Source organism: Haliotis cracherodii, unplaced genomic scaffold, assembly GCF_022045235.1.
Source record: "Haliotis cracherodii isolate W230 unplaced genomic scaffold, xgHalCrac1.p SCAF_7, whole genome shotgun sequence".
In the NCBI taxonomy this organism is placed as follows: Eukaryota; Metazoa; Mollusca; class Gastropoda; order Lepetellida; family Haliotidae; genus Haliotis; species Haliotis cracherodii.
Window position 1 is genome coordinate 26,907,033 of NW_027266330.1, and position 52,925 is coordinate 26,959,957.

General features: G+C 39.9%; 2 protein-coding genes across 3 annotated transcripts; both read left to right on the forward strand.

Moving 5' to 3' along the window:
• The first annotated feature begins 5,948 nt into the window (after positions 1-5,948).
• LOC139448160 (uncharacterized) lies at positions 5,949-16,950 on the forward strand. The gene is made up of 7 exons (XM_071229679.1): positions 5,949-6,022; positions 9,490-9,838; positions 10,262-10,359; positions 11,425-11,550; positions 12,123-12,156; positions 13,575-13,637; positions 15,891-16,950. Exons 2-7 carry the CDS (start codon positions 9,511-9,513, stop codon positions 16,589-16,591), a joined length of 1,350 nt encoding a protein of 449 aa, XP_071085780.1. The 5' UTR covers positions 5,949-6,022; positions 9,490-9,510; the 3' UTR covers positions 16,592-16,950.
• Positions 16,951-24,811: 7,861 nt separating this feature from the next.
• LOC139448262 (uncharacterized) lies at positions 24,812-48,342 on the forward strand. Of its 2 annotated transcripts, none has more exons than XM_071229790.1 (16): positions 24,812-24,869; positions 27,548-27,688; positions 28,767-29,294; positions 30,443-30,580; positions 32,422-32,625; positions 33,939-34,443; positions 36,069-36,196; positions 38,261-38,834; positions 40,354-40,447; positions 41,213-41,322; positions 42,636-42,793; positions 43,696-43,818; positions 45,000-45,258; positions 45,660-45,817; positions 46,740-46,862; positions 47,438-48,342. In XM_071229790.1, the coding sequence occupies exons 2-16, from the start codon at positions 27,566-27,568 to the stop codon at positions 47,447-47,449; spliced, it is 3,237 nt and encodes a 1,078-aa protein (XP_071085891.1). In that variant the 5' UTR covers positions 24,812-24,869; positions 27,548-27,565; the 3' UTR covers positions 47,450-48,342. The 2 variants fall into 2 exon arrangements, with proteins under 2 accessions (XP_071085891.1, XP_071085890.1); XM_071229789.1 differs by having other exon boundaries at positions 24,865-24,927.
• Positions 48,343-52,925: the final 4,583 nt, after the last annotated feature.

The following is a 52,925-nucleotide window of genomic DNA, read 5'->3' on the forward strand; positions in this document are numbered from 1 at the left end:
TTGATGACCGCGTGCTGCAGATGTCTTTTGAACTATACTACTCAAAGTATGAAAAGAATTAAAATAAATCATGCAAAAAATATAGATTGAAACATCCCAGTACACTAGCAATGGGGACCCCTATCGGACCTCAATTTCACGATGAACGGACATAGCAATAGCTATTATGTATGTTACGTGAGACAGTATGCTGGTGCAGTTGGACCGGACTTCATCCTTATTAATGTAGTCAGTGGAATGATTCATCAAGGTAAATTATCCGGACGCCCTGACCGTGATAGTTATGAATGGTTCGGAGATAATGTGACCTCATTGACAGGATGGAATATTTTCACCTGAAAAGTGCTCGGTCATCGCCACGCGCAGTGTATCGCAATCCTATCTCTTGGAGGGCAATGGTTAATGCAGTCCGGGAAACTATAATTCCTCCCAAATTCTACTACAAGTCAGGCTTACCTTCTGCTCATAAAGCTTGTACACTATACGCATAATCAGCCTGTATCAATGCTGTCTAATATCATTTTACTTCCCAGTTATGTTTTTGAGACCACCCCTATACCTGTTTTGTTTTCTTATCATACCGTAGACTTGATGGCATGAATTGAAAACCCCATAACTTGGGCAGTTCTAAATTAATAAATGGTTTCCCTCTATCTCTATAAAGTGTAAAGAAGTTGTATACATTTCCGAGTACCGACTCCATATCGTGTACCATGGTTATGGCTATGGAAATGTAATGTAACTTGCATCATGGGAGCAATGTTAACAAAAAAACGCAGCGTCATTTTGTCATTTTAGAAGATGCACATCTAAAATTTTCTCAAAATGATTTTTGTATGTGGATTAGATGGTTTATGAAGACGACATAATTATCATTATAACGGAGTCACGTGTGCATATGTCTATAGACAATTTCAGACTGTCATCATTGGACTTAGAATAAATGTGAACTTGCTGTTTTCGTTCGAATTTGTCTCCTGTAAACTTGTCGATAGGACTCATTGTGACTGAAATACTTCAAACCACAGGTAGGGCGATCGGTAGTTACTCGATATTTCAATAACAACAGTCTGTGAAAAATTATATCCTTTTTTAACAGGCAAAAAGCAGTTTTCTAGCATTTCCGACAGCACTTAGTAAAATAATACTTTATACTATACATCACAAAGCTTAGCATCATAAATATTAACATTACTACGTGAATGCCATCAATCTCTCTATAAAGATCTCCTTTCTCAAAGTATAACAACACTTGGACCTCTGTGTACAGGAAACACGAACGCTGAGACGGTCGAAAAAGCAGTTCATAACCTCGATTAACCAGTTCCAGAATTTTAACAAAACTGAACTTATAATATACATAAAATATTAGAATGAAAACAGATTTAACATATGTTATAGATCATCATAGTAATGCATATTGTTATCAACGTCATACTACCAGCTACTTAGCTTTACTTCTCGTGCTTATCAGTTCCCTTGTTGTTTCAGCCTGGATGCAGTATTTGTACTGACACCTGTCGACACTCACACCGAGTATTCCTGTGAGGCCTTACATCACAACAATAACCTCAACTTCAAACCCTGTGCTTTTCACTCAAGGAAACAAACGCAGGCACGCTCGCACACACAAACACACACACTCTCACACACACACACACACACACACACACACACACACACACACACACACACACACACACACACACACACACACATCCTCTGAGTATTAGCAGATGCTTTATTACCTTTATTATTTCAACAAGAACTGTTGGAGTAACATGCATTCTTCAATAAACTTTCTCAACTATATGACGGTTGGTATGCCACAAATCATACATGCAGAGACATTCAAACAAATATTTCGCAATTTGTAAAATAAAACTCTCACTCTAAAATGCAGTATAATCAAAGGAAGCAGTCGTATAAATATCAACAGTAAATACTTACAGAAACTGTTGATGGTATATGCAATGTAATAAATATTAGGGGTTCAAACAACCTAAATGGGTGACATACATATATTCTGGCTTGTTAAGCCTGTTAGTGACGATGTTATTCCCACACGGTTTATTCAGTAAAACACTAACTATAACAAAGCTGTTTTATTCGGCATCTGTTTTGGAACCTCTTTGAGAGGCATTTAGAAGTTGGAGTACTAAGTAAGGATAAGATATATGGCTGAACAACTTCATTATTACAATTAGGAGCGACGTTTTGGTGTAGGTTCTAACACCGTTATCAAGCAGGTGCCACGTCTCCAGGAAGACTGGCTTGATAACGGTGTTAGAGCCTACACCGAAACGTCGCTCCTAATTGTAATAAAAAAGTTGTTCATTCATATATCTTATCCTTACCTATTTTTGGAACCATCTACATGTCTTCACTTGAGTACATTATCGTGACTTGACAAGACAAGCTAGTAAGTGATGTTGTAAGCAACGATCCACGCTGTCCGGGTACGATAGAACGCAATCAACCATTTCACCGAATCTGACCACCCCACCCATAACGACAAGCAAAGGCTACTTTGGATTATTTGAATAGTATGCTGTTTGTATGCATTTGTACTATGCTATTTGTATGTATTTAAATATACTGCAATACATCTTTAGACATGGTGGATATCACATTCCTTCATAATGTTATTGTAATAGAAACAAATAAAATGTATGTACTATTTGTTTACGTCCTTGAAAGGGCAAATGTCATGACAGCTGAAAATGAATGATTTACTGCAATTGCTTACCAAATATATATTTTTTTCAAAATGATAGAATCTATATTTATTGAGAGAGGTTCAATACTTTGACAGGGGAATAACCGAAAGCTCCTAAAGGCTGATTGGGCAAATGTCATGACAGCTGAAAAAGAATGAGCAATTGCTTACCAAATATACTTTTTTTCAAAAGGATAGAATCTATATTTATTGAGAGAGGTTCAATACTTTGACAACGGGAATAACCGAGAGCTGCTGAAGGCTGATATTTTACTGTAAGAAGCAGGTAGAACAAGAGTTATCGTCCTTGTTGGAAGTAGTTCTTGTGTTCACATGCCAATATCGAAACCTTTGAGAGGGGAACGTCCCTGGATGTCACGAGTTGGTCACGAATGTCTTGGCGTATTACGGAAACAGATGGAAAGTATAGAACACGTTCCTAGGTCATAAAAGGGTGCGAGTTATACATAAAATATATAAAGGAATTGTCATTATATTTTAAGAATGTCGAACCTGCGTATCCAATACGATTGTGTTTGCATTCCACGTACCACACTGCTGAGTCCGGAATAGCCTCTAAATAGACCCCTGAATCCCGAGTATCAAACGAGGCTTGGCAGCCTTTGTTGTACCTGCTGTGTTTTTGATCAGATGCCAGAAGTTTTGGAACCAAACAAGCTGATACTTTCTTCACTGCCAAAGTTTCCGTGATGATGAAATACTCTCTTCCCAGAAATTCCAAATGAACTTGCAATATGACGCTCAGTCATTCACCGGTCGGCCATCGCCATATCGTAGATTCTTTGCACACATCTGGTGTTGCTGCCGTGACCGGCCTTCCACGATGGGGTCTACTAGGCTCCCCCTGCCACGCCTAAACTCTGCTGTCCACATCTTGACGATGGCATAAAATCGGCAACTTATGTTGCACTCATATCTTCATCGATGGCTTTATGTGTTAAGCCCTTTCTCTGCAAGTACTTGATCATTGGACGTTCCTCAAGTTTTTCAGTTTTCCCAAGATCACAGACCCTTGTTTATTTTAGTGACTTGTCACAGCGAAACAGTTAGCTCATGTGGCACCAGTTGTTTTTTTATAGCTCTAAGACTTCATGTAATGCCAAAAACAAAATTCATTATGATGCAGTTCCTTCTGTGTGAGGCTCAGAGCTTATCAATCAATCAACCCTCGTACTCCCAATTCCACCATAGACCAATCTCATTAAAATCAGATCTAAGTACTCGCTGCCGCAAAACAAAGATCTGAGGACATCCCATTACGGGTCACGTCAGTACGACCTTTCGCGAACTTTGACCGACCACTGACATGACAAATAACAAGTCGACAGCAGCCAATTAGAAAGCAGCTTTCTCGAGCTTTACGGCACTAAAATATGTTGAAAACTGAACAAACGAACATTCCGGAATGTCTAATATATGGTTGATATTGTATGGCAGTGATTCCCACATACTGTGCAACGCCCCCTCCGTTAAATTCAAACGTTTACCCTACGGAAGTGTGAGATAGACGATAATTTTGACGGAATCAGTCGTACGGGCCGTAACTGTCGTTCGGAATACCCCGTGTTAACGTTTTCGAGGTTGCATGATTGGAAAACACATTCCGGATGTCACTTTCATGATCTGGTTAGCGACGCTTTGATTGGTCGGATGAAAGGTCGTTCTGACGTGACCCGTAATGGGATATCCTCTGATCTTTGTTTAACGAGAGCGAGAACTAAGATTTGATTTTTATGAGATTGACCATAAACATACCAGTTGCTTGTTTGCCTGCAATATTCCAGCTGTATAATGGCGGTCTGTGAATAATCGTGTCTGGACCAGACGAATCAGAGATTGATATCATGAGCACCAATCTACGCAATTTGGATACGATGACATGCACCAACCAAGTCAGCGAGCCTGACCACCCGACCCCTTTAGTCGCCTCTCACGACAAGCATGGGTTCCTGAAGACCAATTCTAACCCGTATCTTTACAGGTCTCGGATCAACTAGAAAACCGACAGGACCACTTCAAAGGAAGCCTTTATCAAATGCTAAAATGACCAGTGTCTTCACCCCCATGACCGAAAAGAAACAAAGTTATTACTGCCCACCAAATTCTTGCCAAATGCGAACATATATTTTGTTTTAAAGGAGCATCAAAGTTTTTATTGCACGATTACACAGGACTTTCATAGCTGGCTCCAGTGACAAAGAATCTCAGAGAAGATGTGTGGCAGACAATCTCTCTTTAAAACAGTCTGAAGCATTAATTTTTTTTCAAGCTTTACATGGTTCAACTTTTTAAAAATAAAATCTCAGGGCCCCAACCCCAGGATATCTAATAGTAAGTCCCGTAATATTAAAGACAACAATATATATACTGTCGGGCACGATGAGACAGAATAAGCAACGTCAAAGTATGATAACTCGATAAAGTATGGGAGTACTGGAAACTGAGACAAACTCTCAAAACATGTACAGAAGTTTGATTATTATTTCACATTCAGAGAGCAGTTCATCACGAAACGACGACACACTATGTTTAAATGATAAAAGTTCAATAAGAACTTTTTGTAAACTTAGAATTTCATTGCACAATTTAATGTAAATGTATGATGTAGGTCCAAAGACGGTGATATTGTCAGCGCTAATTGTACAAACTGTTCATCCGGAGAAGTAGAGGATGAATACCATATCTTACTTGTATGTGAAACGTATTCCTATTTAAAGTATAAATTTCTCCCCATGTTGAAAGGTAATTAAACTCTGAAAATCCCGATATGATGTTTCTGTATTCTTAAAATATGTCTTTATAAATAAATGACAAATGTTAATATCCAATCTGCATTGTACTATGGGCCTTGATGCCTAAATTACTGAATACACTGTCTGTCTGTAAAAAGTGGAAATATATACTGCCAGTATTTAAAGAACTGCTGAATCATTATTGTATTTAGTTCTTAAGAAAACAACAAGTGAACGAGATCACAACAACTTCCGCGTTCCCATTGAGTCATTTGACCGAGTCACAACTCACCCAATGAAGATAACTCTTTACCCACAGAGCAGAGACGACTGGATCACCTGATCACAACATCGGTAGATACTGTCTATTTAAATATAGCCATGGGCACGTCACTTTATCTTTCTCTTCGCGCATGTGTGTATTCCCAGCTCTGTATCTAGGCTACACGCTTGAGTGGGAATGCGTCATAACATCTCCAATGTCAGCGGCTTGGAGATGGTTCAGAACATGAGCTGCAATGAATGCGATGGTTCGAGTGTTTCTACTCCAGTAAGTATAGTCCTTCTTGACGTTGTTTCCCAGCTTGACATTGTATGTTTAAAATGCTAACAAAACTACCTAACATTTATTCTCGATGAGGTGACATGTTGATACTCACGACAAGGCTGTTTGCGTTTATTTTGTGTGTAAAGACTGCAGACTATCAGAATTGACAATATCCCATGTCTTATTTTAATTACGTCAGATATAAAACATTATACATGATGAAAACAGGCCGATATCATTCTTGAAGGTATACCCAGAATATTCAGATGTATCAGAACTGAAGATGAAGCACCCCGTAATCATTTTGTCCCATCAACAAATGTCGTTCGTTTCACACCGAGGCAGGATTGATCCATTTAGCTCGATGCTTGTCGTGATAGGTTACAGTGTGGCACCTAGCCGGAACGTCATCTGTCGTTGTTCATGCAGTACGCATCGTGTATACAACGTGCTGAAACTATACATATTCGATATTCGATATGAATTCACCATGCCTTTTAGAAAGTGGTCAAATGAAACAAATGTAACATTTGGGATAACACGTTCTTAGTGAAGTACACATGCTCATTTTTTGTGGGAGCCTCGGTGGCCGAGTGAATGAGATCGCTGTGTGCTGCCGATAAGGTGCCTCACTCTGAAATAATTCCAGATGGAACTAAAACATGAACCAAAATGTGTACTTAACTAAGACGATGTTACTAACAAATTTACCACGTGTTACATTCGCTATGGGTTGATACACCTATAGTCGGTGTCAGTTCACATCATGACTGTCCATTGTAAGGCCAACAATTTGTGAATGAACATATTTGTGGTCAGATTGCAAACCGTCGACGAACCAGGAAGACACATCCACTGAGAAATATAATATTGTAGCAATATTTTGACCTGCAAATACTTGTTATCCACATCCCTTTATCGTCGACAGCACTCTTTCATGCATGTCCATTTCACCTAACACGGGTGACCCGCCCGTGAAGATCCGGGGTAGAATAGGTCTTCAGTATCCCATGCTTACCGTAAAAGGCGACTATGCTTGTCGTAATAGGCGACTGATCAGCTCGCTGGCGGTGGTCAGCTCGCTGACTTGGTTGATGCATGTCATCGTAGCCCAGTTGCGTGGATTGATGTTCATGATGTCAATCACTGGATTGTCTGGTCCAGACTCATTATTTACAGACCGACGTCGTACAGCTGGAATATTGCTGAGTGCGGCGTTCAACATATCACAGGTTATTAATGCATCTGCAGATATGGATGAATGTTACTATCTATATTAGTTTGAGGTTATCCCCAATGACAAGGTCTCTTCAACGTAGTGCACAATCAAGGGTCCGATATAACTGCCTCATGAGACACACTGGTTTGTTTGTTTGTTGTTTAACGCCGCACTCAGCAATATTCCAGCTATATGACGGCCTGGTATACATATGGCACGTCGCATATGAAGGTAAATTAAAGGTTTCAAACTACTTTGCAAAGCATTTTGTAACCTATGTAAAATATATGTTTACTATAAGTACATCACCCGAAATGTTCACGCTGTTGATCGGTAGAAATTAAGTTATGACTTGTCATGTTAATAAAAGAGACAAAACCTTTTACATATTTCTAAGGAATCTGTCAAAAACAATGTCGCTTGTATGATTCCGACTGTATCATGAGCGTGTGTTTATGAATCACTGTCAAATGGTGATGATATCAGGCTTTCGCGGAAAGGTAAGCGTTTTCTTTGAAATTTTGAGAATCAACATGGTATTAATTCTACTTGTCTCAAATATCTTCCTTGATTGCATTAAAGATCATGGTTGATCTTTGAGACAGGGATTTGGGAGTACATTTGCTGGACCCAGAAATACGTCTTTCTTTGTACGGAATTTTCTGAAGCTAATTGAACAACCTGGATGAATTGTGTTCCTATAGGAAAAATAAATTGTTGGTGGTACCTGAAATTTGAAATTTTGAGGCACATTTCGGGAAACTTAAACTAAACTTAAGGCATCAATTCTCTTGTTTGCAAAATTTCAAATTCAAGAACATAGGTCTCTGTCTGCTTTAGAGGAGTCTGTTTCTCGTTTGGCCAAACGTTTCAAACCAATACATGAACTATACTCTCTAGTCGATATTGTCGGCTCTTTCTGTTTGTAGAAAATCCCAAATCGTTTAAAAATCCCCAAATCAACATGCTAAATATAGATGTGAAACAGGAAGATGCGAGGTCACACAGCGTTTCTTAAGACTTATCTTTAGAGAGGAAAGAAAGAGATCTGAAATTTTATAAATACATTAACCTATTTAAATATTCCCATGGTGGGCTAACAATATATGCATTGATGTTTCCTTTAATGCACTTCAAACGATACAGACTCTGTCATTACGTAACCATGGGAAACAGATGTAGGTAGCTCAGCACACGACGTCGTGCTGAGGCATCCGTGCGTGCAGACAAATATACCGAGCCACCGAGCCTGAGCCCGGGTGACCTTCATGTACACAGTGCAACAAAGACGTCACTCTTACGGAGACGGTTGTCGCAACTCGCTTTGCAGAGATACCTCACTTGTGCATGTGATTAAAAACTGAACACATATCATATATCTCAGTAGCTTTGTCTCCCTGGTTCGTCGACGGTTTGCAATCTGATCACAAATATGTTTGTTCACAAATTGTTGGCCTTACAATGGACGTTCATGGTGTGAATGGACAGGTTGACCGGCCATAGGTGTGTCAACCCATAGCGAATATAACACATGGTCGATTTGTTAGTAACATAGTCTCAGTCAAGTACACATTCTTGTTTAAAATAGAAATAGGCTCAGTCGTAAAGGAGTATTTAATAGCATGTCAGATGCCGAACCTCCACATGAAGAGCACTCTATGCGGATTCCGGGTTAGAAGAGGTCGCAATTCAGCAACCTATACTGGGCCCTGTTCCACAAAGCGATCTTAGTGCTAAGTCTGTCGTAAGTCTATGTTAAAGTATGGGAGTTACGATCATCTTAGCGCTACGCTTTGTGAGAGGCGGCCAAATGGATCGGGTAGTCAGTTTCGATGTCCAGTCACAACAACACGACGGCGTGGATCGATGCTCATGATATCAATGACTGGTTTGTCTAGTCCAGACTCCATTGTTTACAGTCCGTCGCCATATGGCTGAGATATCGAACAAACACACCGTATATGAGTGGGTATGGTTTTACGCCGCTTTTAGCAATATTCCAGCAATATCACGGCGGGGGACACCAGAAATGGGCTTAAAAAAGTGTACCCATGTCGGGAATCGAACCCGTGTCTTCGGCGTGACGAGCGAACGCTTTAACCACTAGGCTACCCGACCGCCCCACATACCGTATGTGGAGTTCTTGTGTGATTTAGTATGACAAGTATATATTCATTTAGGGGGTGCATTCTGTTTTCAGTATATTCGTTTGAATAATTGACTTAGTGTTCTTTTGGTTTTGCTTACCCAGTTCTAACGATATCCTCGTCAAATGGGAAACAGTGTTCTGATGGAAAACGTGGAAGTTGAGAATCAGAAAGGAAAAACGGACTACCAGTTGATACTACGTAAAAACTGGGTATTCCTCAAGGACAAGCTGGAACCCGAGAAGGCCCTGGACTACTTGTATCAGGATGGTGTCTTTTCTGAAGCAGACCGTGACACTGTCACATCTAAGGCGGTACGGAGGGACAAGTGTGAAACCCTACTAGACATGCTAAAGAAGAAGGGACCTGATGGATATAAGTCCTTCTGTGTCGCGCTAGATAAAGAACAACCCTTCATCAAACAACGCTTGGACAAAACGTCCATTGAAAGAGGTATTAAAATTAGTACTTTTTACTTCACATGTTCACTTCTTAACAAAATAGTACTACTCTATCAATTTTAACTTCCGCGATGATGCGGCCGTCAAACCAGCTGTTTCAATCAGAGTGGGTTTATAGTGATTTAATAGCCTCCGATTGACCAATCAGAATCGAGTAAATTCCAAATTCATGGTAGAATGCACATTTCTTGAATGTTCAAAACAGCAGTAAATGCAAAAATGAAAATATAAATTAAATAGGAAAAGAAGGTAAGATTAATGACGGTTGTTCCATGCACATATGTTGTAACGATTACTTCTGAAGTTTTCTTGACATTGTCGGTGGGTTTTGGGGTTTGAGTTTGGGGAAGGAAAGAAACTTTTAGATAAGATACCTCTAATTAGCCTTATAACCCAAACTCAACATGTTCTTAAGGTGCTGTAGGTCTCCTGTATGAAAGCAAATTAAAGACGTCAGAATATCTGGAGAGACAAACCAGAGGACTTGAAGAAGAAATCGGACGTTTACAAGAGGTACGAGTGAGGTTTGTTTGTTGTTTGTTATGCCCTGTGTAAGTCGGCTGCCTGTAAATAGTAATAGTCAATGCCAGAGAACAACCATTATGCACCGGAACAGATTCCATTTGGCGTAAAGGGCAAACTGCTCTGAAAATTATATGAATGGACCACTGAAAACCAGTGTTCGCAAAAAGAGGAATCATGTCCTGCTCTACCGGCAGCACCCGCCACTCACACCATGCATAAAGGTCAAGGATTTTTTGTCTGACGTCGCACTGCAGTACTCCGTTCATGCGACGGCGGTCTGTAACAAACAGGACAATTATGTAAGCGATGAAATAGAACATCCAGATACACAATACTGAGTGAGTGAGTGAGTGAGTGAGTATGGTTTTACGCCGCTTTTAGCAATATTCCAGCAATATCACGGCGGGGGACACCAGAAATGGGCTTAAAAAAATTGTACCCATGTCGGGAATCGAACCCGTGTCTTCGGCGTGACGAGCGATACCTTTAACCACTAGGCTACCCGACCGCCCTCAGATACACAATAGTGCATTTACTGATTTCGATATGTTAATTTTGAATCACGTCTGCTGAGTACAAGTGCCGAGATTCTACTGCTGACAAGTAAAGAAAAACGTTTAAGAAATATACTCGTTTTGCAACACAGTTGGGGGCAGTTTTCATGTCTCGGCCCATACATTAATTACTTTTGTTGTTGACTTAGCTTAGACAAAGCTATTGAGCTTATGATGCATATCGGGGAAACGGCAGAAACATCAACCCAGTCCAAGTAAACATAGTAAACCACGAGATATGAATAAGGCACAGTGATTGATAGTAGTAAACTACGGTTATAACGAACACGCTTATAACGAACTGACGGATATAACGAACTTTTCCCGACTATTTGCTGTAGTTATGCTGTATATATGCTAATAACGAACTACGGTTATAACGAACTAAAATTAGTAGTCCCTTTGAGTTCGCTATAACCGTACTTTACTGTATGTGGACATGTTAATACTTCACAGAGCGGTTGTTGTTTTTAAAAAAAGTCCTTTCATTTTTAAACAGGAAAACAAGCGGAAACAAAGCAAAATAGAAGAGTATGAAAGGCGAATGATACAGCTTCAGGACCAGGAAAACACATTAAGATCACAAATATTATCAAAAGAAGTCCTCTTCGTCTATCTCATTCAGGTAAATCTCATGGACATTTAAACACATTCACGGTTCCTCCAGGTTCAAGTCTATGTAGATAACATCATGACGTGTTGTATCGATGCTCTTGCTGTCGATCGCTGCTTGTCTGGTAGTCTGTCATACAGACCCTGAAACAAATATATCCAATACATCATATGTAAGTCTATATATTTCTCCATATATTATATATATTTCAGATGCAATTTAAAGCACATCAGGACATGCAGAAATATACAGTATGAATGAACACATTTAACTGTCTTGTGTATATTTTTAGATGCAAGACATATGTAAAATCAAAAATTATTTCTGAGGGATTCTGACGATGAACTTGATATCATACGCGCATTCGGATTGGTTTGTCGTATTTTCGCACATAACTTTCATCGATAGGGGGACGAGTCGTCTTGCAGGTTACGGAAAGGGGCGAGTGGTGACGAATGTTCCTGGTGGTGTGTCTAGTGTGATGACCGTGTGCAAATGTATTGATCGTGCCTTCATTTTGTACATCGGAATATACTGAAGACTTCATTGTCATCTTCATGCGTGTTAATTCTTTCTGTTTGCAGGACTATAAATTGAAGTTGAAAGAAATGGGGAAAGGTATGAACAACTGGTCTAATATTCGTTGAACATTATCGTGAATCTTGACAACATCTAAAGCCATGACATCAGTTATATATTGAAATGAAAAACGCCTTTACGTTTGGTTTTGGTGTAAGCAAACCGAACGCTTCAATGTTAACGTAGTTTTAAATTCAAAGCGTGGTACACTTATCTGTATTAATTCCCTACATAGTCATGAACTCTGATGATCAGATGGCATGGTGTAAATAGAGTAGTTAGAATAAATATTAGATGAACCCTTCGTATTTGTGTTGTTAGTGTGAATGATAAGTAATCGTCATTAGTATTTAACAGCTGAATATCACATGCCGACGGAGAGAAATAAGTCGATTTGAACAGTATTTCACCTATTTAACGGAAAGGGACACGGGTGGCACCGCGATTTGCTGTGCAGAGTTCCGTCGCTGAAACGTTCTCCTTGACACCGGCAGACCATCGCAAGACCACAAGAGCTGTCTTCAGGGCCCATTTGCACAAAGCGATCTTAGCGCTAAAACTATCGTGAGGCTTTGTTAAAGTATGGGAGTTACGATCATCTTAGTGCTAAGATCGCTTTGTGCAAGTTGGCCCTGTTAACAATGTGCTGTCCCAGTCTTGTTTTCGGAACCTCAAATGATGTCTACACAAAATTGGGCGTATCGCCGGCAGCGGGGCCAGACGTTGTGCTCCTTCAACCAGGGGGCACGGGTGGCCCAGTCGTCTAAGGCGCCGCGATTCGCTGTGCAGAGTTGCGTCCCTTGGTCACGCCAGAAACCTATGATTGTGGGTTCGATTCCCGGTCCGCCCCGGTTATGTTTCTAGGTTTGTCAGCACCATACCCGTGCTCGTGGGTTTCACCGAAGTGGTAAACGTCTGAGACCTCCATCTCTTCGAGCTTTCCTCCCACATTAAGCTGACACGCCGCGATATAACTGGAATACTGTTAAAAGCGGCGTTAAACCCAACTCACTCACTCACTATTTAACGATAGGTCAGTTTTATGTAGGAGTGAGCCTGACGTTTGCCACTTTGGTGAAGCCCAAAAGCGCGGGTATGGAACTGACAAATCCAAAAACGTGTTGTATTTTTCTTATTGATAGTATTGTGTGTGAATGGATTATTTGAAATCTATGATTCGTTGTCAGTGTCAAACCAAGCTCGCTGAACAAAATGAAAAAGGACAAAATTGACTCGTTTGTAACGTTCATCTTGAAGCCCAAGGGGAATATAAAGGATATAATGCTTCCGAATACTGTCATGAATGATACAGTCACCGTGGTTTGTCTCGACAGCACAGGTTTCAAAGAAGATTTGAAGACTTGAAATGAATATGTCAAATGGAAAAAGCCGAAGTCAGGTTTATCCGCTATACATGTAGCAGTTTATTATTGCAACTTAACCTTATAACATTTCAGCTATAACAGATCCCGTGTGCTGGCTGCACGATTCAGAAGGAAACAAAGACAGGATTCTCATGTGTACGTATGAAAACCTCTCTTTATCTCGGGGGCACCGGTGGCCCAGTCGTCTAACGCGCCGCGATTCGCTGTGCAGAGTTGCGTCCCTTGGGCACGTCAGGCTTTCCTCCCACATTAAGCTGACACGCCCTGATATAACTGGAATAATGTTAAAAGCGGCGTTTAACCAAACTCACTCACTCACTCCGTTATCTCCACGGGTCAAAGTGAGCCTCGTGTGAATCTTGGGTCAAAATAGTTCCACAGGTCCCCACTTTTTGTCGTCATACCTGACTGGAATTGGGTTCAGATTGTTCACTATGACGCAAAAATACAAGGTGCATGACAATGTTGGTTTGTCTGGTGCAGAGTATTGTACTTACCACTCGCTTACCACCTACTCGCTGTAATACAGCTGGATTGTTGCGCAACATTGACATTATTTTATGAGAATAAATATTTAAACAAAGATTGTGCTGAAGGGTCTGGAGCCCATTTCATATCTGACCGCCTCCGTGGTCTAGTGGTTGAGCGTCCGCCCGGAGAGCGGAAGGTCCGGGGTTCGATCCCCGGCCGCGTCATACCAAAAGACGTTAAAAGATGGTACTTGTTGTTACCCTGTCTGGCGCTCGGCATTAAGGGGCTAAAACAAGGACTGGTCGGCTCGGAGTCAGTATGCTGTGTCTGAGTGGGGTATTCATGTTCAACTGCGGCATGGTATCTCAGTGAGCTAGCACTATAAATCGGCATCAGTCCGGACTAGTACAAGCAGCCACACAAACACATACACATACATGCACGTCGCTATATAAGTGCAATAATCTTGGACGCGACGTAAAACCCAGTTTCACCTCACCATTTCATATCTACCGTATTCGACGTAATAAGCGCACAGGGCGCTCTCGAAATTAGAAATAGGGAGCTCTTATTAGAATATAATTTTGGTGAGATTAAGAACGAGGTTGAAAGATTGTAAATTTTGTGGTCAACCTGAAATGATATAAAAGAAGAATCTGTGGGTATTATACACGATAGATATATTTTCGAGAATTTAATTGCCCATAATTAAGGGTGCATATAACAAACGAGTGCGTATTACACACGAATAAATAAGTCTTGTGTTCATTGAACAATCGGAAAGGGTGCTAACTGGGATTTTTCAGTTAATAATATATTGACAAATAACGCCGTGGGCGCTTTTTAGAGCGGGGCGCTTATTACGTCGAATACGGTATTTCTAAATGTTGTAATTCATCCCGTGCGGGTAACTGAGACAGTGCCTATGTGTGAAAGTGGGCGGTCAGTTACTGTTAAATAAATATACGTCATAAAATTTAACTTAACCGACACAGATACTGGTGTTAGAAAGACTAGAATGGAACGTGCAAACAGTGCCAGATTATGCGAGCATATTCCTCTGTTAGTGTGTATTCTGTTGTGTATTTATAGATTTTTTTGTGCGTAGATGTTTTATATCCGTAACCATTGCCATGATTGCGATGTCCACTTTAACATGTTTAGTGTAATCGAATTGCCAACTGACAGCACAGTGTTACACTGCGGTGAGGTGAAATGGGGTTTAACGTCGCGTCCTAGATTACTGCACTTATATAGCGACGTGCATGTACGTGTGTGTGTTTGTGTGGCTGCTTGTACTAGTCCGGACTGATGCCGATTTATAGTGCTAGCTCACTGAGATACCATGCCGCAGTTGAACATGAATACCCCACTCAGACACAGCATACTGACTCCGAGCCGACCAGTCCTTGTTTTAGCCCCTTAATGCCGAGCGCCAGACAGGGTAACAACAAGTACCATCTTTTAACGTCTTTTGGTATGACGCGGCCGAGGATCGAACCCCAGACCTTCCGCTCTCCGGGCGGACGCTCTACCACTAGACCACGGAGGCGGTTGTCACACAGCGAACCGGTTGTCACACAGTCCGGACCCGTTTAGTACAAACTCGTCTTCTGTGTGATTACTATCGGGAACGTCTCTACATATTCATATAATGTTAATGTTGCGTAAATGAGTTTATCCCGACGCTTTAACTGTTACAGTCAGGAATAACGGGTCATCGTTGTAATGATCTACCTTTCAAGTTTTGGTACCCTGTTTACTGTACAATCCCCCTGCATTTGCTGTATATTTGCTGAATATATGCTTATAACGAAGTACGGTTATAGCGAAATAAAATAAGTGGTAACTTTTAGTTTGTTATAACCGTAGTTTACTGTATATCATTCGCCCAACTTCTTTTCTGTCTCGTTACAGGCCCCTTGTTGGTATTTGACAAGATGCAAGCATCTCATCCCATCAATAACAATCAAACGCTAGGCATCCATAAGGCCGCACCACTACGATTATATCGTATTATGGAAAAAAGTCATACTTTGGTTGACCTGTCAGACCTTGACATCTCGATCACATCTCCCACCTTGCCCCCTCGTCTGAACGTCGTCTACCCCCTCCAACCATTCATCCCTTCACAAAGAGCTCCGATGTACTGGGAAGCTGCGCCAGAGGTACATCTGCGAGAGATGCAGGTCTTTGCTCCTCCGCTTCTCGAGATAGGAATGTGTGATGAAAAAGAAGTATGCACAGAGAGTGGGCCGTGTCACCAGCCACACTCCTGGGGAATCAGTGTGGAACTCTGTTCCAGACATACATTGAAATACTGCACTGTGATATGGAGCGAGGGGAAACGTGTAGGATGCCTTGAAGGTGCCATGGCCAGTGCACCTGGGACGAGAGCTACACTGCAGTATGGCATTGTGTTGGATGTGGAAAACAGTAAACTTGGAATTCTTGACTTCAATAAAGGTGAAGTGTTGGGTACATTTGATGTGAGTTCTACAGAGTCACTGTGTCCTATGTTCGCGGTGGGGCAATTCGTGGACATGGCTGTGACATCGGGGAGTCACGTTTCCTTGACCAAGGAAAAACAGGACCTTATCTTACAGGCTTTGTCGTAACTTGAATCGTCGCTTACATGATGATAATCACTATAATTGCAGGGAAGTGAGTAATCCATGTATTACCATAACATGTCAATGATAAGCAAGTGAACAATTGTATATGAGTTATAATTTATATGTTACTGCAACAACTGCGTATTCGATAATTAACACCGCTTGTATGTGTCAGACTACGCATTGGTTGGTTGGTTGATTTATTGTTAAACGCCGCACTCAGCAATATTCCAGCTATATGACGGCGGTCTGTAAATAATCGAGTCTGGGCCAGACAATCCAGTGATTAGTGCCATGGGCATCGACCCACGCAATTGGGATCGATGACATGCATCAACCAAGTCAGCGAGCCTGACCACCCGATCCCGTTAGTCGCCTTTTACGACAAGCATGGGTTGCTGGAGACCTATTCTATCCCGGAATCTTCACGGGTCGACCATGCATTGAGACGGGGAAGGATGTATTATAACACATCCCATTCTAATTCTGGAAACCAATTTGTCCAGCAACTCTTCGCACCGGGTTCGGTCAAAGGTATTTACAGAATTCAACTGGTTTCATGGGTACATTCTGAGAAAGGACACAACATGATGAAATGTTAAATAATTATTGCATAGACTAAATATGTACGTAGTGCATGTCTACATATTTAGCAAAAGTAACACGTCAACGCAAGAGATTAACCTGTTTCGATTGTCCGACGAAACAGTGAGTGAGTATGGTTTTACGCCGCCTTTAGCAATATTCCAGCAATATCACGGCGGGGGACACCAGAAATGAGCTTCAGACACTTGTACTCGCCGACGAAACAGATTCCATTGGTCGTGAAAAGCAAAATAGCGGAGAAAGTTTTATGAGTAGTTATAGATCACCGAAAATCAATGACACCAGGTGTTAGCGAAAAGGGTAAGGACCAATGCCTAAACTGCAATAGAAGCGCGAGGACCGTAATCGTTCACATCATACTTTGCTTTGTTGTAATTACCGTATGTACATAGATGAATGTTGGCCATTTAAAGAGAAGACTAAAGTATTGTTTCGTATATATATATATATATATATATATACCGTATGCACATAGATGAATGTTGGCCATTTAAAGAGGAGACTAAAGTATTGTTTCGTATATATATATACCATATGCACATAGATGAATGTTGGCCATTTAAAGAGAAGACTAAAGTATTGTTTCGTATATCTATATATATACCATATGCACATAGATGAATGTTGGCCATTTAAGGAGGAGACTAAAGTATTGTTTCGTATATCTATATATATACCATATGCACATAGATGAATTTTGGCCAATTAAAGAGAAGACTAAAGTATTGTTTCGTATATATATATATATATATATATATATATATATATATATATATATATATATATATATATACCGTATGCACATAGATGAATTTTGGCCAATTAAAGAGAAGACTAAAGTATTGTTTCGTATATATATATATATACCGTATGCACAGATAAAAATGTTGGCCATTTAAAGAGAAGACTAATGTATTGTTACGTATATATATATATATATATATATATATATATATATACAATATTTTAACAATATAAACAATATTTTTTATATATATATATATATATATATATATATATATATATACCCTGTATGCACATAGATGAATGTTGGCCATTTAAAGAGAAGACTTAAGTATTGTTTCGTGTGTGTGTATGTATATATATGTTATGTATGATGTAATATAACATTTCTTACTTATGTTCGTGCCGAAAAATAAAGATATTACCAAGATTATTTATTTTATTGCATCTTGAAGTTTAAAATACTGAATCCATAAATTATCTTTGACTTACAACGGATTTTGACGTTAACGCTGGGACCACACAATGACTGAATATAATATTCATTGAACTGTGAATTTGTTTTTTACCACAGCCTTGAACATTAGTTCAGTTATATCACGGCGTGTTATATTGATCATGAAAGCGGAACGAAAAAAAGCTATGCAGGTGTTACACTTTTACCGTAAACGATAAAGCGACAAAATCACAATCAGGGCCCCGATCCACAAAGCCTTCGTAACTTACACATTTTGATACTAAAGTTACGACAGAAATGCTTGATTTACGATAGGTACTGACCACTCATAATTTTTCTCTTAACTTTACGAGATATTTTCACTAAGATAGCTTTGTGGATCGCTTTAGCTTTTTGTCATAAAGTTACGACGGGTTTTACGATGTTCGTAGCGCTACGAAGGCTTTGTGGATCGGGACCCAGGACAAATTTGGATTCGCAGCCGCGACCATAGGTTTCTGGAACACCTAAGGACGCAACTGTGCATCGCGAATTGTCATAACAACATAGAGAGAGAGAAAGAGAGAAAATATTTTATTAAGATGTCACGTGCAAATAACATATACAATATAAACAATAATCAACATTATTGCACCCAGCATTTACAGGCTTACGAGACATCGTATGTACATTAAAACATGTATAAAAGTATCTAAGTAAAACATTGTAACATCATCCTTTCTTATTCCAGCAGCCAAGGAACTGTCAATTTTGTTGGACACCATATTTTAACATTATATGTGCTTATTAAGATACCAAATGGTTGACTATTTTTAGTACAAAATAATAGGAAAAATAACCATCAAAACACCTATTTATGTGTATGTTAACACCAGTATGGTTAAACCATTTGATTAGTACCTACGTGCAAGTTTTAAATGTTAAGGAATATCTTCTAGTAAGAATACCAAATGTTAATTTCAAAAGACATAGTTTTAGACTGTTGTCGATGTGTAGATATCTAATAATATGAAGACCGTTACTTTTCAGGTAAAGTGACTTTACATCTCAGACAAGCACGTCTTTAGTCTGCTTCCTCCTGCGAAACATTTTTACAATTGTTGTAGCTAAAACACTTTGTATATGTAGGTTATTCATCAAGAGCTTATGTTTATCTACATCATGTACGGTGATGGTCACATAAAACTAAGTAAGGCCATAAATTAATCAACTGCATTTTACGCAGAAATCCTGCCATTCCCCGCCAGTAGACAAGACAGCCTCCCCGCACAGCGAGTGTGATGGTGTAACTGTGAAAGTGACTGAAGCGGACATAGAAGTTACCCGTTCATGTGATGTCTGTTGTCTGTACAAATGTCAAAATGTCTCCACTTGATGTAGTTTTCTGTTTCATCGTATTCTCTATTGCACAAGTGAAGCACAACATTATTATAACTGTTGATTTTGACGACGAGCCTTGACGACGAGCCTTGACGTCTGACTGCTATACTACACTACACAAGTAGGGCTGAACAAAAGTTTCTAAACAAATTTTAACTTGGTATGTGCTTATAAATCTATGCAACGTTGTACAAAACGCACTTAGAATTCGCATATAAATAGTTTTCTAGTAAAACACACACACACACAGTGGGTGTTGGGTCTTCTGCACAGCGTCGCTCCTGGCGTGTCACTGTCAACATGAAACTAATCAACGGAGTGGACATCGACATCAATGACACCGGGAAATAACTGATTCTGGATGCGCTGACATAGGAAATACACCAGACACGAGACTGTGTGATGTTAGCAGTGTAAGTGGCAGATTTACATCAACAGTCTTAAATAGGTCTTCAGCAACCCATGCTTGTCGTAAGAGGCGACTAACGGGATCGGGTGGTCAGGCTTGCTGACTTGGTTGATGCATGTCATCGTATCCCAATTGCGTGGATCGATGCTCATAGTGTCAATCACTGGATTGTCTGGTCCATACTCGATTATTTACAGACCGCCGTCATATAGCTGGAATATTGTTGAGTGCGGCGTAAAACAACAAACAAACAACAGTCTCAATACTAAAGTGAGCGAAGCGGACATAGAAGTGTCCGGTTTGTCTGATATTTTATGTTTACAAAAAAACAACGAAGTTTGCTGAATGTGCCGTTTTTGCTGCACGAGGGGGTTGTACAGTGTATAGAAGGTATTTAGAATTATCACGTGAGTATCTGCATGTTTACAGTATTGCTGTAGTACCTTTCAATACGAGGAGACACTGTGGTTTTGTTTAGAATTAACTTAAAAATTGATATGAAAATGAGTGAAGTGAAGTTTTAAAAAAACCACTTCTTTATGTCACTTTACCTGTCTGAATATTATAACTGTGTGGAAAACACACAATAACAGGTTCATGATCATATTATTTTCGCAGGAACTTTATTTGTGACACTTGCTGTTGTGTTCTGGTGAAATTTTAATAGCGATAGCACAAGACTAAGAAATGTTGCAAATAACAATTTTCTTTTCTTAACTGTAATCATGGACTTAAATACCGGATGTCAAACACAAACTGATGATGTCCTCATGGTCAGCTCAAGTTTACCAAATATGTTGGATCTTATGGAAATCGATGGAGACTCCAGTAAACAGTGTTATACTGACTGATGACTTCAACTCGGTGTACAGGGCTCTGGGGGCAAGCAATAAGCTAAAGTCCAGTTCAGTGTCACGCACGGACAAGGTCCAAAATCTGTCGGTTCTGGAACATGTTTGAGCCTTATAAAGGCTGTGGTTCTAACAACGTGTCTATTTGGATGCCCCGTCGTCTGTTATATATAGTCAACAAAATACAGTTATATCCCCGTCGTATGTATTATATGCAGTCAACAAAATACAGTTATATCCCCGTCGTCTGTTTTATATAATCAACAAAATACAGTTATATCCCCGTCGTCTGTTTTATATACTCAACAAAATACAGTTATATCACCGTCGTCTGTTTTATATACTCAACAAAATACAGTTATATCACCGTCGTCTGTTTTATATACTCAACAAAATACAGTTATATCCCCGTCGTCTGTTTTATATACTCAACAAAATACAGTTATATCCCCGTCGTCTGTTTTATATATTCAACAAAATACAGTTATATCCCCGTCGTCTGTTGTATATGCAGTCAACAAAATACAGTTATGTCCCCGTCGTCTGTTTTATATGTAGTCAACAAAATACAGTTATATCACCGTCGTCTGTTTTATATGTAGTCAACAAAATAGAGTTATATCCCCTCGTCTGTTTTATATATAGTCAACAAAATACAGTTATATCAACGTCGTATGTATTATATGCAGTCAACAAAATACAGTTATATCACCGCCGTCTGTTTTATATGTAGTCAACAAAATACAGTTATATCCCCTCGTCTGTATTATATATATTCAACAAAATACAGTTATATCACCGTCGTCTGTATTATATATAGTCAACAAAATACAGTTATATCACCGTCGTCTGTTTTATATATAATCATCAAAATACAGGTATATCACCTTCGTCTGTTTTATATATAATCATCAAAATACAGTTATATCACCGTCGTCTGTTTTATATGTAGTCAACAAAATAGAGTTATATCCCCTCGTCTGTTTTATATATAGTCAACAAAATACAGTTATATCAACGTCGTATGTATTATATGCAGTCAACAAAATACAGTTATATCACCGCCGTCTGTTTTATATGTAGTCAACAAAATACAGTTATATCCCCTCGTCTGTATTATATATAGTCAACAAAATACAGGTATATCACCGTCGTCTGTTTTACATATAATCATCAAAATACAGTTATATCACGTCGTCTGTTTTATATGTAGTCAACAAAATACATTTATATCACCTCGTCTGTTTTATATATAGTCAACAAAATACAGTTATATCACCGTCGTATGTATTATATGCAGTCAACAAAATACAGTTATATCACCGTCGTCTGTTTTATATGTAGTCAACAAAATACAGTTATATCCCCTCGTCTGTATTATATATAGTCAACAAAATACAGTTATATCCCCCTCGTCTGTTTTAGATATAGTCAACAAAATACAGTTATATCACCGTCGTCTGTATTATATATAGTGAACAAAATACAGTTATATCACCGTCGTCTGTTTTATATATAATCATCAAAATACAGTTATATCACCGTCGTCTGTTTTATATGTAGTCAACAAAATAGAGTTATATCCCCTCGTCTGTTTTATATATAGTCAACAAAATACAGTTATATCACCGTCGTATGTATTATATGCAGTCAACAAAATACAGTTATATCCCCTCGTCTGTATTATATATAGTCAACAAAATACAGGTATATCACCGTCGTCTGTTTTACATATAATCATCAAAATACAGTTATATCACCGTCGTCTGTTTTATATGTAGTCAACAAAATACAGTTATATCACCTCGTCTGTTTTATATATAGTCAACAAAATACAGTTATATCACCGTCGTATGTATTATATGCAGTCAACAAAATACAGTTATATCACCGTCGTCTGTTTTATATGTAGTCAACAAAATACAGTTATATCCCCTCGTCTGTATTATATATAGTCAACAAAATACAGTTATATCCCCCTCGTCTGTTTTATATATAGTCAACAAAATACAGTTATATCACCGTCGTCTGTATTATATGCAGTCAACAAAATACAGTTATATCACCGTCGTCTGTTTTATATAATCAACAAAATACAGTTATATCCCCGTCGTCTGTTTATATGTAGTCAACAAAATAGAGTTATATCCCCTCGTCTGTTTTATATATAGTCAACAAAATACAGTTATATCACCGTCGTATGTATTATATATAGTCAACAAAATACAGTTATATCACCGTCGTCTGTATTATATATAGTCAACAAAATACAGTTATATCACCGTCGTCTGTTTTATATATAATCATCAAAATACAGTTATATCACCGTGGTCTGTTTTATATGTAGTCAACAAAATAGGGTTATATCCCCTCGTCTGTTTTATATATAGTCAACAAAATACAGTTATATCACCGTCGTATGTATTATATGCAGTCAACAAAATACAGTTATATCACCGTCGTCTGTTTTATATATAGTCAACAAAATACAGTTATATTCCCGTCGTCTGTTTTATATATAGTCAACAAAATACAGTTATATCACCGTCGTCTGTTTTATATGTAGTCAACAAAATACAGTTATATCCCCGTCGTCTGTTTTATATGTAGTCAACAAAATACAGTTATATCACCGTCGTCTGTATTATATGCAGTCAACAATATACAGTTATATCACCGTCGTCCGCTATGGTCAACATAATACAGTTATATCCCCCTCGTCTGTTATATATAGTCAACAAAATACAGTTATATCCCCGTCGTCTGTTATATGCAGTCAACAAAATACAGTTATATCACCGTCGTCTGTTTTATATGTAGTCAACAAAATAGAGTTATATCACCGTCGTATGTTTTATATATAGTCAACAAAATACAGTTATATCCCCGTCGTCTGTATTATATATAGTCAACAAAATACAGTTATATCACCGTCGTCTGTTATATATAGTCAACAAAATAGAGTTATATCCCCGTCGTCTGTTTTATATGTAGTCATGAACAAAAAGTTGTATCACCGTCGTCTGTTTTATATATAGTCAACAAAATACAGTTATATCACCGTCGTCTGTATTATATTTAGTCAACAAAATACAGTTATATCCTCGTCGTCTGTTGTATATATAGTCAACAAAATACAGTTATATCACCATCGTCTGCTATATATATATATAGTCAACAACATACAGTTAGGTCACCGTCGTCCGCTATAGTCAACATAATACAGTTATATCCCCATCGTCTGTTTTATATGTAGTCAACAAAATACAGTTATATCCCCGTCGTCTGTTTTATATCAAGTCATCAAAATGTTTGGATGACATATTTGCAGCTAGGTCTAGTGTAAATAATATAAATATATACCGTTCTTTGGATGAATTCCTATTTTAGTCAGTTTGTTAGACATCTTAGCACTGGAACTTCACTTGGCAAATGAGAACTGATCACATTTATGCTATACCAATTTTCGTATATGTGCACGTTTGCGGCTGTCAGAATTGATGGGGGTCCAACTGAGGGTCATGGGGCTGGGTTCCGACTCTACATGCTACTAGAGCACCGCGTTACAGCGCAGTGAGATCCGAGAACCAGCTAGGAATGTCAACCGTTGATTTGCAGCTCCGAGAAGAGGCAACCGCAGCCACAATCCTCTGATGTCTCATCTAGAATATTCTAGGATTACCTACTTATGCTTAAAATTATTGAATGCTCAATAGAAGTGTCACCGTTCCCTTTAATTAACTAGTGAGCGGACAATACCTATTCAGTGCGTGCCTACTAAACCGGAAGCTCAGGCACTTGATTTGACGAAGCGAAGACTGATGATTGAGGAGGGTACAGTTTTTCTTCTAATTTATGCTTTTGTTTCAAATTTGCATTAGCGCGAATGAAGGTTTGTGAAGTGTTAGCTTTTAATTGATTTAAGACAACATTATGCACATTCTGCATCCTCGTATTAAAGTCAGCGGGGGATTTTCCAGTCCGTCTGCCGTGCCCTGCACTGTCAGGGATCATTGTTCTGTCAGATTTTAACAAGTATCGACATCCATGAAAAAAACGAAATCTTCTGCAACCATATGTCATTTAGAATAATTTTCTTCTGATTTATAGAAATCCGGTGAATTTATTGAATTTCAGTTTGGGGAATATGTCCTTTTCCGGTTTTCGTGGTTTATTGAGTTAGCCTTGGAGCACCTTCATAAAATGTGTCTAACACCATGCACACAAGGATTCAGCTTCATGGTAATATTAAATAGCTGTTCGTGAGATATAATAAGAACAGTTCAAGTATACCCTGACTTTTTTTAGGGATCCATTATTCTAGGTGTGCCATCAACAATATCAAATCCATTTGTATCCAGATTGTTTTTGCAAAAGAAAGTTTAAGATCCTCAGATTCTTATGCACTTCCAAGCCTTCATGTTATCAGATTTCGCATGTATACATTTTCTCGCACTGTCACATCTCTGATCATTGTATGTACTGTGGAATCTGTCCAATTCGGATCTGTTGGGAATGGTAAATAAGACAGTTTAAGGTGAGGTCTGGATTACACAGAGTACTGAAGACAAAACGAAGAGCAACGATCATTCATCTTTCTTTGCTGCTGCTTGTGGTACTGATGTCATACTTCTCAGCTAAATCTTTCTGTTTTGGCCCTGACTTAAATTCCTCTATTAAAGCATCTTTCTTAGCAAGTGTAAGTTAGATACAGGTTTTCTTTGCCGGTTGATCAGCCATTACAATTGATAATGACTTATTTACTTACTTACTTTGGAGATTTAACGTGCGCTTTCCGACCGATGTGTATTTCGCACACGGGCCCGGACAGGCCATTTAATGTGTTTCCGAAAGGGGCGAAAGTGGTCTGTGCAAGCCAAGAGGGGGGGTTAGGGGTTGCTTATATAGAATTTGGGAATTTTGAGATTTGGAATAGATAATGACAAGCTGTATTTACTGTTATTTATTAACACATTCATGACACTGAGTTAATCTCATTAAGCTGAGTTTCTCATTAGCAGGTTGAGTAAATTCTAATTAGCTTAGCGGACAAAAAAGTGTTAATATCAATAGGATTATATGCAGGATTAGTATTGTTGTTTTAGCTGAAAAGTGAGAGCACATCCAGTCTGGTTTGGTCCAGTCCGATTTGGACAGTTTCTTTTCAATAGTAAATTGGTTGTTGCGACTCTAATTTTAGTCTGAAGTGTAAAAAGTCTGAATTAGAGAGTTGTAAGTCAGTTTAAGTAATGTTAATTTTTTAATGATTTGAGGGGACCAGAAAAAAGTCTGGTTTTCACCGAAATCAGAATTTGAAGGTGTCCGATTTGGAGAGTTAGGTATACTTGTACTTGCGAATAGTGATTTTTTTAATACATAAGCCACTATTTTTATCTCATCTGCTACCATGGCTACAGTAGCGACAAGTGATGATTCTTCTCAAACTATGTACATCACATGAAGAAATTGACAATATATGCTTCAGGGTAAATATAAAATGAAATCTTTAAAATAATGTTGTTTGTCAAGGCTTAGAAGCAAAAACTGATAACTCATGGATATATCATGTATATAGGCAGATTTGTTTCAAGGTTGTATTAGAAAATGTCCAGTTGAATTCACAATCTCCATACGTATTATAATGAGCCTTAATACATGTTATAAGCAGCAATGTCTGGTAATTATTCTGCTCATCTATGTGGTCCAGACTTGATTACTTACAGACTGTTGTCATATAACTGGAATATTTCTGAGTGCGACTTTAAACAAGAAACAAACAAAACAAAAAGCTTTAGTTATACCTTAATTGTCTTGTGTGTAGCTTTTTTTTCTTGGGCTTAGGTTACACTGATAACCAGAACAGGACCAGTAAACATGGTTAAAAGAAAATGGCTTCATATGTTCAATACTAAATTTTACAATATAGCACTGAACAGGTTGAATGAAGTCCTAAATTACCACTGGATTTAACACTAAAATATAAGCATTGAGAAATGAAAAGAATCCCTGTGGTGGAGGTCTAGGTGTGCTGACAATTTGTAGCTTCTGAGCTCAGGAAGTAGAAGTATCTTGTTTATGTGATTTTGTCTGGTCAGAATGGGGCCAGTGCCTTTTACTTGTCTCTATCAGCTTAATGACCATCCATGATCCATGATGATCCGAGGTAGAAAAGGTCTTCAGCAACCCATGCATGCCTTAAAAGGCATCTATGCTAGTCGTAAGAGGCAACAAATGGGATCGGGTGGTCAGACTCGCCGACTTGGTTGATGCATGTCATTGTATGAGTTGATTGTATGAGTTGATTGTATGAGTTCATTGTGTGAGTTTATTGTGAGTTCATTGTGTGAGTTCATTGAGTGAGTTCACTGCATGAGTTCATTGCGTGAGTTCACTGCATGAGTTCATTGTGTGAGTCCACGTTCTAGAAAATCCATATCACCCTTCAGCCATATTCAGTGCTGCCGTCTCACCTTGTACAACATGTGACAATAACATTGTTGAACACATTTCAGTGTGGTAGCCAACTTGCCATGGAGCAGAAACAGAAGAACAAGGATAGGGTGGAACCCACCCAGTACATGGTGATGACGCTGGAGTCTGATATCCTCACCAAACACAAGGCTAACACTACCTACACCCCGGAGGAGACAGAGGTGAGAATTAAACCACAGATTGAGAGAAAATGTGTAATTTGTTATAGAGGTATGCAGCATTACCAGTATACCACAATATGAAATATTAATGAATATGTATCACAAAACATTTGGAAAATACCGGTAAATTGCATTTTTCAAAATCATGCATATTTTCATCTTGTTGCTAAAGTTTACATTTAAGTGTCAAGTCAAATCGAAAAATGATATCCAGAAGTTAGCAACTGATTCCTGTGATGGAAGAAGTGAAGCTATTCACGACCAGTTTCCTGTATATGAGCATTCGTGACCAACTTGTGTTATTCCAGGACAAGCCGTATAGCGACTTGTGCCCCTCTCGTGGCCATTTTTGTGACCAGGTTCTGTCTTACTTAGTGCAAACGGGCATATCTAAAACAATTGTCAACTCGTTGTGTAGTGGTTCACATATATTTCCCCATATATTATATATATTTCAGATGCAATTTAAAGCACATCGGGACGTGCAGAATTATACAAGTGACTGAACACATTTAACTATGTCTTGGGTATATTTTTAGGTGCAAGACATGTAAAATCAAAAATTATTTCTGAGGGATTCTTTGACAAAGAACTTGAAATCATACACGCATTCTGATTGGTTTGTCGTATTTTCGCACATAACATTCATCGATAGGGGAACGAGTCTTCTTGCAGGTGAAGGAAAGGGGCGAGTGGTGACGAATGGTATATGAGATGTCTATTATGCATGACCATAGCAACAACTGGCAAAAGGGCAGACAATTACCAAATTGTTAAAATGTACAGGGAATGGTTTCTTTATTCAGGTTCCTAACAAATTACTGATGAAATAACGCATGCAACATATTCTGGTATTTCGCAAGAAATTGAAATTCAAACTGAAGATTTTCATGTTTAGGAGGTCTCATTTTTCAAATTGTATGATGCAACCCTCAAGACGGTGAAATGGGGTTTAATGTTGAGTTCCCCCTTCGTCGGGCAGTTATGGAAGACCTCAGGCTTCTGCAAATGATAATGCCCGGAAAAATAGCGTTACCCTTATATTAATGATCAACTGAACAATAATTGTCATTGACAGAGTCTGGAGGCCACATCAGGCCTTGGCTATCCTTACGACAGCAGCCAGGGGCCGTCTTCAGATGAAGAGGAGGGAGAAATAGATGATTTTGTCGTCGTGAAAGCTGAACCACAGGATCCTGTTGATAGCAACAGGGAAACCCCATGTCTTCCTGCCGAGACTAGAACAGAATCAGAGGAGAGCGTGGATGATGATGACAATAATGATGATGAGGAAGAGGAAGATGACGACAGTGGAGAAATTCTTGACCCTGTGGAGATCAAAACCGAATCAGATGACACCATGGAAGATGCCACGGCTGAACAAGATGATGACGATGATGATGATGGTGATGATAAAGATGATGACAGCAGAAGTGATGAAGACATGGCTCAATCAGTTGTGATGAGTTCCACTGACACCAGTAAAGATCGGGGAGAGCAGGGGGATGGCAGTGACAATAGCAGAGACAATGGTAGAGAAGTCTCCATGCGGCTTCCTGTTGAGGTCAAGAGAGAACGGGAGGATACTGATGAAGAACCAACAGGGGTGAGTCTTTACAAGGTGGAGAGATTTTTCAAACAGCCTGTTGTCCCTTGTTTGTCATGGTTATTGTCACTGCATGTTATTGTGGTCAGGAGAATGATCCATACCGTGAACACAGCTTCTGAAGAGCTCTTTTGATGCAGCTTTTGACCCAATCTCTTTAACATCAGGTCTTTTGCTCTGATAAGGATGGGGTAGCCTAGTGGTTAAAGTGTTATGTCGTCATGTCAAATTCCCGGGTTTGACTCCCCACATGGGTACAATGTGTGAAGCTCATTTCTGGTGACCCCACCATGATATTGCTGAAAGTGGCGTTAAACCACACACTCATTTAATCACACAGACAGGCATGCACGCACTCGCTCACCCACCCAAGAATACTCCAGAGGACAAGTAGAAATTTTATTTTGCTATTCTCAGAGCTTATAGCTAGCTAGTCTGGCTTGTTTACTTTTTGTGTCAGTTAAGTCGTTTCAAATTTGTAGAAACATTGAGGCATTGGGTACTGGTTCAGAATCATAGCTCTCAAATGCTGGTGGTCAATGAGGACTACCATTGTTGGATTTTTACTTGTCCTTGACACACTTTGTAGTCAGGGGCAAGCAGACTAGCATGATTTTTTAAAGCTGCAGGGTTTCATGCAATGCACAGATGTGCGTCCTACGAATGTAGAGGATGGGCGCACAATACTTTTTTATTGTACCTACAGCGTATCAACAACTGTTGGGGTTGTCTGTTATTTCATCCTTCAATCATGACAACTGTCCACATGATCACTGATTCATTCCAGACTCTTAAAGTAATTATCAAACTGTACAGTACATTACACCGTTTCCTTACTTTACAGGACCTTGCCTGCAGGGGCGGTCGGGTAGTCTAGTGGTTAAAGCGTTTGCTCGTCACACCGAAGACCCGGGTTCGATTCCCGACATGGGTACAATGTGTGAAGCCCATTTCTGGTGTCTCCCACCGTGATATTGCTGGAATATTGCTAAAAACGGTGTAAAACCATACTCACTCACTCTTATTGCCTGCAAGGCCTCTTGAAATTAGTTATTGGGGGGCCCCACAATGTAAGTAAAGGCAAAGCCCTGTGTCTGACATGTTATTGATGTTGGCAAGATGAGTTGAATTGTAATGTTTCTCCCCAGGAGTCCTCAGCAAAATACAGACGTGTCACCCCAAACATGGACAGTGTGCGAGGCCGAGGGTTTGTACAGGAGAGGTTCTTTCATAACGGACAGGAGTTTGACCTTGACGGTGTCCTCGATGACTATGACCCTCAAGCTGTGAGTACCCATAAAACTGTATCATGTAAGACTTACCGTATTCCACGTAATAAGTGCCCAGGGCGCTCTCAAAATTAGAAATAGGGGGCTCTTATTAAATTATTTTGGTGAAAAAACCAGAATTTAAATTAAAAATTATTTTGGTGAAAAAAACCAGAATTTAATTTAAAAATTATTTTGGTGAAAAAAACCAGAATTTAATTTAAAAATTATTTTGGTGAAAAAAACCAGAATTTAATTGCCCATAATTAATGGTGCATATAACACAGGAGTGCATATTATACACGAATGAATAAGTCTACATTGATCAATCGGAAGGGGTGCTAATTGGGATTGTTCACGTGCCAATATATTAGCAAATATTGCTGTGGGTGCTTATTAGAGCGGGGCGCTTATTACGTGGAATACAGTAATCCTGAAAGTCGAGGGGTCCATCTGACCCTTATGTTAAGTTTATCAGTGAAAAGAATATGGAGTCTTTACATTCAAACTTCAAGGATCCCTCCACTGCATGTTTACTGTGTTGACAATGTTGCATAACATAGGGATACTCAAGTTTCTATCATGAATAACTGAATTATTTTTAGTGTGACTTGAACTTACAACAAGATTTCCTGATGCAGACAAGGTAGGGTTGTGTATTAGCACGTTAATCATATTGCACTATATCACAATACGGAGAGCTGTTGGGTCCCAAATTATATATATTTGTACTGTTCAAATGGTACGTCTTCAATAATCCAGACTTCAGATTGCAAAATGGGTAGTATGTATAAATGAGACTACCTATTAAGTAATCAGTATAGAATGTTTATGTTAACAGCGTGAACACACATGGTGAAGCTTGTGCTGTTAACATAGTCTAAATAGGAGCCTACTCCGAACAAATTATATTTTAATATGTTAATTATTCTGTGACTGTATCAGAAAATATTGATACACAAGGGTTGTATTGCAATTCTGTGTACATTTGTGTACACAACTGTTTTAACCAGTGTTAGGAACTGGCACTTGTCCTGTAGTCCTTGCCAAACTGCCCAGTAGCTAAGGTATCATAAGGACTAGTTGAAATTTGCCATTTTTAAGGGTTTTGCTATATATTATTATTATAGGGACTAGTGGTCCAAAATGTTAGTTTCTGCCGCTGGTTTTAACTGATCTATTGGTAACACAATAGCAGTGCAACAACTTCTCCTAGTCAACAAGGCATCCTTGGGCTCTCAATGCTTTTAAACAGGTGGTCACTTGAACATGCATCCTTGAGGTCATACAAGAGACGAACAACTATAAGGCTGAACAAAATAATAGTCTTGGTTCTCAGGCTTCATCATAAAGTCCGCCTCCGTTTCAGTTTCATTTTCATTTTCAAAAAATGTAAAAAATCCTAATGCTTTAAAACAATGTGATCCAATATAGCACACAGTTACTTCCCTTTACATGTGCACTGCTTTACTGCACATCTTGTGTTATGGTCATGGTGGCAGTACGAGTTTGTATGCTTGTGTATGTAGGGAGGAGGCCCTTTCCCAGGTTGATGGTACACAACTGTTTATTTGGTTACATACTAGTTCGAGAACAAGCAACAAAAAAAAGCACCCTCCCCACTGTATTTTCAAAAGTAATTGCCTGAGAATCTTTTTTTAAGCCTTAGTTTTCTCTATATGACAAAATCTGTAACAGTATTAAATTTTTTGCAAGAAATAAATTATGGCTAGTGGAAACCTGCACAAGGTCCTCCCTGTCTTCACCTCCAGCACAACAATTCAGTATTCTATCGTAGAGCAAATCCTATAATGGGAAGTCATGTCAAGGCTTTAGCTATAGAGATGCTGTAATTACAGAGAAAGCCTGGCGCCAAGAAGGATGGATCGGGCGGAAAGTCGGGTAAGGGTGGAAAGCGTGGCGGCACACAGCAGGGTTCTGCCGAGTCAGAGGAAGAAGAGGCTGAGCCTTCAAATCTTAGCATCTTCAAGGAGGCTCTGTTGAGAAAGAGATATTTTTCCTGGATGTTTGAAGGAAAACAGCCTGCAAAAGACAAAGAAAAGGTAAATTTAGTAGTGTTAACAAAGATCTTCTTTCACGTGTTCATGTATATTGTGGTACTGTTCAACTTCAGATCTTTGCAAACCATGTAATGAATGATGAGTTATCTCCCTTTTCATATGATCCTGAATCGTTCTTGACTATTTTCAGAAAATCATCAAAAAAGTCAATGTGGGAAGAGAAGTAACCATTTGACACAAGTCATTGCAAAAAGCACTCGCTTTCTTTATTTCCCCTTACTTATTATTTGTATTTAAAAATAACCTATTTATGAAAGTTATTTTTATTTCAATCTTTGTAAACTGGAAACCAACCATGAATAAGAAGAGGCTTGAGTTATTTTTTCACGCAGGATAATTAAAATTATTTGTAGGGACATAAAATAGTTTGGTCTAATCATGCTGATGGAAAAATGTAATACCAGTGAACAAGATATGTCATTCTGAACTTGAGGACCACATCTGTGGTCTAGTAGATAGAGTGTCTGCCCAGAGTGAGGAAGGTCTGTGGTTCAAACCCGGGGTCCCCTTTTACAAAGTGATCGTAACGCTACAACAGTAGTAAGTCAATGTTAAAGTATCAGACTTTCGATCAACTTAACGCTACAATCACTTTGTGGAACAGGGCCTTAGCCATGTCATACCAAAATACAAGAAAAGACAGCACATGTATATGATGTTGCCCTGAAGGTGTTCTGCGTCAAGGGGATGAAAACAACCACTGGTCGGCTCAGAATACTGTGTCTGAGTAGGGTATCCATGTTAACATCTGTTATATCAGTATGCAACATATAAATATGATAAAACCGGAATATGTCTGTACTAGTTCAAGCAGCCACACGTGTGGCACACACACATGCACGCACGGATGCACTCACTCACTCACTCACTCACACACTCACTCACTCACTCACTCACTCACTCACTCACACAAAATATACATGTAATAACCTTGAATGTGACGTCAAGACCCATTTCACATTACCACATCTAAACTTGAGTTGGCAATATTGCAAGTGGAATGACCGTTTCCATACTGTTTGGGGTTTGAAAAGTTAGTGTTTTTATAGCTCTGTTCTCGAATAGAATGTCGAAACCTGCTATTACCTCCATCCCTCTTGAACGGTTGGGTAGCCTAGTGGTTAAAGCATTCGCTTGTCACGCCGAAGGCCTGGGTTTGATTCCCGATGTGGATACAATGTGTGAAGCCCATTTCTTGTGTCCCCTGCCGTGATATTGCTGGAATATTGCTAAAAGCGGCGTCAAACCATACTCACTCACTCACTCACTCCATCCCTCTTATGTATATTCTTCAGGATCTGAATCCCATCCTTCCAAGCCAACCAAGGGACTTCTCTGAGACGGAGGCAAGAATCTTTGCAGAACAGATTACAAAATACAGAGATATATTTCAAACCATCAAGCGGAGCAGTCCAGCACATGATGCCAAGCTTAAAGAGGTGTGGACAAAAATCACAGAGTGTGTTAACGAGGCTAATGAGGGACCTCAAAGGACAGTCGATGAACTGCAGCAGAAAGCTCAAACTACATTCAGCCAAAATTGTCTAGGTGCAGATGTGCTATCTGGTGAAGAAGCTACAGTGTTTGTGGAACAAATCCTGAAATATAAGGAGTATTTTGAAGATGTCAGAAAGAATGACCCAACTCGTGATATCGAACTGACAGAGGTGTGGGTGGAGATTACCAACTGTGTAAACAAGGTAAACAAGGGACCTCGGAGAACAGTCGATGAACTGAAGAACAGATGGACGCTAGCTCTGGTGGAGAGGAACATTCCAGACCCCAGGACACAACGTACTTGTAAGTTGTTGAGGAGGATTAGGTCTTCAGCAACCCATGCTTGCCGTAAAAGGCAACTAACGGGATCGGGTGGTCAGGCTCGCTGACTTGGTTGATGCATGTCATTGATCCCAATTGCGTGGATCGATGCCCATGATGTCAATCACTGGATTGTCTGGTCCAGACTAGATTATTTACAGACCGCCGTCATATAGCTGTAATATTGCTGAGTGCGGCGTAAAACAACAAACCAACCAACCAACCAACTATTCCGTGCATAAGTACTGATGAGCATTATCCACATTCTAGGGCAGTGTAGAATATGATGTCGGTGTCTCAAAGTGAAAAGGGACTGCCAGCAGTATATATGGTCCTAGATTATAGTAGGTACCTTGTAGGATGAGATGGTAATGTGTCTGTTAACTTTCTAGTGCCCCACAAACTGCTTGGGTTGTATACTTCCTAAGGAACTCAGAATGAAAATCGAGTGACCACTGATCCATTGACCAGGCTAATAATAATGAGTGGAGTCATGTGCTTCAGAAGTGGACCATTATTGTTATTGTTTATGTTGATATTCATATTAACTTAGATAATTGCTAAGGAATCATGTTAATAGTCTTTATAAGAATGTTTTCATTCATTCTGCCGCTAAACAAAGATCTGAGGACATCCCATTACGGTCACGTCAGCGAGAACTAAGATCTGATTCTAATGAGATTGCCCCACATACTAGATATGCACTTAATTCTCACCAAACAACAAGAAGCATGATTAAAATGTCCCTCCTTGCCTCTGCCATTTGGCCAGGATTCTGAGAGTAAACGTGGCACGTGGTCCTGTGCACAGTGCACAGGTCACAAATCAGGTGAAGTTAAGCAACATTTGTCTCGGGAGAGTAGTTGGATGGGTGACCGCGTTCAGCAGCTTGACTCCTGAGAGTTTGTAGGGCTTCGGTCCTGCCCCACACTGAAATGTGCCTCTGTTCACCCACAGAGAGTGTGTGTCCGGTAGGATGAAATGGTAATGTGGCTGTTAACCTTCTAAGCGCCTCACTGGCAGCTTGGGTTGTATACTCCCCAGGGAGCTGAGAATGAAAATCGAGTGCACGCTGATCCATTGACCGGGGTAATCATAGTGTAGCGCTATGAACGTCCACTTGGTGAATGTAATCTGGCGCATTATAAATGCACTTTTTTTCTTCTTATGTTATTATCATTATTATTATTATTATTATTATTATTATTATTATTATTATTATTATTATAAGTAGACCTTCATATAGGTATTGAAAAGGAATTTCTTTGATTTAACAAGATAATGGTGAGGGATGCAGTAAACAACCAGTTGGGCAAGTCTAATATCATCCATGAGAACATTTTGACAGAGAACTTTGCTGCGTGAACTGACAGAAACCAAAGAAATTGGTATGTGGTAGTGAGGCCTGAAGGCTTGCAACATTACGTGAATGTTGTCTGAGTTTGAATCCTGATTCACGTTGTCATACCTGGAGACAGGCTTCCAGTCTCTGTTACTTATCAAGAGGCAAACTCCACTATATTTTTTCAAATTATTTCAGTATATTATTGGAGAGAACAATTTGTGAGACAGAGAATGTGGTGAAACATGCTGTGTTTTTGTTTCAGGTGAGCATCCGTTTAGGTGTAAACTGTGTGGCAAGAGCTACGTCCTGAAGAGCAGTTTACAGGCCCACGCCTGCAAGGTGCCCTGTCCTGAAGGGGGGGATGTCACCCCTGATGATGATGATGACGATGTACGAAACATGTTTGTTAAGTTCACAGAAAATGATAGCTCCACATATATTATCCCCTGCCACAAAGTGGAAGGGGGGTATTGAAATGGATGATGTCGGTCCGTCTGTTCGTCTCATATTTTGTTTCCGGAGCAGAACTCAAAAAGCATGAAAGATATCTTAACCAAACTTGGCACATTGATAGGTCTAGTGGTGAGTTGGTTCCATTTGATAGTTTGGGATTTTTTAAGAAAACAACTTTTTTTCGAGTTTCCATCATGGCAACAACTTTGAAAAAATAGCGGTAGTGCTCCTATCCGAAGCAGATCTTGAAAACCGTACAATATTTCTTCACATAACTTGGCACATAGCTAGACCTAGTGGTATTAAGACTTTATTTTTCAAGTTTCCATAGCAACAACTCTGAAAAGAAATGACTGAAAATAGCAGTATTGCTTATTTCCGGAGGGCTAATGCCTTCTACACAACCGTACATGTCATATTGGTGGGGGATTGTTTATTTTCGTGAATTAATTCCATGTGTAGATTCTGGGCCCTGATTCTGATCATCGACCAATGAAGATTCCGGGGTAGAATAGGTCTTCAGCAACCCATGCTTGCCGTAAAAGGCGACTATGCTTGTCGTAAAAGGTGAATAACGGGATCGGGTAGTCAGGCTCGCTGACTTGGTTGATGCATGTCATCGATCCCAATTGCTACTGGGCTACTGTGGTAATTATGTGATGGCTCGTGTTCCTGTGCACAGCCCACACATCACAAGTCAGGTGTAGTTAAGCAACATTGGTCGTGGAGAGACGTTGGATGGATGACAGTGTGACTACTCAGGTTTTCAATGGCTTCAGTCCTGCCCCACACTGAAGCACCTATATTCCCCTTTTGCATGTGACTTTTTTCAAAACATGCCTCTCCTGTTCACCAAGCAACTACTGGGTACCCGGTAGGATGAGATGGTAATATAACTGTTGACCTAATGCTGAGAATGGACTGCCTCCGTGGTCAAGTGGTAGAGCGTCCGCCTGTCCAGAGAGCGGAAGGTCCGGGGTTTGATCCCCGGTCGCGTCGTACCAAAAGACGTTAAAAGATTGTACTTGTTGTTACACCTGTCTGGCGCTCGGCATTAAGGGGCTAAAACAAGGTCTGGTCGGCTCGGAGTCAGTAAACTGTGTCTGAGTGGGGTATTCATGTTAAACTGCGGCATGGTATCTCAGTGTGCTAGCACTATAAATCGGCATCAGTCCGGACTAGTACAAGCAGCCACATAAACACACACACATACATGCACGTTGCTATATAAGTGCAATAATCTTGGACGCCTGAGAATGAAATCTAGTGCACAATAATCCAATGACAGGGGTAATAATATAGCGCTTTGAGCAGGTTGTTGTTATTATTATCAATCATGATTATTAATGATCAAGTTAGCTTGAATTGTTGCTCATAGTCTCATTCAGTGGATTGTGCAGTATTAAAAAACAGACCTAATCATGCTAATTGTTAGTTTCATTCATATGTCATCAGTGATAGAAACAGCTTCCCAGCTAGTCAAAACCTAAAATGAACATTTTGGTTGCAAAAATAAAAACAGTGATAGCCCGCTACCACACTACCTTTGGGTTCCAAATAAGTTATGATCGTTATGGACAATCATCCATTTACCCAGGGTATAGTGGTAGATGACCAACACAAGAGACTACTGCATGGCTTGTATATTCTATAAGCCATGGAGAAGTCTCTTATGGACAAATGTAACAAATGTTCTGGGATAACACTTTCTTAGTAAGGTACAGATTCTAGTACTTTTTGGAGTTGCATCCCATCCGGGATTCGACCGAAGCTTTCATAAACAATTCACAGACAACTTCAAGTAAAAATCTGCCTTTTTAGTTTTGTTGCTGTACCATAAATATTTGATTCTAGTGACCACGAATAACGATTCAATTTTTGAATAGATACGGTTCGATTCACCGAATACGCGAGTGAATTGTAACAGCCCTATTAGTCAGATTGCATCACTAGTCAATCAATCCGGTCATTAACTAATTAAGCCCCATCTTTGACTTTCAGGAGGAGGATGAAGATGAGGATGCAGAAACTAGCACCCCAAGGGACTTCTCTGAAGCAGAGGCAGGTGCTTTTGCCGATCAAATCTTAAAATATAGAACCATCTTTCAAAATATTAAGCGGAGTAGTCCAGTTCACGATGCCAAGCTTAAAGAGGTGTGGGGGAACATTGCAGACTGTGTCAATGAGGTCAGTGACGGGCCTCACTGGACAATAGATGAACTGCAGAAGAAATGGGTCTCCACTTTGATAACAAGGACACGGTCCACAAAGCCCAAGTCTCAACGTAGGATACACAAAAGCGTTATAAATGCACCAGTATTTTCAGAGGAAGAAGCAAAAGTGTTTGAGGAACAAATATCCAAATATAAGGAGTTCTTTGAAGGCTTCAGGAAAAATGACCCAACACGTGATGCACACCTCAAGCAGGTGTGGTCGGAAATCACAATTCGGGTCAATGAGGTCAACAAGGGACCGCCAAGAACAATTGATGAACTTCAGAGCCGATGGACTCTATCTTTAGTACAGAGGAACCTCCCCGACCCCAGCACATACAGTGAAAAGTACCAGCGCACATGTAAGTTGAACAATTCATTTGTATTAATGAATATTAAATATTCAACTTAATTATAATGGTGCTTGTCTAAGCAAAAGGGCACCTGATCACATCACATGTTTACTGCCATTCTGCCTATGATATATATAATGAGTAATCATTGTTTATGGCCCCATCAACAGTTTTGTAACTTTCTGTGTCATGATACTAAGTTTTTTTTATGTCAGAATCCTCTGTCTTTCTATATATATAATGGTCCCCATGAATATCCAGGATAGAATTGGTCTTCAGCAAACCAAGCTTGTCATAAGACAACAGGATTGGGTGGTCAGGCTTGTATGTCATCGTATCCCAATTGTGTAGATCAATGCTAATGATGTCAATCACTGGATTGTATGATCCACACATGATTATTTATGGACCACCGTTATACAGCTTGAATATTTCTGAGTGCAGGTTTAATCATGTTAATCAACAAACATACGGACAAACATTGTTAATGGACCTGTAAAGATCCAGGGTAGAATAGGTCTTCAGCAACCCATACTTGCTGTAAAAGGCGACTATGCTTGTCGTAAAAGGCGACTAACGGGATCAGGTGGTCAGGCTCGCTGACTAGGTTGATACATGTCATCTCTACCAATTGCGTGAATCAATGCTCATGATGTCAATCACTGGTTTGTCTGGTCCAGACTTGATTATTTTACAGACAGCCGTCATATAGCTGGAATATTGCTGAGTGCAGCGTTAAACGACAAACAAAACATTGTTAATGTTTGTCAGGCGTATCAGATACATGATTATGGGGTAAAAAATATTGAGACAAATTGTGTGTGCTGGCTTTGCGTTGTTTTTTATTTTGTGTTTTGAAGGTCACATGGCCCTAAGTGGATTCATCAGTTTGGCAGCAAGCTTCTCACTCGGATCCTATAATGGGAATGAAAATTGTTTTGTACTTCAGTTGGATAATATGTCTGTCTGTTTTTGTATTTGACCATGACGACATCAACTGATCAACCTGAAATCCATCACTTAGCTAGGGAAGAGTCCAGACTTGATTATTTACAGACCGCCGTCATATAGCTGGAATATTTGCTGAGTGCGGCGTTAAACAACAAACAAACAAACAAACAAGCTAGGGGACAGCATCATATGCACACTTCAGTTTTTCTATGTGTGTACAACTCATGGATGCAGTATACGGCCCATGTACGTGATGTATAACAAATGTTATATTTTGATTAACACTTTGTTAGTAAAGTACAGATTCGCATCCTTTTGGGAGTTGAGTCCCATCCAGGATTCAAACCCACACTCCTAGAATGAGGCACCTAATCACCAGCACAAAAGTCAGCAATCTAACCCACTCAGCCACGGATGGGTCTCAACTCCAAAAAGTATTAGAAATAGAATCTGTACTTTACTAAGAAAGTGTTTTGCCAGATATAATATTTGTTACATTTGACCACTTGCTAAATGGCATTGTGTGTTATACGTAATGTATGGTTAAGTTAAGATCCTGCCTGTTGTATTACATCAGATATCAACAGAGAGTGTTCATGTCAAGAGTGCAAACAAGTCTTCACTAACCTAGCACAGCTGAGACAACACAAGAAGCAGCATTTCAAAGTCAAGTAAGTGTGTGTGTTTTTAATGTAACGGAATATTCCACTGAATACATTGAGTTGAAGTGTAATGGGCCATGTGGAGCTGTGGGGATTCTGGGTTAGAGTGTGTCCCCAAGCAACCTGTGCTGGTCGTAAGGGGGTCGTAATGGATGGAGTGGTCGGGCTCCCTCACTTGGCTCATTGTGTGGCTTTGAACCCTGTTGGCTAGGATCATTACCATGATTACACACCATTCTCACAATATTGATACCTGGATTGTCTTAATTCAGACTCAAATAGGGGCAGTCGGGTAGCCTAGTGGTAAAAGCGTTCGCTCGTCACATCGAGGACCTGGGTTCGATTCCCGACATGGGTACAATGTGTTAAGCCCATTTCTGGTGTCCCCCGCTGTGATATTGCTGGAATATTGCTAAAAGCGGCGTAAAACCATACTCACTTACTCAGACTCAAATATTTACAGGCCGTATAGCAACCTCACTCACTCACTCACTCACTCACTCACTCGCTGTTAGGTTAATTCTCCCAAATAATGGGACACGGATGGGAAGGCACACATGCACACACACTCACTCACGCAATACACACAGGTTTGGTGTTTGAAGCCCAAGTTTGATGTCCTCCTGTATGATCATGATGAAACTGACAAAGCATCATAGATTTCTTCTTACTTGATGTCTTGCCCTAGTATCGATGCTAACATAATTCCCATACTTTAACATGGACTTGTTTTGAGAGTAATTTCATACAAGTTACTTTTCTGTTTCATTGCAGCTCATCTGAGCCCATGTTCAAGACCAATATTGAACTGCTCAAATGTAATTATTGTGCCAAGACATTTCAGAGGCTGGATAATCTGCAGAGACATGAGAGAATACACACAGGTACGTTGCATGTTACTGGAGAAAAAGTCATGTACAATTCTCTGATGACTCTATCATTTCCTTTTCGCAGTGATTGAACTGGATCACTGTCACTGAAAATTGTTCAGCTATTTTTCCAATATTGTGTGAGACCAGTGAAGATTCCAGGGTAGAATAGGTCTTCAGCAACCCATACTTGCCGTAAAAGGTGACTATGCTTGTCGTAAAAGGTGACTAACGGGATCGTGTGCTCAGGCTCGCTGACTTGGTTGATGCATGTCATCATATCCCAATTGCGTGCATCGATGCTCATGATATTAATCACTGGATTGTCTGGTCCAGACTTGATTATTGATTATTTGATTATATACAGACCGCTGTCATATAGCTGGAATATTGCTGAGTGCAGCGTTAAACAACAAACCAAACAACCAACCAATATTGTGTGAAGCATTAACACTTTAGATGTAACGTACCGTCCATAGCTAAGATCATGCTGATGTTGGCGTAGGACTGACGTAGATGCGAGGACCCTCATGGAGATTCTGTGTTGCATGATGTCCCCAGCTACCTATGCTGGCAATAAGAAGCGACCAATTGATTGGGTGGTCAGGCTGTGACTTGGTTGATAGCATGTCCTCGTACCCCGATGGTGTGGATCGTTGCGCACAATATCGATCACTGGATTATCTGGTCTAGACTTGATTATTTACCACTGTCAGCTAGCTGGAATATTGCTGAGTGTTAGTTAAGAAACAAACAAACATAGATGCATAGCTGTTTCATATGTTTCAATTTGTTTGTGTAAAGTAGGCTCTGAACATCCTGAAAGGGTTTTTAGAATAACCTGAACTGATTTGAGTAGATTACTGTGTACCCTGACTTTCTACTTTGGAAATGAAAGTAATCTGACTCATGAATTTGACTTGCCAAAATATATATAGCATATGGCTCACTGAGACAGGATCAGGTGGTCAGGCTCGCTGGCTATTTTGATGCATGTCATCGTATCCCAATTGTGTAGTTCATGCTCATGATGTCAATCACTGGATTGTCTGGTCCAGACTTGAATATTTACAGATCGCCATCATAGAGCTGGAATATTGCTGAGTGTGGCGTTAAACAACAAACAAACAAACAAACAAACAAAACACTAAGGGCAGCTGGATGAATAATACCTCAGTTTTTGCTTCCTGGACTGAACACTTCCAATATTTGCTTGGGATGGGAAAGAAACCACGAGTTTAATATTGTATGTTGGTCTATATTTGCAGCCCCCTTATAGCAAAACCTGTGTTGCACACTCATTGAAAGCTGTTGTGTCTTTGTTGCAGGTGAACATCCGTTCAAGTGCAAGATCTGTGGCAAGGGTTTTGTCCAGAAGAGTGGTTTGCAGGCCCACATGTGCAAACACACTGGAGCAAAGCCTGTCAAATGTAAACTCTGCCCCATGACTTTTGCTGTGGATGATCACAGGCGCAAACATGCAGAGGTATGGGAAGAGATATTACACTGAATATTTCCCAGAACATACCCCTGTGGCAAGGGAAGAAATCGGCTCAAGCCCAGCTTCTCTAATGTTAAAGGCTTTAAGTGGGTAGAAGAACTTCAGGATTGATGGGAGGGGGACTCCTTACATGTTATCACTATTTAGCTCTAGGGGGCACAGGTGGCCCAGTCGTCTAAGGCGCCGTGATTCGGTCTGCAGAGTTGCGTCCCTTGGACACTATCATTGTGACAGAAACCTATCATTGTGGGTTCGATTCCCGGTTCGCCCCGATTATGTTTCTAGGTTTGTCAGCACCATGATATAACTGGAATACTGTTAAAAGCGGCATTAAACCCAACTCACTAACTCTATTGTTCTAAACTATTAAACCAAATATTCAGTTTACGTAATACCTATTAAAGTAAAACAAATAATAAAACATGATACTACAAACAGTATTATGACGATGAACGTTGTGAAAAAGTATGGCTTACAGTTACAAATGTTTCACATTGAAGATTAGCATTGATTAGGGGATGCCTGGATTTAAGAAACTGAAGCTGCTTCCCCCTTAGCTTCAAACTCTTATAGGGGCGGTCGGGTGGCCTAGTGGTTAAAGCGTTCGCTCGTCACGCCGAAGACCTGGGTTCGAATCCCGACATGGGTACAATGTGTGAAGCCCATTTCTTGTGTCCCCCGCTGTGATATTGCTGGAATATTGCTAAAAGCGGCGTAAAACCATACTCACTCACTCACTCACTCAAACTCTTATAGATCCAGTAGATGGTGTGGTAGACATTTTGTTTTAAAACCATGAGTATTAAGGGTGTATTAATTGATATAAGTGCCAAAGTTGTGTGCAAACATGTTATTGTTTTGATCATGTTGATGCTTTTTTCATGCAGAAAGTACACAATGTTGTGGATGATGGCAGTCGCCCCATCCTGAAGTGTGAGATGTGCAGCTGTGTGTTCAAGAGAAAGGGAACCCTCAATGTTCACATCAGAAGGGTCCATCCTAATGGCTCGGTAAGTTTGTCATTGTTCTTGTCAAGAGTTAAGTGAGGGTGAAAGAAAAGCAATCTAATTATAATCAGACCTTAGTTTTCGCTCCAGCTAAACAAAAATCTGAGGACATCCCATTACAGGTCACGTCAGAATGACCTTTTATGCACATTGACCGACCACTGAAATGATTAACAAGAAGTCGATATTAGCCAATCAGAAAGCAGCTTTCACAAGCTTTACGGCGACTTCCATTCCAGACTACACTTTGAAAATTATTGCTTCAAATGTCCAGTAGATGGTTGGGATTGTATTGCACTACTTCCCATGGGCTATGGAAGGGCTCCTCCTTTTCAAGTTTTGATCCTTTGGAGCTAGATATAGACAATGACTTTGATGGAATCGGTCATACAGTCCATAACGGTCGTTAACCATTGAGTACCATGATTAGAAAACCCATTCCCACTGTCACTTCCCTGATCAGGTAACGACACTGGTGGGGTGAATGGTCATTCTGACGTGACCCGTTGGGGGATGTTCTCAGGTCTTTGTTTAGCAGTGATGAGAGCTAAGGCCTGATTGTAATGAGACTGAAGGAAAGAGATGTTTTTCATCTTATTCTCCAAAACTGCTGAAATAAGTACAAGTTTTCTTGATCACTTTTTTGGAGGGGGGGTCTGGGGTCTTCTGGTGTCCCCCGCCGTGATATTGCTGGAATATTGCTAAAAGCGGCGTAAAACCATATTCACTCACTCACTTGATCACTTTTTAACATTATCAGCTATGAAAATCAAATCTGTTGTACTTTTCCAGCTCTATGAACTCTTCAGGCCATAAGGATTTTGGTGACATGTCTTGTTTTCTTGCTTGTTCTGCAAGGATGGTCAGTCCTACTTATAGCTGTTATTAAATGTTGGTTTGATCTTAAAAGGACGGTTTTATATTGCTGAGTGATGCTTGGCTCTATAACCATGATAGCTGTAAAGGTTATTGCTATTCTTTAAACCACAGGATCTTCAGTAACCTATGCTTATCATCAAAGGCGACTAAAAGATCAGGTGGTGAGACTCACTGACTTGGTTGATGCATGTCATTGTGTCCCAATTGTGTATATATATAGCTGGAATATTGCTTAGTGCGGTGTTAAAAAAACCCCAAAAAACAACCCTTCGACCACCTAGAAATACCAATCTGTTTTTATGTAGACTAAGACTGCAGCCCAAGGCGACACCCCCACCCAACCAGGCGACCCAGCTCTGACAGCCATGTCTCCACAGCAGATCAGCCAAACCCAACCAGTAGCTACAAATAACATGGCCCCTGCTGAACGCCCTGTACCCACCGAAGGCCCAAGTGGAGCCAGTGCTGCACTCATCCCCCAGATGACCACCGGGGAACCCCCGAGGACCTCCACAACCCCCAGTGTGGCAGCAACCCCCACCCCCAGCATATCGAACAAGACAGGTGAGCTTGTGGCATTGCTTCTTGCAGTGCAGGACCCATTTGTTTGGGTGGTGACCATAGTGATGCTGGGATGTGTTCAGATAAAATAGCCTAGTGGGTAAATGTTCGCTCGCCATGCCGAAGACCCGGGTTTGATTCCCGACATGGGTACATTGTGTGAACCCCATTTCTGGTGTCCCCCTGCCGTGATATTGCTGGAATATTGCTAAAAGCGGCGTAAAACGGTAAACCATAATCACTCACACACGCGGATAAAATAATTTCAGAAACTGGAAACTTCATTCAAGCATGTTTCCAAGGATCGAAAGAAGGAATTCATGCATTTAGTTAGATAGGATAAGTATATAAACATGATAAATATACAATTTAATGTAAAATGTACGTTTCTGTCTTGATTTCAGATGCCTGTCCATATAAGTGTGAGATCTGCAGCCAGGGTTTCCTACAGAAGAGCAGTCTACAGGCTCACATATTCACCCACACAGGGGAGGAGCCTCTCAGGTGCAGCTTCTGTCCCATGACCTTTGCCATGGATGAACATCGACAGTTACATGTCAAGGTAGGACTCAGCAAGTCATTGACCCCTACAGGCCCCTGAATACATTTTGACCGTCACTGTTGTAAAACAAGAGTTTGCCACTAAGGTGGTTTATGAGTTATGCTCCGGAAACGAACCCTACCCTCACAGAACCTAAGTCTATCTTGTTGCCATGGAAACGTAAAAAATAAAAAATTATAAAATTTCTAAATAGCAAAAGGCACCAGTTCAGCATGTACCTGACAGACCTGCAAAGTTTGATGAAACATTATTGAATGGTTTATGAGTTATGCTCCGGAAACGAACCCTACCCTCACAGAACCTAAGTCTATCTTGTTGCCATGGAAACGTAAAAAATAAAAATATTTAAAATTTCTAAATAGCAAAAGGCACCAGTTCAGCATGTACTTGACAGACCTACAAAGTTTCATGAAAAAATATTGAACGGTTTCTGAGTTATGCTCCGGAAACGAAACGTGACAGACGTATGGACGGAAGGACGGAGCCTGTTTCTATATCCCCCGCCAACTTTGTTAGGCGGGGGATAATTAATGGTTTGTGAGTGTGTGTGTGTGGCAAATGGTCTGGTTGAAAAATATTGTCAAATAGGATTGGAACCTGCAAATCTTTTTGACTTTTCACTGCCTTTGAAAAAAACATGGTATTCAGGTCGGCAAAATTTTGAAACCACATTTACTGAATGTTAAGTTGGATAATTATCTATCATAACAACTTTTTTTGGATTGAATCAGTAATTTTGACATTACAACATTTTCATATTGTCATCTATTGATAAGACATTCTTCTAATTATTTCCAAATATAAAAAGAATTCATATCTACATGTGAAGGCTTAATATTAGTGTAATGGATGTATGGGATGTTGTTTCTACAGAACAAGTCAATTGACCTTAAGATGTTCACATAATTTTCTTATTTTTCAGCAAATGCACAATGTGGTCAGTGATGGTCGTCAACCAATGTTCTGGTGTGAAATGTGCTACTGTGTTTTTAAGACAAACGGCAGTCTCCTCTTTCACATCAAGAAGTTTCATCCTAACTATTCTGTAAGTTACATAAGAAACTCGACGTGTTCGAAGCATTGCTGTAATGATATGTGCAACAGTAATAATCACAGGCACTTTTGATGGTTTATTTAATGATAAACAATTTTTTGGTAGGTATAACAGCGTTAGAAATTGGCACTAGTCCTGTACAGGGTTAGAAACTAACAGTTTTTGTCCACTAGTCCTTATAATGATAACATATAGCAAAACCCTTAAAATCGGCCAATTTCTACTAGTCCTTTGGATACCTTTACTATTGGGCAGTTTGGTAAGGACTACAGGACTAGTGCCAATTTCTAGCGCTGCTGTAGTCCTTACCAAACTGACAATAGTAAAGGTATCCTAAGAGACGAGTAGAAATTGGCTCATTTTAAGTGTTTTGCTATATGTTATCATAACATATAAGGACTAGTGGCCAAAAACTGTTAGTTTCTAACCCTGTATAATTGCTGATACCCTGATACCTAAGAAACCTGGATAAATGAGAACAAGATTTTTGAAAAATAGAGCTCTAGGAACAAATGAAAACAGGTACAGAAATGTCTCACGAAATGATTGTTTACTTGATATTGCAGGTTCAGCATTGAGATGTGAACTCTTCGTGTGAGAAGGGACTAATCAGAGGCAGTCAAGAGTGTTCGAAGGAGAGATCTGAAAATGTGGACAACAAATACTCATATATAGCCATTGAAATAACCAAATTCATGACTCGCAGGGTTTTCCCTGCCCACACAATCTAGCAGTCATCATGACTTCCAAACAGTTTTGTTGTGAGTCAAGTAGAAAGTTTGGAAGTTGTGTATAGCTTGTGAGTGACACTTGATAGGTTATTGGTATTTGTACAAGGACACTTCTCAAAACAGCTGTGGCATTCAAACCCTCACAAATGAGGGTTATTTACACTTTGTTTGCATCCAATGTGCTGGACTCCAAAATCAGGACTAATCCTGTTCATGGAGATGTGTTGGTGGATAAGCATGCTGCTCTTTGTCTGAAGCTTGGAGAGGGGACTGCTGAATAGGAACAGCAAGCCACCATCCTCAATGCAAACTTGTCACACTAGCTTCCTCCATCACCCACGAATACATAGTGCCTCTTGTGTAGGAACCATGACAACTACTTCAGCCAGCTAATCGAGCAAAGGACAGGTGGAAAACCAGTTGAGCGTGTTACAAAAACTAATGTTTCTAGTTTGACAAGGTGTGCAACATTTGCCATGGGCTTGAGGTGGTGTGCTCTACGATAGACTCAAGGAATGATGGAGTTTCTAGTGTATACAAGACTGACAGTGGCAAGACACAAGTACCGAGGCTAGTAGGAACCACCACTTGTACTATGATATAGTTATATGTGTAGTTGTGTAGTCAACTTTGATGAGTAAAATATCAAACATTATTAGAGGCAGAACAAAGTCTTAGCACTTCATCTTACACATGTGACTTGTACCCTATCCTATTTCTGTGAATAAATATATGTTAAAGCCAATCAATCCAAATGTACATTGATCTTCAGTTCCTTAAAAAGTCGTCTGAGGCGCCGCGATTCGCTGTGCAGAGTTGCGTCCCTTGGGTACGCCAGAAACTCACTCACTCACTCAATCACTCACCCACATGTAAAATGTACAATAGCCAACGTCTGTTCACAGACAGAAGTCGGTTCTTTATAATAATTTGGACTGTTTTTATATGATTGGATGTTCGGCAATGAATAAACACCATATTCACGTTCGTTTTTATATTTCGAAACAATATGTTGAAGATCTTCTTTAGTTTACGAAAAATATAATTTATACACATGCTCATACCTTTAGTTAAACAGGGATCAGCAGAAGATCGAAACTTCAGACGGCACCAGGTTATGGGGAAACAGGAAACACGTATGTAAAGAACATTGAGTGTTCAATTATAATATCCTCTGGAATATAGGGAAGCAGAATAGTGTGTAGGGTTGATCGGAGCCCAACGGGGAGTGAGTGAGTGTTCTGAGCCAAGTAGAGGGGAGATGCTTAAAGCCCCCTTTACACAGGGCTGCGACCTTTGTGCCACCTTTGAGCGATTAAAAACTGGCCAGGACGCTCAATGGTCGCCTGAACTCAGAAAATTATGTCTCCATGTAACTTCTCCAGCAGTTGTTCAGCAGTAACTGCTCGAGTTGTTCAGCGTCTGCAACCACAGTGAAACACTGCAGGTACAAGCCCTCTATTCATAGGCAGGCTGTGGAGGCATTACAGGTAGCTCAAAGGAGGCAGAAAAGAGGCAGAAGCATTGCCATGGTGTCTCAAGGGTTGCCGTGGTCGCCCAAAGGAGGCACAAGGGAGACAGAAGCATCGCCCAGATTGACGGGAAAAAAATGCACCTGAACGCATCTTTTACCTGGCGACAATTCGACGACCACTGTGCCTTCATTCTGCAACAACGGCAATGCTTGTGCCTCCCCTCTGCCTCCTTTGAGCCACCTTTGAGCAACCAACCTCCTCGGCGACCCTTGTGCGACTGTTTTGAACATGTTAAAAAATTCACGGTGACCATGGTGTCCATGGCGATGCCTGAACCTCCCGTGTGACACCTTGGAACGACCTAGGTTCTTTTGAGCCTCCAACGACGACCTGGCAAATTTTATGGTCGCACACGGGAGGCACAAAGGTCGCCATCCTGTGTAAAGGCCCCATAAGTCAGGCTTAAATCACTCTAAGAGAGAAATGTGAAGCTTGCTTCACCGGCTGAATGTCATTGTATACCTCGATGGATTGGTTCAGTGCTCGAACTATCATGCATTCACTGGTTTGTTTATAGTCACCTCAGTCCCCACGCTCTCACTCTGCAGTGTTTCACGCCACGTGTTGCAAAAGCCGTGTTTCAAGTTGCAAGACATGTTTATGTAAAATATTCTGGGATAAGATAAATCAGTTGACACCGTACAAGTTATATTTGTTTTGTTTGTTTGTTGATTAACGACGCACTCAGCAATATTTCAGCTATATGGACCAGACAGTCCAGTGATTGATTTCATGAGCATCGATCCACGCAATTGGAATACTATGATATGCACGAACCAAATCAGCGAGCCTGACCACGCCTCTTACGAAAAGAATGGTTGCTGAAGGCCAATTGTAACCCGGGTCTTCACGGGTATGCAAGTTATCGTGCAAGTTATGCGCGACAACTTATAGGAGAGAGACGAAACAAGGTAATATCTTGCTATGTTCATGAAATATTTCTCCATCATAAAATATAAAAGTGACAATCACTTGGCATATATATTTGGTTGTCAAAACTGTTTTCACGAGTCTTGTGAAAAACGTAAATTCAGTTTGTGTTTTATCCCGGTATGCCTATCTAAATGGAAGTTTAGCATACTCTCATGGCAGGGAAACCTGCCGAACACTATCATGATATTTTTGCTTGCATGCAGACTGGCTCCAGTTAGTCCAGTGTTCCCTCGTTTCCGTGATGTCATACCGTCTCTGAAATAAATAAAGTTGACGCCAACCATTGTCCTCGATGTCAGCCGTTCTCTTCTCGAGCGCGTACATGTTTTTCTATAAAAGGGACTGTCGTTATACATATAGAATACTAAACGAGCTCCCGTTTAATACCAATTTTATGAATAGTTCTTGTATCTGACGAGCGAAAGCGAGTCAGGTACCAGAACTGTTCACGAGTTGCATTAAATTGGTACTACACGGGGGCGTGTTTAGTATTTTATTTTTTATTTGCCGTTTAAAACCTTTTTTTAAGAATTTCAATGTTGTGTGTGAAGTAAGACAAGTTCTATGGATGAACAACTTCTTTATTACAATTAGTGCGCCGTTTCGGTGTAGATCCTAACACCTTTATCAAGCAAGTGATGGATCAAACAATTATTAACATCAAAGTTTATACAGTAAATTGATTGATGGACACAGAGAGCTGATTAAGATAATTGGAAGGCAGTGGATGACTAATGAACACAGAGTCAACAAGCAGACTGTTAGAAATGATTGGATATTCGTGTGTGAATATAGGCAGACATCTACGCGATCCACAGCATAACCCAAATGAGTTTAACAAAACAATACTTCAAACACGTCTAAAGTTGACAGGTATTAATTTAATACCATGCAACGGCCCACCTTAAGAGTTCAGGGTTCCTTTCCAGAAAGTTACCGTAGCGCTAAGGCTATCAGTAACTCCCATATACCTAGACGTACAAGTGTCGTGGCGCTACGATCGCCTTGTGGAACGGGGTCCTGCACCACAAAGTTTACAATCACGTCACAATATCCTATGACGTAATTTGTGACACTTTGTTGCCAGATCCATCGGCGAAACAATGCCATGTGACGTCAGCCTAGCAACAAGGTTGCTGGGTTCATTGAGTGTGCATAAGCTCCTTTCAGAGAACTATTATCTCTATACGCAATGTCGTTGAATAAGCCCAGGAATGTCGAGAGTTTCAATATTTGTTCGTGAAACTTGTTCCCCAGTACATTAAAACGCGTTTTGGTATTACACAATGTGTAATACAGCTGTGTGTTTATTAAACGGGTAATCTCTTCACGGGGAAGTAATAAATACAGATTATTTTACGTGCATGTTTGTCACACTGGTTTCACGAAACGAGTGCCAGAATTACACGAGTTGCGAAAAAGCAGAATGACACACATGTGAGTGTAATAATTTCTTTATTACCCATTATTTCTTTTCATCGTTTCTAGTGTGACGTCATTCCGCCCTTACGTCACAATAAACAATACACCGATGCGAGATTTTTATGAACTCGGTTATTTCTAACCCTGTGGGAAATAAACAGAATAACTTACTCGCAACTCGGAAACATCGATTGAAAAAGTCCCTCAAACTTTAATGTTGAAAGTCCCGCCAAAAAATAAATAAATTAAATTCCATACAATAGACCAGAGACAATAAACTCGATCTACTTTTTGAATTCTGGTACAGATAATCTGTAAGCTCGTAGAATATTTAATATAAATGTCTTCCAAATGTTGTATTTATGGCGATATATCAAATAGCAATACTCCTACAATAACAAATGATATATTATGTAAATATGCGTTATAGATTAGTTCTGTTACCCAATTATTACTACCCGATATCACGTATCATTATTGCAACAAATCAAGTCTAACCGAGCTCTGTCTCTGATACAACTGTTTGCGCCATCGAAAAATTAATATACCATATTGTGGTAACAGTGTTGACTGAAAACATTTTTGACAGAACTCTATCTTCTCTTATTTGCAAAGGGTTTTCCCCTAATACCATATCGGTAACACACGCCTCCGCTAGGTGTACACGAACCAATGAACAGAGAAAACATATTCAATGCGACCCTGCTTTACCGGAAGTAGCCTTTACTGTTATTGTTGAATTGTTATTCTTTTCTAGCGTCAGTTTGAAGTCATAATACATTAAATGGCAACCTGAATGCAGACGTTAGCCCAATTGATATGTCGATCAAGATTTGAACATTTGGTTAATTAGACCCGATGTCTCTTTCGCGATGGAAAACGTAAGGAGACAACAGAGTTTACTTATATAATGTACATTAGACCAGCATCACGTACGAACGAGTAAATCTCATATGCGGCTTCTTGGAAGGTAAGGTAAGTAACGGGATCGGATGGATATATATGCATATTTTGTTGCACACACATCAGGGGGCTCCAGCTATGTTTTCGGGATAGGCTCAGATCGGTTCACTCCAGGTTTGTCTATCTTGAGTGTTATCAGCTGATTATTGTATAATTTGGTAAACACTATAAGCATGTATCTGTGTTTGATGGTATCTAATACCATCTATATTGGGTGTAGACTAAAACGGCGCCGAGTTCGCGAAAACGGTTACTGATTATCAAGAGAAATAAAACGGCACCTGAATATTTTCACCAACAATTAGGTTAATAAAAACTAGATATATAGGCCTGTCTAAAAGAATATTTTAAGTGTCGCAAAATACGTATTTTTATGCAGGTCTCTCTGATCCTTAGGGTTAGTATATTAGTTGTGTTAGGATAGGTTACCCTCAACTCTACCCTTGTATCATGGTGAATATATTCTATAG

Excerpts from the sequence above, each read along its gene's own strand:
- LOC139448160 (XM_071229679.1), top strand. The coding sequence starts at position 9,511 with ATGGGAAACAGTGTTCTGATGGAAAACGTGGAAGTTGAGAATCAGAAA. Across the intron at positions 10,360-11,424 it reads AAATCGGACGTTTACAAGAG|GAAAACAAGCGGAAACAAAG; the intron begins GTACGAGTGAGG and ends ATTTTTAAACAG. Across the intron at positions 11,551-12,122 it reads TCTTCGTCTATCTCATTCAG|GACTATAAATTGAAGTTGAA; the intron begins GTAAATCTCATG and ends TTCTGTTTGCAG.
- LOC139448262 (XM_071229789.1), top strand. Across the intron at positions 29,295-30,442 it reads CTGATGAAGAACCAACAGGG|GAGTCCTCAGCAAAATACAG; the intron begins GTGAGTCTTTAC and ends GTTTCTCCCCAG. Across the intron at positions 30,581-32,421 it reads ATGACTATGACCCTCAAGCT|AGAAAGCCTGGCGCCAAGAA; the intron begins GTGAGTACCCAT and ends CTGTAATTACAG.